Source organism: Populus alba, chromosome 4 (genome assembly GCF_005239225.2).
Source record: "Populus alba chromosome 4, ASM523922v2, whole genome shotgun sequence".
Lineage (NCBI taxonomy): Eukaryota > Viridiplantae > Streptophyta > Magnoliopsida > Malpighiales > Salicaceae > Populus > Populus alba.
The window spans coordinates 11,516,782-11,575,328 of NC_133287.1; the positions used below are offsets into that span (position 1 = coordinate 11,516,782).

At 33.0% G+C, this 58,547-nt stretch overlaps 2 protein-coding genes and 3 pseudogenes across 4 annotated transcripts; 2 read left to right on the plus strand and 3 right to left on the minus strand.

Annotated features, from left to right (window-relative positions):
- Window positions 1-459: 459 nt before the first annotated feature.
- LOC118055164 (ABC transporter B family member 15-like) lies at window positions 460-3,269 on the plus strand (annotated as a pseudogene).
- Window positions 3,270-6,811: 3,542 nt separating this feature from the next.
- On the minus strand, window positions 6,812-8,412 carry LOC118055095 (expansin-A10). Of its 2 annotated transcripts, XM_035066895.2 has the most exons (4): window positions 8,381-8,412; window positions 8,086-8,216; window positions 7,680-7,968; window positions 6,812-7,587 (listed from the first exon to the last, which is right to left on the minus strand). In XM_035066895.2, the coding sequence occupies exons 2-4, from the start codon at window positions 8,210-8,212 to the stop codon at window positions 7,278-7,280; spliced, it is 726 nt and encodes a 241-aa protein (XP_034922786.1). In that variant the 5' UTR covers window positions 8,213-8,216; window positions 8,381-8,412; the 3' UTR covers window positions 6,812-7,277. The 2 variants fall into 2 exon arrangements, with proteins under 2 accessions (XP_034922786.1, XP_073265052.1); XM_073408951.1 differs by lacking the exon at window positions 8,381-8,412 and having other exon boundaries at window positions 8,086-8,337.
- A 10,203-nt stretch (window positions 8,413-18,615) lies between these two features.
- On the minus strand, window positions 18,616-23,989 carry LOC118055096 (polypyrimidine tract-binding protein homolog 1-like; annotated as a pseudogene).
- Window positions 23,990-26,613: 2,624 nt separating this feature from the next.
- Window positions 26,614-28,556, minus strand: LOC118055097 (UDP-glycosyltransferase 83A1-like; annotated as a pseudogene).
- A 14,310-nt stretch (window positions 28,557-42,866) lies between these two features.
- On the plus strand, window positions 42,867-53,565 carry LOC118055098 (alpha-1,4 glucan phosphorylase L isozyme, chloroplastic/amyloplastic). Of its 2 annotated transcripts, none has more exons than XM_035066897.2 (16): window positions 42,867-43,123; window positions 43,204-43,449; window positions 44,336-44,574; window positions 44,711-44,812; window positions 45,302-45,478; window positions 45,636-45,911; window positions 46,217-46,488; window positions 47,099-47,216; window positions 47,304-47,873; window positions 47,999-48,151; window positions 49,157-49,285; window positions 49,550-49,786; window positions 50,146-50,222; window positions 52,274-52,460; window positions 52,739-52,939; window positions 53,251-53,565. In XM_035066897.2, exons 2-16 carry the CDS (start codon window positions 43,218-43,220, stop codon window positions 53,365-53,367), a joined length of 3,087 nt encoding a protein of 1,028 aa, XP_034922788.1. In that variant the 5' UTR covers window positions 42,867-43,123; window positions 43,204-43,217; the 3' UTR covers window positions 53,368-53,565. The 2 variants fall into 2 exon arrangements, with proteins under 2 accessions (XP_034922788.1, XP_073265063.1); XM_073408962.1 differs by having other exon boundaries at window positions 43,208-43,449.
- The last annotated feature ends 4,982 nt before the right edge of the window (window positions 53,566-58,547 follow it).

The following is a 58,547-nucleotide window of genomic DNA, read 5'->3' on the forward strand; positions in this document are numbered from 1 at the left end:
TTGTCTTCTGTCTCGTTTTCTTATTTCTGTCATGTATTCACTAAGAAGGAGAGAACATAGAAGGGTTCTTGCTCAAGAATGCAAAGACTTATCCTGTATGTGTCCTTTGATTCCTTTTTTTTTTCTAGTTCTACAAGGATTTTTAATGAGCATTAATATAGTTTTCAAGTGTGGCAATGATTCCTTCAATGTTCCAAAATCCTTTTCTTACAAGTATTCTTGGGTTGATTTGTTCTATTGCATAGTTTTATGCTAAAAAGCATAATGTTTTATGCAACCATTGGATCTGGTTGAACTTTTACTAGACATTTCTAGAGGTTTAGATCACTTCAACGTTCGGAAGGCCTTGCGATAAGATCTATAAGTTATTGTGCAAGATTTATTTTAAAATTTTATGATTTTATGATTTGAATTTACATTGTATTTTTTGTGTCGTGTTAAAAAAGCATTTTTGATAACATGGGGTACTAATGTATATATACACACTCTTATAGGATTTGTTTCAAATCCGTGACATCGAAATATAGTGCTATGAAGAAGGGAAATCAATAAATTCTACAATTTTATTTTTTAATTTGATGGATAGATGACGTTCCTTATTGCTTGTGATACAAAATGCATCACCTTTTCTTCTCCGATCGGGGTTGAATATCCGTTGATGGCTAGATAAAGATCCACAATATTATCAAATGCATTGGCATGGAGGTGCCAAATCAAATATTCCAATCAACAAAATTCACGAGTAATCGGGTGATAATTAAATTCCCATATGAAAAAAATGCTTTCAAGTACCAAAACATCAGAAATCTCTTTCTAGGTCGAAACTTTTTTTTACAAGAACAAAAAGTCTACTTCCTTTAGATACTGCCCTCACTCACTCTGTTTTAAGATAATTGTTTGGTCAAAGTATTCAGTTTGGTACTCTTCTTCTTCTTCTTCTTCTTCTTAATTAAAACTCATTTATAAAAAAAAGAGAATATTTTAGAAAAATATTAATAAACAAATAGTAATATAACATATTAATTAATAGCATTCTTAATTTGTACGAAATATGATGATATCTTCATAAATACAGCATCTGTTTTTCTAGTCTAAAAGGGATAGCAACATTAATAGGGGTGTCTGTGCCGCGTAGCCGTTTCCTTTATTTGAACTAGTAAGGCTTAACATCACCATTTTGGTTAATAAGAGTATGATATTAAGTTCGTGTTTTTTTTGTATTAGAATAAAGAAAATTTACCCTGCCTGTATTTACAATTTTAAGACCTAAATAGTGAATAAAATCATGCTACTGTACACCACAATTCATGACAAAGTGTAGTGATTCTCTCTTATGCATGCAGACAGTCTAGATTGGTTCTTGATGATTCTTGGATTATTTGGATCCATTGGCGAAGGGTTCTCTACCCCACTAGTTTTTCTTGTGGCTAGCAAATTGAAGAACAATCTTGCTGGTTCATATTCTGTTATAGATGCCTTCTCTGACAACATCAATAAGAGTTTTTTGTTTTTTTTCCTGTCTGTTTCCATTTTCATATAGATACACATGTGCATATGCAAGACTAGTTATTAGTTGGCTTTTTTTGTGCATGGCAGAACGCTTTGGCGATTTGTTTCACAGGTTGGTTTAGTTATGTTTGGATTGATTGTTTTTTTGATGATTAGATGAAATTAATTAAGTCAAGATCAGTGCCAATTTTATATTCCTTTACTTCTTCTTTTTATTAGAGTGATATTGTTGGCCAAGAATAGGTGAAAGACAAGCTACCAGAATGCAATCAAGATATTTAAGAGCAGTATTAAGGCAAGGCTTAGGTTATTTTTTATTTGCATGTAACAAGTTCATCCGAGGTCATCACAGGTGTCTCTAATGACAGTTTTGTAATTCAAGACGTTTTAAGTGAAAAGGCTATGTGAAATCTGCAGCTGTTTCTGAAAAATTATTTTTTCCCACTCAAATTCATTAATTGAGGATGTTAAATTTGATTCTACAGGTGCCAAACTTTTTGATGAATTGTGCCACATTTGTTGGGTGCTATATATTTAATGCTATGGAGACTAACAATTGTAGTATTGCCATTTATACTGTTGTTGGTGATTCCTGGTGTAATATACCGAGAGATTCTGATGAGATTGTCAAGAAAGATGAAACAAGAGTTTAGCAAGGCAGAATCAAGAGCAAAGCATGCTATATCTTCAGTGAGGACAATCTATGCCTTTGTTGGTGAAAGCAAAGCCTCGTCTGCTTATTCTGCAACTCTACAACTGCCAGTGAAGCTGGGGTTGAGGTAGGGCTTTGCTATGGGGTTGGTCGTTAGCAACAATGGTGTTGTTTTTGCTGTTTGGTCTTTCACGTCTTACTATGGTAGCAGAATGCTCATGTAGGATGGTTTTCAAGGAGGGACTGTTTTCAATGTTGGAGCCTGTGTTACCATTGGTGGCCTGTGAGTTGCTTCATCTTTTCTATTTCTTTGAGTTAGTGTCTCTTTTGTCATCATAATGAAAGGCGAGAAAATCCTTGGTCCTCTGCATTTGTTTGCTAAGGCTACTGTATTACATGTCGGTGCATTTTGAAAGGTAATAATGACTCAAATGTAAGAAAAAAAGGCAGGAAAGATCTTTTGTTTTTTATATTCGTTTAGGGATAGCCAGCAAATGAAGGTAGACGTTTAAATTGGAATAGAGGGAGTTATTTTTGCTCCTACTATTAGATTGGTTTGAAACGAGATTTTGTTTTTGTTATTGTTATTGATTGCTGGTTTTTACAATATGCAGTGCTTCGCAGATGCATGTTCTACTGGAGAACGTATCATGGAAGTGATGATACAAGTCCCCAAAATAGACTTAGATAACATGAAAGGTGAGATTTTGGATAATGTTAGAGTAAAGTTGAATTTAGACAAGTCAAATTTTCGTATCCGCCAAGGCCAGAAAGCATTATCTTTGAAGATTTTTGTCTACAAATCCCAGCAGGAAAAGGCGTGGCTTTAGTGGGTAGGAAAATTGACAGTGATAGCATTATTACAAATATTTTATGACCCACTTGGTGAAGAGATACTTCTTGATGGAATTGTTAATGATGAACTGCAACTCAAGTGGCTAAGGTCACAAATAGGTTTGGTGAGCCAGGAGCCAACACTATTTGCAACAACAATCAAGGAGAGTATACTTTTATGTAAGAAAATGCTATGATGCACAAATAGGTTGTTGAAGCTGCCAAAGCTTCTGATGCTCATAATTTCATCTGCCAGTTCCCTCCCTCAGGTTAACTTTGATTAAATACACTTAATTGATGTTGGAAACTAGAAAATAGAAATAATTTCATGTTCAGGAATATGTGAGTTTGATATAAACCACATCTTTTAACTGTTGAAATTAAAAGCCTCAATGAGTAGTGAAGAAACTGTAGTGATTGTAGTGATGGAAGGAAGAGCAAGAATTTTCAGCACCATCGTTTCCAAGATTGTTGGCATTGTGAACTTACCAGAATGGACACAGGCGAGCTTTGGATGTTTAGGTGCAATTTTATTTGGTGGGATTCAACCTGTATATGCATTTGCTTTGGGGCCACTGATATCCGTGTTCTTTTTTAAAGATCACAATGAGATTAAGGAGAAGATAAAAGAACATAATATTATGAAAATTACTATACTCCCACCAACCTTATTATAAACACTATATTTTTTATAAAATCAAATTATTTAATTATTTCACTTCTTGAAGCTTGCTTAAGTATATAAATAATTTTTTGTAGCTTTTATATTTTATAGGTAATTTTTTTAGATTCAAGACGTTTAGATAGTGTCATATTAACATCTTCATGAAGATTTCCATTTAAGAATACAGTTTTGACAATCATGATATGCAACTATAACAAGTGAAATACTTATGAAATTTAAAATAATTACCGATGAGAAAGTTTCATCATTATCAATCCCTTGTCTTTTTTTATGACCTTTGAAAACTATTTTAGTTTTATATATTTGTACATCATCTTCAATGTTAATTTTTCTCTTAAAGACTCACTTACATCTAATAGGCTTTATCCCTTCAGGTGAATCAACCAAAGTTTATACTTGGTTAGTGTATATGGAATTCATTTCACATTTCATGACTTTAAGCCATTTATCAGGATCAATATTAGATATTGCTTCCATATAGTTGGTAGGTTCATCAAGTATGAGCAACTTGTCATTATCAACTTCCGGTCTGGCCTAATTCAAAAAAAAAAAAAAAATTCAAAAAAATTCTGTTGAAAACTTACCATTTCTCTGTGTTTTTTTCTATTTTTTTTTGTTTAATATCGGTCTATATTTTATGTCATAAAAATACAAAATCCAATATTAAAATACTCAGTTTTCATCAAAACTTCCAAAAATACAAAAAAAATTGAAAAAAATATATATTTTTGTGCATACGGTTAAGTGTTTCAAAAGCTAAAAAAATCATATTGTGTTTTTCATACATCAAAAAAAAAAAAAAACAATGTTTTAGCATGCCTTTTGGCTTTCATAACCAGTTTATTAAAGTCAAGAGAACATTGGCCAAAATTTCAAAAACAAAAAAAAAATTATTTTGTTTTGTTTTAATATCAAGGATTACGAATTTATATGTAAAACATATTCCTGATATTAAAAAAATATTGTTTTACCCTATTAAGATAAGAACCTTTTTATTGAGGAAGGCTTTTCTTGAATTTTAGACAGACATGACCAATGACTAGAAAACGCAACAAAACCTTAGATTTTAATCAGACAAATAAAACAATGCAGCTTACTTTAGGTAGGTTGTAGTTGGGATGCTAATACCTTTTTTTATGTAACTAGTCTCCGTACCTGATCTCTGAGACCAATTAGGGTTTCTAGTAACCAGAATACTATGTGGCGACTATCAGTCCATGGTTTACTGATAAGAGACAAGAATTCATTGTCTCTCCATATTTTCCAGGGATACCATTATATTTTTTCTTGAGGATGGATGATCACCGCGACGCTACATACGTGCGACAATGTCGGTGAAAATTTGGCAACATAAATGAGCAAAAAATAGAATTCAATTTTTTTGTCAACTATTGAAGCCAAATAAATTGTTGTTGGAAGTTGCAAACAACTTCTTTGGATAAAAAAGATTTTACAAGATTATGGTTTTACTCAAGATACTATAATTGTTTATTATGATAATTCTAGTATTATATTGACAAAATCAAAGCTTATGGTATTATGAACATGTTTTCAACAAGATCATAGAAGGTAAAACCAAACACAACAAGACAACATCTTTGCAAGCATAATAAAACAAGAACAATTTTTTTTTTTTATCACAACATGAACAAGTTCAATTTCCCATTTTTGGCATGTCTCATACGCTAGCTTCCTCACAAAATCTTATTAATAGTGTGAACAAACATCTGAAGTAACATTTCATCCTTCACTTCAACTTTTATCTTCGTAATCTATTTAATAACATGATATAAAAATAGTACCATACGATAAATTTACCCTGATAAATTTACCGTGATATTTTTATTCTATTATTATTATTAAAACTTGTAAACAATCACATTTACTCTTGGATTTTCGAGAGTGTATTATGCATGCTCGGAAATTGTCATGGCCTATTAAATAATTGTAAAAGAAAATTAAGGTAGGGAGATGCTTAATATCAAATCGAGATATTTTATAAGAAAAATATATTAGATCTTGCAATAAATAGAAAAATAAAAATAAAAAATCTTGCACCCACATAGTAGGGGGGACAGTGTGGGGCCGGCAACGTGTGAAGGTCTCCTCCAACTTCAGCTGTGAAGTGCTTAGTTTGCATAGCATTTTTCCCGTGTCCATCTCCAAATCTGAATAACCTGCCGACAAAACCCAAAAGTATCTTAAAATGCAAAATGACATTTTATTATAGCTTCTTTTACACAGACAAGAAATCAAAATATCAAGATCACCACTTTCACTTTCAATGGCATTTTATTATAGTTTTTTTCACCATCAAGCAGTACTTAATTACTGCAAGATGGGCGAGCTTAATCGATATCTATGCCCTTTTTTGAAAGAAAAAAACAATTTGTAGAATTGGGAGAAATTACATTAGAGTACTCTGCAAATGCATATATGATGTTCAAATGATATCAAATGTTTGATAGAAAATGTTAGAGTGATCGATAACGTTGTAGATTTTTTTATAATTTATTTTTTATATTCACACATCAAAACAATCCAAATTTAAAACAAAGAAAAATTTCAGATTTTCTATATTATAGTTTGTGGCTCATGCATAGTCATATGATAACATCTGCCTCTTTAAAATTTATTTTTTACTTTGTTATGAGAGATGATTAATCGGTTGGAAATATAGTAACAACAACACCGTGATACGATAAAAAAAAAAAATATTAATATTATTTATATGGTCAGGATTGTTCAGCGGTATCATAGTCATATGTTAACATACACATGTGCATCATAAGTTTGGTCATGTATCCTCGGTTAATTCCATTACTGACCATATATATAGATAACACTTAGTTTTTTCTTTTTTGATGAATTAATAAAAAAATACATGGTGCAAATAATAGATTTAGCCTAGGTTATCTCACAAATAATTTTAAACGTGATATAACTTTCAACATTTATTTTAATTATCGGGAGTCGGCTGGCAGTAGATTTTTCCAAGGACATGTGTAGATAAAAGGATTTAATTAGTTCATGAAAGGAATTTATGATTCAAAACGCACATTCCACCACCAAATATATAATTATAATCTCTTTCATTATGAAGCTTAATCCATGTTTGGAAAATCATCAACATTAAAAGGAAGGAAAAAGAAAAAGGTTGAGATCTCACTTTCATTGGAATTAACCATATCAAAAGGTACATTTATTTTAAAGATAAAATACAAACAAGGGCACAGTGAACTAAGAGCTTCCGACGGTGACCTTTTTTTTTTTTTTTTTTTTTTTACCACAAGCATTTTAAAATTTACTTGTATATATTTGTAATTTGAAATGTCCTAGCAGTAACCAAACAGCTGCCTTTGGACGTATATATGCATGCACACACTCCTGCAGTAAAAATGAAGCCTTGGCTCGTGAGATAGGAAAGTGGGAATTAGGGCTAATTCATAAGAGACATTGACCCGAGGTACGTTGACCATATATTTCTGTCTTGCAACAAACACAGTAAGTACTACGTCTTCAATAATGCTGCCGCCGGCGTGTTGCTTGATAATACTGCATATTCTATATGTCTTTTTCCACGACAGGCAATCGTTGCTAGTACCTAAACTGCCCTCCACTATACGTCTGCCCAAAGGACCAACCAGCAGGGGCGACATTGTAAGAAACCACACTGCGGCCATCGCTAGTCGTCACTACAAAAGAGAGACTCTGTCCATTAAGGTAAGAGTTACTCTGCCAGTTTTGGCCCCAGTTTCTCGACATTGATTGCCACCCAGTTCTCGAACCTTTGATGGACACTGAATGCACATCGCCAGCACCGCCAACATTGGTGATCAGGACTAAATTGAAGTATGAGTGGCCGTTGATGGTGAACCGAATGCCTCCGCTCCTCCTGCATCTTACCCTATAACAATCCGTAACCTCATTAATCTGTTAGGTTAAGAAGTTCTGGACGGAATTAATAAATCATGAAAAAGTGTTGATTAATTAACTTACCTCCTGTAGATTACGGGGACAATTCCTGCTCTATATTGGGCAATGTGTTGGAAGACAGGTTGAGAGAGATCGAAATGGTGGTTGGGAGGATCACACCAGCCGCCGGGAGGGCAGAAGTTAGTAGCGGTGACCACAATTACGCCAGGCAGGCACCACTGTGGATCATTTACACATCTGATCTCAAAGCAAGCCCCACAGCTCAAACCATTGTCGAACAATGCAGTGCTCAGTGCTGCTGTGTTCGTGCCATAACCCTGGCTGTACAGATTTCCATAGCCACAAGCCCCACCTTAAAACACAACCATGCTGTGGTTAGCCAGGACGACAATATTGTAAGAAGATTATACATCATAGAGCTTGCATGTACATGATTTTCCTAAAAAAAAAAAATACATGTCTCGCATACCCATTGTCCCTGAAGCATCGCCACCTCCATAGAAAGTGGCATGAGCGTTAATCCAACCTCCATAATATCCATGAACAGAAGAGACAGAGGAGAGAAACCCCACTAAAAGAAACCCAAGAAGAGCCATTTTCCTGCACAAAATTAGATGAACCCCCCTTAGGAACATTGTAGCTACTTATAAATTAATACAAGTTGTAAAGCTATTAATTATTTCGAAAACATTATAGCTAGTAACTAAGGAAAACGAAAGGAATTCAATGATACACAGATAATGTTACTAGAAGATGTGATGAACCTTGGAAGAATTTTCTTGAAGGGAAATGAAGAGGGGAGGGGAGGATTGAAGAGAATAAATAGAAGTCAGACAATATCACATGATGGAAAAACCTCACCATCTTCCCGCTGTTGGGACCGTACAGTTATTTTAGTAAAAGAGACGTTTGTTTTTTGCATAAAAACTTTCATGATTTAAAAAAAAAAAAATTACTTAAAATTAATATTTTTAAATTTTTTAATTATTTTGATGGGATATCAAAAATAATTTTTTTTAAAATATTAAAAAATTATTTTCAAGTATTTCCAAACAAAAAACATTTTAAAAAATAAACAGTTATCATATTTTCAAACAATATTTTTATATAAAACATGTGTTTTGGGTAGGATAAAAAAAACATTTTCAATATAAAAAAATAAATATAAAGACATTTCATATGTGTTTTTATATAAATAAAAAATCAATTATAAAATAACAAATTTATTCATATATTTAATTAAATAAATTGAGAATTATTTATGCAACCACAAAACATTTAAAAGCCTAATTCTTAATTAACTGATATTAACTAGCTAAACTCATGACTTGGGTCATAGACTTCATTAGATTAAAAAAAATAACTTGATAAGAAAAATAGATTCTTGCAACGAATCCAATTAGGATCAACAAATTTTTTTTTAATAATTTTTTATTTAATTATATAATAAAAAATAGATATTTGTAAAATTGAAAACCAACTAAATATCAAGGCGTCTATTTAAGATTGAGATAAACCTACATATATAAAACTGAAACAAATTGTGTTATTTAATTAAAAATAAATAAAATTTAAAAAGATAAAATTTTAAAAAAATAAAATCTAATTGTGAATAATCAAATTGGAAGAAAAACCACTCAAGAAAACAATATATGTATCATTTTATCATTTAGTACATACGAGATGACATGCCCGCGCGCTGCCGCGGGCTTATAAAACAAATACACTTAATAGTATTATAACCGTGAACCAATGCTAGATAAGTAATAAAAATTAAAGGTATGATAGAGCAAATATTTCATGACGGGAAAAAAAGTTGTGTTGATGATCAAAAACTCAGAGACTGAACAAAATGATTTATAGATATCTATAGTGTTTTGTGAGGAAAGATACAGTGTTTTCACTACATGATTTAGTTTTTTAGTTAATAAAAAGAAAAAAAAATTACAAAGCTACATTCTTTATCAACTTAATATTAAAAAAAAAAACAATAAAGATAATTTTGGAAGAAAAAAACCCATGAGAAAAAATATTGCAGCAATTGACAATGTTCTATAAGGAAAACTATAGCGCTTTTCCCAATAAAATAAAATAAAAAACCATTTAGAGAAATATTGTAGCAATTCACAGTGTTTTGTGAGAAAAACTACAACGCTTTTCTCATATAATTTAGCTTTATTGTAATTATAATTTTTAACCAACTCAATATTAAAAAAAAAAATCAACAAAAATAATTTTGAAAAAATAAAAAAAAAAATCACATGGGAAAACATGGCAACAATTCATAGTGTTTTAAAGAAAAAAAATATAAAGCTAAATTCTTAATCAGTTCAATATTAAAAAAAAATCAACAGAGACAATTTTAGAAAAAAAAAAAAAACAAAACAAACACCAAAAAAAGAGAAAATTATTATGTTGGAAACACTGTAGCAATTCACAGTGTTTTGTGATGAAAGTTACAGTGCTTCCCCACATGATTTAGCCTTATTTGTAATGACTTATAATTGTAATTCACAAAACAACTCAATATTAAAAAAAAATGAAAAGGATAATTTGAAAAAAATTATATAACAAAAAAAACCATGTGGAGAGACACTGTAGCAATCCATAATGTTTTATGAGCAAGGCTACAATGCTTTCCCCACATGATTAAGCTTTATTACAAAGTTAAATTCTTACCAACTCAATATTAGAAAAAATTAAAATGGACGAAGATAATTTTGGAAAAAAAAATTACAAAGAAAATAAAAACACAAAAGAAACTGGAAAAAAAAACCATATGAGGAAAAATTGTATTAATCCATAGTGTTTTGTGAGGAAAAACTTGTAATTGCAATTCTTAACCAGCTTAATATTTAAAAAATAAAATTGACAAAGATAATTTCAGGGAAAAACATAACAAAAATAGGAAAAAACCATGTGAGGAAAAAAACTGTAGCAATCAACAGTAATTTTTGAGGAAATTTACATTGCTTTCCTCACATATTATAACTGTAATTTTTAACCAGCTCCATATTAAAAAATAAAATAAAATAAGATAATTTCAGAGAAAAAAAAAAAAACCATGCAGAGAAACATTGTAGAAATCAACAATGTTTAAAAAAAAAAATTTACAAAACTAAACTCTCAATCAGCTCAATATTAAAAAAAAATCGACAAATATAACTTTAAAAAATTAAGAAATAAAATAAAAAAAATATGTGAAAAAACATCGCAGCACTCCACAGTATTTTAAAGAAAAAAATTAGAAAGCAAACATTTTAACCAAGTTTGAAAAAAAGTTAAAAGTAAAAAATAATATTTAAAATTTAAAATCAACAAAAATAATTTTGAAAAAAATATTAATAAAAAATGAAAAAAAAGAAAAAATAGGAAAGTTGAAAAAAAAAAAAAGAAAAGAAACGGAAAAAAAAGAGGAAAAGTTAGAAAAAAAAAAAAGAGGACTGTTAAAAAATGAAAAAATAAGAAAGTTAAAAAAAAAAAAAGGAGGAAAGCACTGTGGATTACTGTTGTAATCCACAGTGCTTTGTGTGTGGGGGAACAGTGATTCCCCCACACCATTTAGATATTGTTAAAAAAAATTTACAAAACTAAACTCTCAATCAGCTTAATATTAAAAAAAAAAATCGACAAATATAATTTTAAAAAATTAAGAAATAAAATAAAAAAAATATGTGAAAAAACATCGCAGCACTCCACAGTATTTTAAAGAAAAAAATTAGAAAGCAAACATTTTTAACCAAGTTTGAAAAAAAGTTAAAAGTAAAAAATAATATTTAAAATTTAAAATCAACAAAAAAAATTTTGAAAAAAAAAATTAATAAAAAATGAAAAAAAAGAAAAAATAGGAAAGTTGAAAAAAAAATTTTGAAAAAAGAAAAGAAGAAAAGAAACGGAAAAAAAGAGGAAAAGTTAGAAAAAAAAAAAAAAGAACTGTTTAAAAAATGAAAAAATAAGAAAGTTAAAAAAAAAAAAAAAAAAAAAAAAGAGGAAAGCACTGTGGATTACTGTTGTAATCCACAGTGCTTTGTGTGTGGGGGAACAGTGATTCCCCCACACCATTTAGATATTGTTAATATATACATGCTTCAAAAATACATATTACTATTTTATTTTTTATTGAATATTAAATAATAGATATTCAATGAATACTTGAAATCTAATAAATAAAATATAAATATCTAAATTTATTCTAAAAAATAATAAATAATATATAAATATAAAGAAACCCGATCCATAATTACTCGTTACCATCCCTGAACACAAAGTGATAACTGAAGCGACAAGAAGGAATGGGTGGTTTCAATATATATATATATATAACGGAGGAGGAGGAGGAGGAGGAGGTGAACCTAGGACATATTCAAGGGATATGATCATCTAGGACGAATAATTTGTTTGCAAAAATTATTAACACAATCTTAAAAATATTATTTGTTTTTACTATAATAGAGTAGATGTCAATGGATTAATAAAAACAAAATTCTAGAATTACACAAAGACATCAACAATCTTTAATAGTAATATAAAAATACTCTTCACGGGACATATATTTCTATGAAAACGGGTATTATAGCAATGGTTAATTTATAATTTTTTTGAATTTTTTTTTTTAAAAAAAAAAACTCTTTGTATTTTTTTTCCTTTACAGTTGAACTATTTATCATTATTTTTTATTTTTTATATTCATTCTTTTATAATGTATTTTTTTAGTTTTTCCTTTACATTTTTTTTTGGAAAAAAAAAATTATTATTTTTTATTTTTTATACTTACAATATTTATCACTCTACATTTGACTTATTTATACCATTTTTTTGTTCTTATCTTTATTTTTTTTTTAATTTATCTTTTTTTTTTCCTTACACTTTTTTTAAAAAAACTATTATATAAAGACTAAAAGAAAATGGTATCTCACTGAAAGCAATTGCAATAATATCTTATTGTTTTACCAGGTTAAGAATTAACTTGAGATCCTGTATTTTTTTGAAAGCATATGATCTTTATTTTATTTTATTATATATAAGTATTAAATTTTTTAATTTATAATTATATTTTTTTCTTGATATCACAAAATAAATTAACAACACCTACTTATTTATTTTTTTGTATTAGAAAAAAATTATTCTACTTATATTAAGATGAGTCAAGTGGAATATATACATTAACACTTTATTTTTAATTTTTTAATTTAATTATATATATATATATGTATAAATATTTAATTTATAATTAGGATTTAAAAAAAAAAACTTATTTAACTCACAGTAAAACAAGAATCAAATAGCTAATAAAAATCTATTTCTACATTATCGATTGAGAGGATTCAATAACGACTATGCTGCCCATATATGCCTATTCAATTGCAGAAAAGCAATCGACTAAAAGTAGTTGCTTCCTTCGAATCTAACAACACCTTTTCATTTTTAACAAAATGGTCCCTAGACTAAAAATTATTCTATTTTGACCTCGTGTTTCCACGTGAACATCATGAATATTTGCAAATATATACGTACTTTTATTTAAAAGGAACCACCACTATATATATTTTTATACATGTGAAGTTCTTTTTTCACTCATTTTATTACCTAAGTACTAGCAGAACATAAGACTTCATTATGAGTATTAAACTTATCCACTCATGGTACTAGTAAACATTAATCTTGTTTACTCCAATGATATATCAATAACTTGTTTTTTTCATTAGAATATTTGACTAATTTAACAAGAAAATAACGTAAAGCAGCTACATTCACCAAATACTATTTATTAAAATTATTATTTTTTTCAATTTAATCCTTCTATATTGTTCTTTTTTACTAATAATCTCACTAGCTAGTAAGTCACTAACTTGCTTTTATTCTTAGAAAAATTGTTAAAATTTACATATGCGTTTTATGGATTATCCAATTTTAGATCATTGATATAATTATTAAGGTCATTTATTGACTTCATAATAACTTTAAAATAAGAATTTAAGAATCTATATGTTTTTGAGTTTTTAGCATATCTCACAAAAATATGCAGGTCTCGAGTTCAAGTTAAAGGGTTTGAGATTTGTATAGCAGGTCTCGAGTTCGAGTCAAGGCGTGCATCTCTTATAAGAGCCTGGAATAGCTAGGGTTTTACTCACTCACCTGATCCCATAAAATACGCTTTCAAAAGGGGATGGGGTTCCTTGAATCCAAAAAATAAAAAAAATATATCTCACAAAAATAAATTTTCAGTCTTCAGTCCAAATTTTTATTCTTTTTGGATGAGGAACTCAATGAGCTAAAAATAGACCCATACTCTAAAATAATTTATGTTAGGATTTCTTCATTTCTATACTTCATATGGAGATATATATTTTTAACTTTTTTAAAAGATAATTTTATTGTGAACATAAAAACTATTAGTAAGCTTCTCTTCATAGATTTATTGGCAACATGACATTGAGGATCATGGCATTAACCGTTTCATCTAATTTCTTATTCTTTATTCCTGCCAATCTATTCCTCCCAATTGAGGGTTTATGGTGCATTAATTTGTTGATGTACGTTTCTATTTATTTTTTTATAAAATGAAGAAAGTTAAATGGAGAATTATTCGCCTCCTTTTATTATTTTTCAAACATTTGATTCTCCTTTCTGTTTGCTTTTAACTTTAGCTTTGCAAATCACGAATGTTAAATCTTTTACGTCAAATAATATGCACTTGTTCGCATATGTGGTTTTCAATATATTCTATTGAACACATATATACATCAGCTTCTCGGTTAGTAATTATAGTTTTCTATTGCCCTATAAATCACATTAACAATAAAAGGTTCAATAATATGATACACAAACGTGCTTAAGGTAAGTATGTATTCAATAAAAACTTTATATTATTGAACATTGAACATGCATGCCCTAGCTTTTCTGGGGCCTCAGTGACGAGAGCTTTAAATTGATGTAGATACTGTATCTTCATTGCAATTTAAGTGTTCTTTCCTTGGCTTTCTTTTCATATAGTTTCTGTGAAGCCACATGAATCAACCACAGACAATTGCGCAGAATCCAGCTGCGATGTTTACTATAGGAGACAGTATCAATCTAATTCCCAGCATATCCTGCTGTGGGTTCAGGGTGCTTTAAAATGAGATATACAGGTGGTCACCTAGCAACCATCAGCAGCAGTGTAGCAAGTGTGATCATTCCGATTATTAATTACCATAAATTAAATCAAAGCCGGTTATTGATCTTCATTTCTGGCCATTGACATGTAGAGATCCTTCCTGGGTGTTCTGAAAACAGACGCCTGAACTTGGTCTCTATATTGATCTGATAGAGGCACTAGCTCGCTAGGGAAGCTAGCTAGCTTGTGCATTTTCTCGTCAGTTTGAAGTGTAGTAATTAAGCAATATTGACAAAGACAACTCATTGTGATTCAATTACTGACATGTATGAAACAAAAAAGGACATCGCCTATAGCTTGAGATATATTGAAACTCTCATGTGCTCCTGCGTTTAGGTTGGGAGGCATGTGAAAGGAATGGTCACTCATTTTCATCCATACACATGTACAAGGTTTGTTAGCTATTTATTAAAATCTTGCAATCCAAACAACCACAATATTGCATATCACCGATGGAATATTTCGTTGGTGTTTAAACATTGATTCCATCAATAACAAAAATTTACCAACAAGATCATGAACAGAAAATTGACGTCAGAAAACATATCATTGGATAAACTATTGGTAAGTCTATTGATGATCATATGAATATTACCGACGAAATTAAATCGTTAGAGAATTACATCTAATAGTGGCAAGTTTTGTAATGTTTTCCATCTATCTAGGACTCTCCAGGGGAATTAGGTCGGACATCTTAGACCTAAGTTGAGTCCTTTTAGCACTAAACTAGGTCGTATGAACTTCAACTTGTTCTCATACAATCGCTTAGATGGCCAGAGATTTATAGCTCGATCTCGATCACAAGGAACCAATGATCGATACACTACAACTCGTCTACATATCCTCAATCTTAGAGATATTATAAACCTAATTTATACTAGGTTCACTGGACAATCCAACCTCCAACCACAAATCTAAATCAAGTTTTGGATGAGTTGAAGGTCATCTTTGTATCTTTCCTACAATTAGATGTTACATGTTTCCTAAAAAAAATTCAGCAAATTTTAAAAAATAATAACTTAAGAAAAAAAATTATTGAAATCCAACTTATCATGAACTTCTGAGCTCGGCTATTCAAAAGCTAATGCATCCATGGATGAAATACTCATTGTAGCACTTGACCTTTCTTTCATTACCCAAACATACTATATTTAAATTACCACTAGCATTCCCTTCCATTTAATAAACTTACTATAAAATTACAATCATTAATAGTTAAAGAGAAAGGTATAATGAAATCAAGTATTAAAAGAGTTAAGAATTATTAAGTATCGCTTAGATGTGTTTTAAGCCACTCAGTAAATCATCTATCTTGTAATTGGAAAATATGAGATTTAATCAGATTTTATTTTTGAGATGCTAAAAATTAACAATATTGTCTATGAGAAATTATTCAATTTATCAGATTATGAGAGTACAAGAAAAATATTATTTGAGAATAGCATGTTAATATTATACTTACTGAATAAAAAATATTAATTAATTATAATTAAATAGCATATAAATATGTGTATGTCTGAATTCAATTTTTTATCAACTATCCTTCCCTCATTGTATTTTTTTTTTATAAAGATCATCCAAGATTTTGAAGTATCCTACACTTTGAAGTTCATGAAAAACAACTTTCGAGTTTGAATTACAATTATCATTAATAAGTAGAAATTAAATACATAGCCATCCATAACAATATATTGCTTCTGCATACAGCTAATGTTTTATTGGAAGGTAACACGTACACTGCACATCACATGAATGCATATGATAAGATGAACGTTTTCTTCTTCTTTTTTCACCATTTTTAATTTTTGTTGACAGATGAGGAAGACCGAAGCAATTAATACATATGCGCACCCCACCTAGGAACAAGTATCTATTACATCAAATATTGTTGACATGCATAGATAGCTAGCTCGTCAAGCGTATTTACTACTTAGTATTCTAATCCACCAAAAGCTAGCATGTGATTCATTAAATATGAAAGTACCCTAGTATCTTTTATTATTTTATTTCTTGAGGAGTTTATAGATTAAAACTTTAATTTTTTTTTATTAGATTCTTCAACTTTTATTATGCATATCTAAAGTTCATCATTTTTCGCTTCAATTTCATAATACATTAGAAATGAAGAAATCCTAATTAAATAGTCTATATTACTAAAAGGAGAAGGAATTGTTGCATCAATAGTTGAAGAATCTAATAGAAAGGAAAAAATGAGAAGATACTAACTAAGCTCAATTAATCTAGTAAGTTCTCGTATAGAAGTGAATAATGTAAAACAATGGCAGAGGTGATTCGACAGGCCATGGAAAGGGCACAGCTATTTTCAGAGGATGGGCCATTCATGCGTAAGGTGACAGACACTAGGGTCTAGGAGACGACGAGCATAAACTGCATGGTTACGTGCAAGACTCTTCTTCATAAGGGGACTAGCGGTAACATTAAAAAAAAAAAATAAAAAGGGAAATTCAACTGAGCATACATTTGATATCCGAGAAGTAATCAATCCAAGAGATGTACACAAACATGTATTTCTGCTTTACTTCTCGTTTTGGTTAATCTTTTGACTCGCATGTGTCAAAACTAGTACAAGAGATGGATAGGGATTGATTAGAGATGACAGGGACTGGCATATGAGAAGGGAAATTTGTCAAAATATTCCAGCTTTACACCATTTCTGATGTGCTCTTTATAAAATTGAAACCGACTAATTTTGCTTGCGACGAAAAGCCTAGGAGGAAATTACTATCCATCTAGTACTAGACATGGACAATGAACAAGTTGGGTTAATTTTGTTTGTGAAAATACATGCTACGAGAATATCATACATACACTGTCGGTGCCCCGTCCAAGTAGGGTTGGATTGTAGAGCTAGCTAGCTAGGAACTATTCTCCACTGGCTACCCTTTCGTCGCATCCGAGAGAACATGCTGTCTCTTTTGCCTTTTCTTTGGTAAAAACGCTTTTGCTGTTGAAGAAGACCGTGCCCTCTGCAGGCCGAGCCGGAGTGCTTGGGCTTAATTGAATTTTAGTGAACTTGATCGGTACAAATGTGGAAGTAAGTACATTCGAGCATCCACGCTCACATGTTAGCCACATGGTACAGAGAAAGATGATCCCCACCCAAAGGCTTGGAAGACATGGCCATGAGGTCTTTGAAGAATTGAGCTATCACTTCAACCCTTAACTGCGCTGCTGGAGAAGGGCTGTGGCAGAGACAGAGTCATGAGGTCATGAGGGACCACTAACCAAAACCACTAGAGAAACGCAACAGCTATCTGGATCGGGACCGTCCTTGTATGCAACACATGTTGTGCCTCGATCAATCATTGAAGATGACTCTGACTCTGCCTCCAGTCCAGACCAGTAACTAGTAATGTAGCTGCTTCCACTTTCATTTGTGTTTCCCACAAGGGAAAAATACTTGTGTTGTTGACAGTGTGAAAAGAAATATCAAGATTGATAAGAATATTATGATTGTTACAAAATAAATAAAGAAAGAAAGAAAAAGAAAAAGAAAATCCTCCTTGTCAAAAAGATTTCCCTTCAGAGTTTACACCATCGATGGATTAAAGATCAACCTGTCATTAGCTTAATACAAAAGAAAGAAATAAAGGCGAAGATAAAAGCATGCCCTTCAAAATAAAGGTCGATGCATCAGCATTCTTATTTTATTTTTTTCATTATGTACTTGAGTGGATGGTTTTAAACAGACATGTCTCCAGTTTTTTTTTAATTCCGAGAAAATATATCAAGCATTACCTTTGGAGAATCAGATCAACAATTTTAGAGTGCTATATAACTAGAACAGGATTTTTACGAGCTACTGTTGCTACAAGCTGAGGATATAAAAGCTCATGGGTAATTTTCTACATTGATGCTGAACCAGATAAGGCTGGACCAAGTTCACATGCTTACAGCACTGATAAGGGCTGAGGACATATAAATTCCATCCAGCATTGTATTCCCAGAAAACATAAGATGCATGTAGTAGTAAAAAAAAAAAAACATTTTTTTTCTTTTGAACCAAACATGAAAGCCTCACAAGATAGGTGAACCCACAGCATATCAAAGATTATCATCATTACCAGAATCGAATGCTGGAAAGACAAAAACAAAAAATGTTTAAGCAAGGAGAATACATCATCATCAACCATAATATGGAGGCTGACCAGGAGGTGAAGCACCACTAGGTCGCAAGTTTGACTGCATCCCTGGGTGGCTCATTGCCATAGAAGCCACACTATGAGAAATTGGGCTGCTATGTGAACGGGGAGAGGAGCCTGCAGGTATTGCAGCAGTAGCATAAGCAGACACTGGAGGTGATGGATACGTTTGACCAGGATAAGTGCCAGGAACTGATGCATAACCTTGTCCACCTGCCTGCATGGTTGGATCCCAAGCTGGCACTTGCCCAGGAGGAACTTGAACTGGAACAGCAGCAGTGGTAGTATAGTTATTCCCAGTGTACATTGAGCCAGCCTGAGGATTCTGCCACATTGTAGGAGCAGTGTGAAGGCCAGGAGCTTGTGCTGCAAGCAAACTTGCATCTGGTTAGATGGTTGTAATCTTACTTTTATCACTATAGGCCTTACCAACAAGAAGCAAACTGATCAGATTCTCCAGATAGGTTTGCAAAAAACAAGAAAAGAGGATCATATCCAACCAGAAGGGGGTCATCAAAGTGTCAAGAAAGCATGCATTTTAAGGACAAATCTTTTTCTTTTTCTTTTTTCATCAAAGAATAGATGGCACTTATTTTTCTATCAGCATCTCTTTTATTTTTCCTTTTACTATTTTTCTCATGACATTAAATCAAAAGCACATATTTTTATACCTTTACATTGAGATCAGTATGACGAGAGTATGATAGATGAAGCTTACAATAGCCACCATCATAAATGCAGTGTCCCTCCAGAGTTTCTTTGGCTACTGCTGCAGTCGCAACATCTGGAAAACAATGAAGACATGATTACTGCTTACACCTATCTAACAAATAGAGCACATGCATTGTTAAAAATAATGAATGGTCAAAATAAATAAGCAATGAGGATCATGAATGGTCAAAATAATGTTAACAGAGAACGTAATGTCATGATGGTAATATTAATCAGTTTCAAAAAAACATAAACTCACAGTAAAAAAAAGATGATTTGTGACCAGTTGTAATTTAGTAGCATGACAACATTTTAAAAAAAAAGGTGATAGATTGTTACTATTGAAAAGGATTTGGTGTAGCTTAAATAGGATGAAATAGACAAATGGCATTCGTTCAGCCAACCCCAACAACTTTGGTATAGAACCTCTTCAAGCAGGGAAAGGAAATTCCTGGGCATGACTAAAAGCTCCTTTTATACCCAAACCAAACCAATAAAAGAAAAAAAAAATGGGTAAGAGATATGGGAAAATGAAGAATCCAAATGAAGTTCAAAGTCTGATTAACTGAGCATAGAATATTTATTTCAAGCTAGACCAAGATGTATCTAATCCTAGATGGTTTCCAGAGCTGGAAAACCAGATAATCTGACAACTAAAGAACTGCAGTAATCAAAAAAGGCTTTCAACCTGATGCAGGCAGTCACTGTAAATATACACAAGTCGCAAGCTAAATTTGTAAACAATTTAATTCATGACCAGAAGGCATACCTGGGTACTGAATTAGCGCCTGTGTTCCACCATTTTTCTCGAATATAGCAATCTTCTGGACAGTACCAAATGCAGAGAATACCTATAATGAACAGGCAGAGCACAGTATGAGTAAAACTCATTAAAAATAAAATCCCATGTAAAGGAAACAAGTAATCACATAGGTCTTCCTCACAGTGTGAAGAACATCGATGGTGACAGCATACTGCATATTCTCAATTGATGCAAGAAGCACATTGCTCTCAGGTTCTTTCTTCTTTCCATCAGCGCCAACATTAGGCTGGAGAAAAAAGCTTATCAGTGAAGATTCAGTAATGCAATTCAAAAAGTAATCAGAAAAGACTTACCTGAACAGGTCCCTCAATTGCAGTAGGATTCACAGGGAGATATGGATTTGTATAGTCTCTGCAAAATTTGGAGATAAAATCTACGAGTGTCATACAAACAAATATCAAAACACTATCCATGACTACTGATGCAATTAAATTTTTCAGAAAGCTGCATCAAAGAAGGAACATAACAAAAGATATAGATAAATGATGAATAAGTAGACACAACCATGAAAAAATATGTTAAAACCTTTGCAAAATCTATTGGCTTGCTTTTTTATGCAATTCTCTTGCTAGATAGAAAGATTCAATAAAGATTAGGATAACATGGCTTCTCCAGATGAAAAAAATGAAAAGTTTGAAAATTTCCACATTTACTTAAAAGATGGACAAATTATCATCAAAGAAAAAGACACAAGGAAGACAATAAAATTGATCAGCTAATTGATTGTTAATGGTTTGTTTGGCCTTGTTGCTAGATGGTTTGAAGCAAACAATTGCTATGAATAGCTTGTTATGAAAGTTAATATTCTGCCACCTTAAGACTAAAGGAAACAAACTTAGCATTGACTTCAGAATTAAACAAACTTCAAAAGTAGACATCAAAAACAATACGGGCAAAAAGCATAATAGCAAGTGCAAATGCAATAAACTGCTACCAGAAATTGAATAATGCTTGTATGAACAATGTTTTCATTTAATGAAATTCAGCAATCATACACCAAACATTCTAACTAAAATGGCAAGTGCAAATGCAATAAACTAGTATCTAAAGATGAAGGAAATTACTAAGCGTTCATGACAATACATCTGTGTTCTGGTTATCAGGCTTCCCTAACCTCCTAAATGACAAAAGCACACACCAATTAGCAAGGCCCCGAATTCCAAAACAGATGAAGTACAATAGTGCTGAAAGATTTTGAACAACAAATGAAATAGAAGAGCTGTGAGAAAACATCTAAGCATTTGACCTCTTAATAGTTGGGACAATCTTCATTACCTGCTTCCTATGGGGGACTGGAACTTGATATTGAGAGATCGGTATGCGCGGGAATACGGAAATGCGTAAGTGGCAGGAACCAAACATGCTCTGGAAGCAAGTACCTGAATTTATTAAACATAATACCATAACATTACAAATTAACTATACTCGCCATACTAACAGAAAATCCCCCCAAAAGAGAAAAGGAGGATGGAGAGGGGGTTATTGAAGGTTAGGAAAGGAAGAAGAGCATGCCTGGGTATGCTTCTCCCATCCAAGGCATTTCTTGCTGAAGATGCAGTTTCAGAATCAGTGAATTGAATTAATGCCTGCAAATATATTGGGGGGAAAGATGATACTAATAATATATATATATAAAAAAAAAAAAAAGCAATCTCAAGAAGATCAAAAGCATTTTTTAACACCTCACCTGGAAACCAGCAGCCTTTTCGAAAGTAGCAATTTTGTGCACATAGCCAAAAGCAGAAAACACCTGCAAAAAGTTTTAATGATATGTACATCAGATTCTATAATGATGATAGAATGAGGAATTCGACTATACTCCATTTGGGATCACCCCAATCATTAGCAAAAAAGACATGAAACAAAATTTTCCAAATATATTAAGAAAATAAGTGCAGAATGACACCTGTACATGAATGCGTCAAGATAGACCTTAGAAAGGAGAATGACGAATGATAATATTTCCAAACTGTCTCCAACAAAAGAGTCTAAATAAGAGGCATCATCATCTGTGATTCAACTGACTTGAAATAAAATTAAAGCACTATTTAATACATAATCCAATCATGGCACTATTTCCATGTAAAAAGTAAAAAAAACAATGAAATGAATCTTCCACCAAAGCTATAAACCAAAATGTCCAATTAAAAACTATGGAAAGTTGATTCAAACCAAAGTATTGAGAATACCAACTCTTTAAGATAAATGAAATTTTCAAAGCAACTAAAGAAATTTTTACACGAGCAGCCATCATCTGCACATTAAGTATGGTACATCTTATAACAGGCATAATTACAGAGAATAACATTAATGTTATACTTTTACCTCCACTCTTGTATGAAATTGCACTGGAAAAGAAAAGAAGATAGACAAGATAATGATATCTTTTCCAGTACATTATATTGTCAGAAATTTGTTGTCGCTAACACAACACTAGTGAGCAAACATGCAGAATTCACATGATCTAGGAGCCAATTCCACACTCACAAACCTCTAGTAGGGCTACATGGTAATGACTGATGAAATATCTTCATGATATACGAGCCATTTCCACAATCACGAGCCTCTGGTAGGGCTATGTAGAAATCCCTCCATAAACAAAAATGCATCAACTAGTAAGCTATGCTCCTGAAGCTGCTTATTTTCTTTATCACACTTTTAACTCCAATATAACATTCATCAATTGCCTAAAAAACCCTAATTCTAGGCAGCTTTTTCATTACTTCAGCACATTTAACCAACTTAGTGCATTTAAAAAGCAAAAACATATATCAACAGAAATCTTGAGACATGAAAACAAATCAAGATTAAAAAGAAAAGGCAATTACCAAGTGAATGACATCGATGCTGACATCACCAGCTTCAACACCCTCGATGGTAACCAACAATACATTTCCAGGATTATCACCTGGACTCTTATTGTTCACAATTTCATGCCTATTCGAATATTGAATATACACCGTTTTACCCCGAACCTGCGCTGGCTCCGACGACGACGCATAATACGATACCATTTGTATTGCCTGATTTTGGTCTACCTGAAATCAGATTCACAACCAGATTATGCTAAGTCAAATTATTCTATCGCCTAACCCTACAAATTATGACTATACATTTTCTACTCCTAATCAAAATTACTTACGAATTCGACAAAGGCTTGATTCCGATTGGCGCCCACATTGCACTTAGTATTTACGATCCTTCCGAAAGGTTTACAGAGCTCGATTAGCTCCTCTTCTGTGCACTCCCATGGAAGATTTCGCAGATGCAAAACCTTTGATGGTGTTTGTGTGTATCGGAATTGTGGCTGTCCCGACGTTGACATCTATCTATCTATCTATTCGAGATTTTTTCTTTTTTGTCTGGATGTCTAGAAAGTGATGGAAAGATTTTCCCGGATAATTATTTTCTGGGTTTTGGGATGATGTGTCGTATGACAGGAGATTGTGGAGGTTAGGTTAAGGGCGTTTGTGATTTATCTCTCTGCGTGCGTGCGCGAGTGTGTGGGAGAGGGAGAGGGAGAGATTGGTATCTTGCTTGGATTCGAGAGTTTTGGGCGGAATTACTCATGTGCCCTTAACTAGTGGACAATATTTTTGCAAATAATTTATCCTCCAAGGTCTTTTTCGGCATTAAGGAGCTTTTTCAGTTTGTAGGGAGTTTTTTTTTTTTTTGGATTGGGTTTTTTTTTAAATAGGAGTAACACATTATTAATTTATTATAACAATTTTTATAATTTTACATGTAAAAAATTTTTGTTTCCACAAATTTTATCTTTACCCTAATTTATTAATCAAACATTATATTTGTTAGTCAAATATAATTGAATATTGAAAATAAAAAAACTCTTTTATTAATAATATCATATACCTAATTTTTAATATAAATATTAAAAAAAAATAGTTGAGAATTGGTTAAGACACAACACAAATTCAAAGTTTACTGTTAAAATTTTTTAAAATTTAAGAGTCAATTGGTCAGAAATTGAAGAATTAATAAGTTTGAGAGTTTATTTAAAATTTGAATTTAGTTTAATTAATGAAATCATGATTTAATTAAAGAATTAATGAGTTTGAGGACTTAATTAAGCTTTGATTTTAATTAATTAAAGGAATCAAGGGTTTTCAATTGAAAGAAACATCAAAGTTTGGAGCTCATACAAAGAAAAATTGCTAGAAAATTAAAAGTCAAGGGATCCAAATTGAATAGTTCCAGAAACCCAGGACTGTTGTGTAAATAGCATTATAACTGAGAGTTCAATTGAAATTAATCCAAGGGCACAATTAGAAATTAATTATTACTGATTAAGATCTCAGTTGTTAAGTTTAAAACTTTTAGGAACCAAATTGAAAATAGTCAAACGGTGCCGTTTGCAATCCTGTCCGTCATCCCGTCCGTTACGTGCAGATAGCAGCCGATTCAACAGGAAAATCACAATGCATCCGATCCAAATCGTGACCATGTCTTCTACCACGATCCCGTTCGTGGAGGTAATGGTTTTTTAAGCTCTCTGGCCTTATAAAAGGCAGAGCAGAGCAGAGAAACTGGGGGAGAAAGGAAAGAAAAAAAGCAGAGGAAAAACAGGAAGGGAGATTGGACGAAAGACCAGAGAAAAAACCCAGAAAACAGAGGGGGATTGGACTGAAAAGGGGAAGAAAAATTGAAGAAAAAAGCTGGGGAAACTAAGAGAAAAAGAGACCCCTGAATAGGAAAAAAAAAGAGAGAGAGAGGAAGGGGAGCAGGAACAAAGACAGTGGAGCCACAACGGGAAACAAAAGAAAGCAACCACACACAGAGAACCAAACCTCCACATCACCACCGACTTCATCTTTCTTCAATACCAGCCTCCGAAAACAGAGGCGACAGAACAAGGAAAACACAAAAACAAAGGAGGAAAACGGAGGAAAACAGGGCATAAAAGGCAACGCAAAAACAGAGCAAATAAAAAGAAGAAAAAAAAAGCAAAGAGACAGAGAAGAGAAGGAAAGAAAAACGGAGGGGCAACCATTTCGTGCCTGCAGAAAAAGAACCCAAAAGACAGTGGAGCCACACCGAGAGACAAAAGAAAATAGCCACCACGACCATTCGTCTGCTGCGCCGTCCTCCGCTGCACAGGAAGTTTCATTCTCTGCATTCAATAAAATTTCAAATGCAGTGTGAAGGTATTAATTACCTTCATACTATTCATGCACGCGTGAATTTACTTCACGCGTGCTTCTTCTTCTTTTGCCCAGTAGCCCAGTTCCAAAAATAAAAAAAATAATAAAAAATAAAATGTATATACATTAATAAAAATAATATAAATTTATCGGTTTATTCACTGACATCAAAGTTCAAGAATTAAAAATAACCGATTTTAAATTTATATTATTCATGTATTTTATTTTTTTAGCTAGAAAGATAAAAAAAATATATGCGTGAGTAAAAAATAAATTTATTTTGTTTATTCACTGACGCTAGAGTCAGAAATAAAAATATTGATCTAAATTTATTTTATAGCTACGTAATATTTACTAACGCTAAAGTTAGAAGTATCCGTAGTTGAATATTCATTGACGCCGATGTTAAGAATATTATAAGTAAATTATCATAGCCTAAGTTAATAAACGTTTAACAATTTAAGACAAAACCAGCAATGCATCAGACAGAATATTTAAGGAGTGATAATAACTTTTCTTTTAACGTAATCAGTCCTGAATCATAGAATCTTTAATTGATTCAGTTGGGGTTTCTAGTGACCATAATACTAGGTGGCAACTCCTTAAATAAGACCGTTTCTCATCAAAGAAGAAGATGCAAGAAATTCATTCTTTTTCAAGAAAATTTTTAAAGCTGATGAGACATATGTGTGACAAATAATAAATAATTTTTATAAATAAAATTGTAATCAACCGACTGAATTGAATGCATGACATGACATATTATTCATTAGCCATGGAGATGTTTTGGGTATAAATCACATCTGAATAGAAGCACTTCTGCACAAGTGAGATTCTAATTACTTTTGGTATCTATGCAGTTTCTGTTTCTTATCTTGTTTTTCTTCCTTTGTGTTTGCTTTGTTACGTGTTTATGCGATTGTGGGTATGTGTGTGAGTGCATGTGTATGATATACTTAATTTGTAGTTTTTGCGGAAGAAGGTATTTAACAATTAAGTTCTCTTTCTTCCTTTTATTTTCCAAAGTTCGTGCCGGAATCGAAAGAAAAACAGAGATTAGAGCACAGTGTACAAGTTTAAAACCTCTTCTTGTTCATGACTTAATCCATTCAATGAAGTTCTTCAAATTCTGGCTTGAATAACCAGCTTCTCCAACATTCTGCGTGGCCAATCTTTTGAGCTCTGCGGCTCTTGCCTTGATTTTTTCATCACAAATGACCGTCTCCACCTTCTTCTTTATTTCTTCCCTTGTGATGATCCCACATTTGTTTTTGTCAAACTTCAATCCCACCTTCCAAACATCACAAATGTAGGTCTCATTAAGAATTGGTTCAGCAAAATATGGGCCAGCACAAAGAAAGGGACCCCATTGCTTACACCCTCCACGGTGGAGTTCCAACCACAGTGGCTCAAGAAGCAGGAGACAGAAGGGTGACTGAGGACTTTCTGTTGAGGAGCCCAGCCAACCATCCTCCCACGAGTGGCTACTCTCTCTTGAAATCCTTCTGGATAGGCATCGTTGGTTTCAGTGGTAATGTCTGGCCTGACAACCCACAAGAATGATCTACTGGATAGTTCAAGACCCCGAGCTAACTCTTGGAATTGTGTTTTGTCGAAAACAGTAAAGCTACCAAATGCGACGTAAACAACTGACTTGGGCGGCTGCTGGTCTAGCCACTTCAAACATGTTGAGTCTTCTGGCCAGAAGTATCCCAACTGATCTCCTAGCCGGTTGCTTGCCTGAAGTGGTCCTATAGGTAGAATGTTTGGGGCGAAGGAGAAAGCTCCAGGCTCAAGGTCATAAGCCGAGTTAGAAATTATCCTGTCAGCCATTTTCGCTGCCTCATTGGTTTTAACCGTGAGATCAAATATAATTTTCTGTGTGGTAAAGTCACCAAGGCAGGCCCATGCAAAATTTGCAGTGTCCATTGCAGGCATTGTTGGTGCCAACTGAATCATCTGGTTATTTAGCGGAGTTCCTTGAAAGGAAGAACATTAAAGTTTTAGTAATCGATAGCAGGTAATCCTGCTTTGAAGCTCTAGAAGATCTGATACGTGGAACTTGTCACCTATTACAAGTACCTTTTTGATGATCTGAGATTGCGACTTGTTTTTAACCAAATTGCTTACCAGAAACAAGACAGTTTACGCTAATTCACTATAATATTGCAACAGAATAACTAAAAGGTTTGTGATAGATGATCTCACCATCGCCGTCAATGATTCCGTCACGTAGTAGCTTCGGAATACTGATCAATGAGCATAGTACGGCAGCTGCAGCAGGCCAGTAGATAGCACGTCGGATTTTCATCTTCTCCGCCACTTCAAGAGCCCATCCCATGCTCCAATCAGTAATTATGCAGGTAATTTTCTCTCCTTCTGACATACTGATCCTGTCTATGAGCTCTTCTAGCTTCTCTGGCATGACCTGAAAAATTGCTTTAGACAACTTTCCCAGTTCATTTCTGTCACCACAAGGCTCTAGCCCATCTGGAAGTGAAACAAGACCAATTCCACCCCCAAGATTAATGTCCCCCCTCAATGCTTTCAAGACCCTCTTGTGATTATACTCTGTGTTCACAAATGTGATTCTGAACCCCTGTTTTGCCAGGCACTGTGAGAGTTCCATGAAGGGAATCACATGGCCCTGTGCTGGATAAGGTATGACTACAATATGTGGGCTGCCCATTTCTGTTTTCAAGGATTTTTCACCTCTGGCAAATTCAGCTGTTATTTTCTCAATTCAGTATCCAGATAAATCGTTCGATTTTATAAAAGACTAGGAGGAGAGATCGAGAAGCTAGGCAATGCATCCGGCTTTGTCTTCTTGTATGTTGGATCTTCATTCGAATCTTGAAGCTGGGAATCTTCCATCCTCTTCGATTTATTTGCTATTGAATGTTTTGATGCGTCGCATCATTTTCTGCTCCACTCAATTTGTTTGTGTTTTATTGTTAAATTTTAGTCAATTCAAACTGTTCCAATTTCATATGCCATTAGCATTTAATATAGATTATGACATATTGAAAATGTGGCTGTCGAGTCTTCAAAAATACTTGGTTTTTGCAGGAAGAAATTATAGCGGCATAGTTTGTGTGTGCACGCTTATCGTTGCTACTGTGTGTTTTTGTTGTGCTGATTTTTTTTGAACAATGTGTCCCCACATTTCGTCGGTACGTGTTTGTTGTTTGCAGCTGTCATAATTCGATTCTTTTATCTTCTTTTCTATTTCAAAAATTATATAAAAAAAAAAACATATTCAAAAAAATCTAAGAAATAAATATTTGATGTTTTTTGCGTTACTTTTGGCATTTTAAATGTCTTTTCTTAAGAATTAAAAATCTAAAAAATTTACTTCAACGCATTTTAGTTTTTAACATGCTCATTTAAAAATTATTGATTTATTTTTTTCATCAAATCGACATTGACATTGTCTTTTTAAAAAAAAATCTAAGAAAATATATTTTTAATGTATTTGCGTTGTTTTTCGCGTTTTAAGTGTCTTTTCATAAGAATTAAAAATTGAAAATTTACTTTTCAACGCTGGTTATAGGGCAATTAAGAACTTGATTAAAAGAAATCCAAAACTAAGAACCAAACTAGAAAAGCGTTGTGGTTGTAGGGGCTGAAATTGACCAAATCAAGAGTCAAATTAAAAAAAAAAAAAGTTTTTGATGGTCAATTTAAAAATTCAAGTGGCAAAATCAGAAAACTAAGGACCAAGATGAAAATAACATTGAACTTTAGGCTGATGTTGAGTTTGGTAGGTGAAATTAAGAGTTTGAGAGAAATTACAATTGCAATTAAGGCCCCGTTTGTTTTGCTAGAAAAGTTAGTTTCCTTTTGGAAAGTGAATTCCAGGAAAAGTGAAATTCCGAGAAAGTATTTTTCGATGTTTGGTAGTGTAAATGAAAAAATAAGCTGGAAAACATTTTCCAGTGTTTGGTTATGTCATGGAAAATGAGCTGGAAAATAACTTATTAACATTTTATTTTTTCTCAAGTTTATTAAAATAATAAGAAACAAATCTTACAAATTAAAAAGTTGAATGAGAATGAAAATTAAAAAAATATATATAATTTCATAAATTATCTCAAATAAAATAAATAATAATCAAAATAATAGAGATCAAATCTAAAAAATTAAAAAAATAAAAGATGAAGAAAATTAAAATAATAATAATCAAACATTTCATAAATTATTTTAATAAAATAAGTAACCAATCAAAAGAATGAGGACCAAATCTGATAGATAAAAATTTTCAATAAAAAAATGATAAGAAAAAAACAAATAATAATTATAAAATAAGGACCAAAATTAATATAAAAATAAAATTTTAAGAGATGAAATTGAAAATAAATATTAAAAAACAAAATATATATATATAGCGATCAAAAGTTTGAGGATCAAATTTGATATAATCAGCAAATAATGACATTTCTAAATTTTTTCACAACTTCCGGAAAGTGTTTTCCCCTAAATTTTTAGGAAAAACACTTTTCTGAAAACCAAGCCCAAATTTTCCTTTTACTAGAAAGTATTTTTCATTGACCAACTTTCCTAATGGCAAACAAACACAAGAAAGTTTGGAAAGTGATTTCCCGGAAACCACTTTCCGGAAAACAAACACAGCTAAAGGGAAAACACTTTCCTGAAAACCAAACCAAATTTTTCATTGACTAAAATTGACTGGAAAGTATTTTTCGTTGACCAGAAAGTATTTTCCGTTGACCAACTTTTCTAATGATAAACAAACACAGGAAAGTTTGGAAACTAGTTTCCGGAAACCAGTTTCCAAGGAAACAAACGAGGCCTGTTGCAAGCTAAATTCTGAGAGAATCGATTGAGAGAGTATTAATTTGCGTAGCTAGGATAGTTGGGGTTTTTCTAGTTAGTATGAGGACATTTTGAATAACAAAGAATGAGAAGAATTTGAGAAGAGAAGAGAGAAAGCAGAGAAGAGGAAGAGAACACGTTGATTGTATTATTTTCTTATTGTTCTCTGTTACATACACGTTTACAGATATAGAAAACTAAATGGAATCTAGAATGCCACATGAGGCTCTTGCTGTTGTAACAACTAACAGAATAATAACAGAATGAAGAAAACAATTATTAATATCAGCCCGGCGTGCCACATCAGCCCGGCGTGCTACTGATTTATTTAAACGGTGCGTATAAGCTTGAGGGAGGATGTTCAAAACGTCATCGTAGCTTTAACCTCCTTTTGATTTGAAAGTATTTATATTTTTCGCGCCACAGTCCTTCCCGCTTCATAACAATATCACCCCCTTAAAACAGTTCCTTGTCCTCAATGAATAATTGTGGATACCTCAGACAAAGATCCTCAGCAAATTCCCATGTGGCCTCAGATGGTGAAAGGGTCTTCCAGTGAATCAAAACCTGGGTTGCTGCTTGCTTGTTGATGTCGAACCATTCTCTGTCATGTTATGGCTTGGGGTTGCAGTCCAGGCTCCTCGTGCAGGGTTGGTAAATTATCATGGACGATCTTATGTCCCACATGTTGCTTTAGTTGGGACACATGAAAAAATGGGTGTATTGCACTAGAACTAGGAAGTTTTAATCGATATGCTATGGCCCCTATGCATGATGTAACTTGATAAGGACCATAGTATTTTGCTGCCAATTTGTGTGAAGTTTGCCTACTCACTGTTTGCTGCCTGTAGGGTTGTAACTTGAGATAAACCCAATCTCCCACTGTGAAGGTGCGTTCACTACGCCTTTTGTTAGATAGTTGTACCATATGGTGTTGAGCTAGCTGCAAGTTGGCTTTAATAGTTTTGAGCATGTCTTCTCGTAGGGTTAACTGTTGATCTACAGCTTCTATATTGGAATCTTTAGGAAAGTAAGGTATATGTGGATTGAGAGGGTTTGGCCGTATAGAACTTTATAAGGAGTGGTCTTGAGGGAGGAGTGAAAGTTGGTATTGTGCCACCATTCGGCCAAAGGAAGCCATTTGGACTATTGATCTGGCACCTTATTGGTCATGCACCTTAAGTATTGTTCCAAGCAGCGATTCACCACTTCGGTTTGTCCGTCAGTCTAAGGATGATAAGCTGTAGAGTGTAACAATTGGACTCCTTGATAGGTGAATAGATCCTTCCAAAACTTGCTTAGAAACACAGGATCTCTGTCACTGACTATAGAAGCTGGTAGCCCGTGGAGTTTGTAAATGTTGTTCATGAAGGCATCTGCAACTGAGGTTGCAGTATAAGGGTGGGAAAGGCCAATGAAATGTGCGTATTTGCTGAACCTGTCTACGACGACCAGTACCACGTTTTTCCCTTTAGAATTTGGCAGACCTTCGATGAAGTCCATACTGATATCCACAAATGGTGTCAGGGGTATAGGGAGGGGTTGAAGTAAGCCAGGAGTGAGGACATTTTCATTTTTGTTTTTCTGGCAAATGTGACATGCCCTTACATATGCCCGCACATGCTTCTGTTGTTTTCTCCAATAGAACAGTGATCCTACTCGTTTAGTCGTGGCCGTGATGCCAGAGTGCCCTCCTAAAGCAGAATCATGATAGAGTGAGATGAGTTGCCCTTGTAAATCAGGATTATTGCCCACCACTAGTTTCCCCTTTCTATATAAATGTCCATTCGTCCATGCATAAAATGGATGTGAATTAAGATCATGTTGCAGCTGAGTGATGATCCTTACTAGATTGATATCTGTTTTCCAAGATGCCTGAATGGCTTCTAATAAATTGGTCGAAATGGTGGAGAGTGTAAGGGAGAATACTTCACTACTGGAACATCTAGATAATGCATCAGCAGCAATATTTTCCCTCTCTTTTCTATACTCGATATCATAGTCAAAACCTAAGAGTTTGGTTAGCCATAAGTGTTGAGAGGGATAGGATACCTTTTGAGCCAGCATGTATTTGAGACTAACATGGTCAGTTCTGATTGTGAAATGCCTGCCCCAAAGGTAATGTCTCCACTTGGTGACTGCCTGTAAGATAACTAGCATTTCTCGTTCATAGGTTGATAAGGCTTGTTGCCTGGGTCCTAGAGCCTTGCTGATGAACTCAATAGGATGCCCTCCCTGCATGAGTACAGCTCCTAGACCTAAACCTGATGCAATCTGTTCAACACCACAAAAGGTTGGTTAAGATCAGGCAGGGAAAGAACTGGAGGCTGAGTCATAGCCTGTTTTAAGGAGTTGAAAGCTGTAAGCGCCTCTTCCTACCAAATAAAGGCATCTTTCTTAAGTAATTGAGTGAGGGGCTTGCTAATGGAATCATAATTCTTGACAAACCTGCGATAGTACCTGTAAGGCTAAAAATCCCTTAGTTGCTTGACATTTTGTGGTTCTGGCCAATCTCTCACAGCCTGAATCTTCCTGGGATCCGTAGCTACTGCTTCTTTAGAAATGACATGCCCCAAATACTCAACTTGAGGTATACCAAAGGCACACTTGCTGCGTTTAGCTACCAGCTGATGTTCTTGAAGTAACTCAAATACAATCTGTAAATGTTGCAGGTGTCTGTACATGGATTGACTGTAAATGAGAATATTCATCAAAGAAAACTACACAAACTTCCTGAGATATTTTTTTGAATACATCATTCATTAGCTTTGGAAGGTGGCAGGGGCGTTAGTAAGGCAAACGGCAATGACCAAGAATTCATTTCAGTGACCATTAATGCATCCGAAAAGCTGTCTTGAATATATCCCTAGAAGTCATTCGAATCTGGTGATAACCAGAACGTAAGTCCACCTTGGAGAACACTGTTGCTCCTACCAGTTCTTCTAGCAATTCGTCCACTATAGGGATTGGAAAATTATCCTTGATAGTGAGTTGACTGAGGGCCTTGTAGTCAACACAAAATCGCCAGGATCCGTCCTTCTTTTTTACTAATACCACAGGAGAAGCAAATGGATTGTTGCTCTGTTGGATAATTCCAGATGCAAGCATTTCCTCCACCATTTTCTCGAGTATATCTTTTTGTACTCCAGAATACCTATAGGGTCTAAGGTTGATTGCTTGAGCTCCTTCCTTCATAGGAATAGAGTGGTCGTGGTACTTGATTGGAGGTAAACCTTCAGGTGCCTTGAATAACTCCTTGTAAGACTCTAGCAATTTGTCCAAGTCATTCTGTTCCTGATGGCCGTATGTGGTTGAGGGTGGCATAGAATATACTCTGTCTTCCTCCTCCTCAAAAGTTATTAAACTGCATAGATTCATACCTGCTAGCTGCATAGGATTAAGCATCAAACTGTTAAGCTGTGCAAGCTCAATAGCTTAGATTTTGGTGCAATCAGTGCCTCTGAGCAAGACATCTTGACGCATTGCCAAATGAAGGACATACAGAGGTTCCTTGTAGTTGGAAACGATATTTCCAAGGGTTGCAAGCCATTGAATACCCAGAACCATGTCGCAGTTGATTAAATCAATAATGAATGATGTTCTTGAAGTAACTCAAATACAATCTGTAAATGTTGCAGGTGGTCTGTCATGGATTGACTGTAAATGAGAATATCATCAAAGAAAACTAACACAAACTTCCTGAGATATTTTTTGAATACATCATTCATTAAGCTTTGGAAGGTGGCAGGGGCGTTAGTAAGGCCAAACGGCATGACCAAGAATTCATAGTGACCATTATGCATCCGAAAAGCTGTCTTGAATATATCCCTAGAAGTCATTCGAATCTGGTGATAACCAGAACGTAAGTCCACCTTGGAGAACACTGTTGCTCCTACCAGTTCTTCTAGCAATTCGTCCACTATAGGGATTGGAAAATTATCCTTGATAGTGAGTTGACTGAGGGCCTTGTAGTCAACACAAAATCGCCAGGATCCGTCCTTCTTTTTTACTAATACCACAGGAGAAGCAAATGGATTGTTGCTCTGTTGGATAATTCCAGATGCAAGCATTTCCTCCACCATTTTCTCGAGTATATCTTTTTGTACTCCAGAATACCTATAAGGCGTCTAAGGTTGATTGGCTTGAGCTCCTTCCTTCATAGGAATAGAGTGGTCGTGGTACTTGATTGGAGGTAAACCTTCAGGTGCCTTGAATAACTCCTTGTAAGACTCTAGCAATTTGTCCAAGTCATTCTGTTCCTGATGGCCGTATGTGGTTGAGGGTGGCATAGAATATACTCTGTCTTCCTCCTCCTCAAAAGTTATTAAACTGCATAGATTCATACCTGCTAGCTGCATAGGATTAAGCATCAAACTGTTAAGCTGTGCAAGCTCAATAGCTTAGATTTTGGTGCAATCAGTGCCTCTGAGCAAGACATCTTGACCATGCCAAATGAAGGACATACAGAGGTCCTTGTAGTTGGAAACGATATTTCCAAGGGTTGCAAGCCATTGAATACCCAGAACCATGTCGCAGTTGATTAAATCAATAATGAAGACATTTGTCTCAAAGTTAACCCCCTGCATTTTCCACCTAAAAATTCCTGCAAATAGATGAGCAGTGCATAATACCTCCATTTGCTGTTTCGACCACCAATGTCCTTATGGGTGTGGCTAAGCATTGTAGTTTGTTGGCAGTTGCACTATTAAGGAAGTTATGGGTATTGCCAGAGTCGATCAAAATATAAATAGAATGCTGGTCAACTCTCCCAGTTACTCTTAAGGTGTGGCAACTTCTTGTTCCATCCAGAGCATTGAGAGAAATGTGAGGGATGAGTGACTCCTGTTCAACAATATTGATTTCTCCCTCTCGGTCCATATTATCCTCATCATCTTCAACTATGCATAAAGAGTATAGCTGTTTGTTTTTGCATCTGTGACCTGGAGTAAAACGTTCATCACACCAGAAACATAGTCCTTTGGCCCTTCTTTCTTCCAAATCTCTAGGTCGTATGGATCTGGTAGGTTTTTGTGAAAAATGTATAGTAGGAGTAGGTAATATGCCAGTTTGTTGTGGTTTGAATGTGTTGTGGTTTGGTGTTGTCTGTGGTCTTGAATAGGGTAGTGGTGTGCTTGGTTTTAAAGAAATAACATTAGGTATGACTTGGGAAGTGTATTGGTGTGGTGTAGGTAGTGACATTCTATAGGCTAAAGTATTATCCTACAATCTGGCAAGATTATAGGCTTGTTTTAATGCCTTGGGGTCGAACATTTTTACTGGATTTTTGATCTCTATCTCCAATCCTCCAATGAAGAATACCATTGCTTGTTTTTCACTGATGTCTGCTTTGTTCCATAGAATATCAAAGTCTTGAATATAGGCTTCCAAGTTGCTTGTCTGCCTTAATTCCATCAGTTCTTCAAGTGGATTTTGTTGGCACCCAAATCGTCCACACAATGCTTCAGTGTATTCCTCTCACGTTGCTTCTTGATCTCCCAAGCTTCTTGTAAAATTTTGATGCCAGTATAGAGCCATGCCATCCAAGTAAAAAGAAGCAAGCTTAACTTTCTCTGCTCCTTTTATTTCTTCCATGTCAAAATACTGATTGCATTTATACAACCATTTGTGAACATCTTCCCCTTCAAAACATGGAAAATCTCTGCGAGGCTTATGTGCCTTATAAGATGAATGTCTTTCTGCACCAAAAATGGCTGGCTTAGAAGAAGAACCTCTTAGACGTGTGTCTTGATAGCCTTTTGCAGGACTATGCTCCATGGTAGCTGTCTGCACTTTGTGTAGAAGAGTAGTTTGTTGATAGGCTAGTCCACTGATGAGCTCCTTGAGTTCCTCAATCTTAGTATCTTGAGTTAATTTGGTTGTATGTACTTGTTGGCCATAGGTTTCCAACAGAGTTAAAACCTGCTCATGACGCATCATTTGTTCCTTGTTTGCAACTTCAAAGGATTCCTCCAACTTCTTAAGATCTTGAGACCTCGTGTCTGGTGGCATAGTGGAAGTCTGAAGATCAGAGGCTCTGATACCACTTGTTGCAAGCTGAATTCTGAGAGAATCGATTGGGAGAGTATTAATTTGCGTAGCTAGGATAGTTGGGGTTTTTCTAGTTAGTATGAGGACATTTTGAATAACAAAGAATGAGAAGAATTTGAGAAGAGAAGAGAGAAAACAGAGAGGAGGAAGAGAACACGTTGATTGTATTATTTTCTTATTGTTCTCTGTTACATACACGTTTACAGATATAGAAAACTAAATGGAATCTAGAATGCCACATGAGGCTCTTGCTGTTGTAACAACTAACAGAATAATAACAGAATGAAGAAAACAGTTATTAATATCAGCCTGGCATGCCACATCAGCCCGGCGTGCTACTGATTTATTTAAATGGTGCGTATAAGCTTGAGGGAGGATGTTCAAAATGTCATCGTAGCTTTAACCTCCTTTTGAATAGAGTCTAAAGTGAAATCTGTCAAATTTCAAATTAGAAATTCTAATTTCTACGGTTTAACCTAGATGACATGTTATTTGGCAACCGATGATTCCAACTTCGTAGATGATTAAGTTACTTCACTAGCCCTTAGCTTCTATTTTTGCGGACAACTAAGTTATATTTTTCATAATACCTTTATTCATCATCACCCATCACATACTTCATTTCAATTATATTCTCCAACAATCATTTTTATTCAATTCATGGTCCAAGTACCAACTTTTCATTTTCTTCTATTTTGCAAACATTAATTTAACAAGAAAATCAAACAACTAAAGTAAACAAGTTTAAGGTAGCAACACCTATCTACAGCTCTTAATGCTTGAGCTTTTTCCACCAATGTCCTGACTCCAGATGCTCCTCCTACCATTTATTGAAAAGCATTTGTATTGGTACCAACATATAAGTCAAACAATATCCTATATCCATTTACCTTTCTTGTATAATATTTTCACAATGTCTATATTATAATATTTTTTTTAGCATGTTCATAATTTACATGATTCTCATTATCTAATCCCTATATTACATTTCATTAAGTCTATTATTCTTTTTTTATTTTCACCATATATAACAATATGCACTATCCTTTCCAAATTTTTATCCTATCAAGTAACACAACCCTAATATAATTTTATCCTTTATGCTAAATACATATTTATTTCTTACACTTTCCTATTAATAATCTTAACCTTAATATACATTACTCATGACATACTTTTCTAAAGAAAACCACATAACCTCATTTCCTTTATCACCTATGCCATAATCATCTTCCCCTATCTTTCCATTGTCATATCCTTTCCTTCATTCTACATAATAATCACACCCCCATTCATTAAATTTTTCTTCTCTCATGGTTAGCCATTCAAGCCCAATTTTCCTCCTCCATCACATTTTTTTTTCCCAACCATCTTCTAAACTCACAACATCAACATAAACCACAAAAGCCAATTTCAAAGTATATCCTACCAATATTAATACAAACCTTAACTTTCCAAAATTTAAAAATTTCAAAGAACCATATGAAAAACACAACAAATCAAGCAATTGTTACTTTAAAACAACTTACCCAACTGTTTAATCAAGAATCAAGGCTCACTACATTATCTTGGTTTTCTATTCATCATCTTCCTCATTCAAAGTCTACTTTCTCTCTCTAGTACTTCACTTTGTCTCCTAAGTTCCCTTGTTCCTTCTTTTCTCTCTTGTTTCTTGTTGATTTCTGGCCAAAAACACTTTTCCTAACACAATTTTAGAGTTCGTTCTTGCTTTCTCTCTCTCTCTCTCCTAAGCTCTCTTTTCTCTTCATTTTTTTTTATGTCCAGTCGTGGGTTCAAGAATAAAGAGAGCTGCTAGAATTTTCCAACTCATCAGGTGTATTTATGAAACTGTCGTTAATAAATTTCATGATATTTTTCAGTCTAATTGTTGGCATTTTTTTGACAACCTTACAGAACTTTGATCGCTCTAAATATTAACTACATATAAAACTATATGTGAAGAGATTCCTCGTAAAATATAAGCCCAGTCTGATGGTTGAATTGAACATTATGCTTGATAGCACAAAACTGGTTGGTAGGTGATTTTACACAAGAAAATTTAAATTTTCTTGTTTAACCCTTACATAAAACATATCAACTAGTCCTCTACATACTAAGTGCCATTTTATCATTTTTTAAAACAAATATATAATTTTTTTTAGCTTTAAAAATTCAAGGGTTTACATTATCCCTTTCTTACAAAAATTTCATTTGAAAAGCACGTATTTTCAACTTAATGGTACCTAACTCTCCCCTTGAATCATCACGATGCCTAAAATCTTAGGAATTCTCTCTCTAACAAAAAACTCCACCATTTCTGAAGCTTACATTCCTTCTTGCTCTATTCGGCACAAACCTGTTTCCTTGGCCCACAGATGCAAACTCATAGTCATCATCACCCACTTCTGTGTTATCATTAACAAACTCATCAAAATTAGTTCTATAATTCCATATAGCCCTTTGAACATCTTCTTTTGCATTCATCCCCACTATTATGTTGCTTCATTTAGTCCATTTCATCCTTCAACTCCTTGGTCAACTTAGTTAAAAGTTCAATTTATTGGTCCATAGATCCCATTTGGATAGAGAATTTAATGTTCGGTATCGTTAATTCATTGTTTTCATATATCCTTTGAAATCTGCAAAACTTTGGTGAGTAGCAAAAAATATATCCTCATACCTCTCGTATTTCACCTAAAATCAAGGCTTTTCACTCTAATAAACTCATTATGCCTTTTACCTTATAACTTGTTTTCTTTCGGTTCTTTCAAAACTAAAAATCCAACCAATCAAAGTCAGAGGCTTTCTTAACACAATTCAAATATGAATATAGACTCAAAAATTAATAAATATACTAAAAACAAGCAAAGCAAAACTACAATTATGATTTACAAGTAGAAATGCAAATTCGTATAAATTGTGGATGAAACAAAGACTCGAAATAAAATAGAAGTGACAATTAATGAAGATGTATTTGACTCCTAAATAATCCCAATATAACATAAATAAACTGATTTGGTTAAAACAAATAGTAGAAAAACATATTTTGGAACTTGACGCAAATTTGCCTATTACATAATTTTAAAGCACCATAATTGAAACTAAGATCTAATGATATCAGAATGACCTAAAATTAAATATGTAGTATATTTGTACCAAAAAAACTATAGATCTAAGTTTATAGGTCATTCTATTATGCCTAAGTATCAAAACTCGTGTATGATTAATTTGCAATAAAATTAAACCCTGAATTGAAACCTTATGTAAATGATATCTAATTAAGCCTAGATTTAATATATAGGGCAAATTCACCTTTAATAAGAAGTATATGAAATTTAAATTAATTTTGAGATGTTTTTTGTAGGGTTCTCTAAGAGTTATGTTTCTGCAACAAAATTACAACAAGCTTTGAATAACGTCTTTCTTTATTTGTTTTTTAATCTTTTTTAGACTTTTATAATACTTATATGTTTAGAGATGGTAAAAAATGATTTTTTTTACTAGCATGCTACATATACAAAGAAGAAGATTGACGCAAACATTGAAAAAACTTAATGAACATTAGAAAAATGAAAATTTTATAAGGATATGACTTGTTCTCACAACTTTGCTTTGATACCAACTGATGTGAACTTCATAAGTACGTGGTCACTTAACCCATAATCAAGATTGAGATCTGATCCTGGAAAACGAAGAGAGGTCTGATAATAGGCACCAACACTATTAAAATGAAGTTGAATAATGCCATGAAACTAGTTAATCTTTGATAAGTCAGATTCAGTACGTTTAAGGATTGAAGAATATAATAATCTATCTTCACATGTTAAAACCAAAAAGTTCAGAAGTATTATTCATTAAAAGTGCTGAAGTTTATGCTTACATATGTTTACATAATTTTGAGAAATTAACCCTAATGGATTTATCATTGTGGTCTGAATTGACTCACTTATAAAAACTAACCCAAAACCTTTACCAGTAAACTCAAACTCTAATCCAAACAAGTTTTGGATCTAACTAAAAACAAAATATTAATTAAACCTAAACAAGCCTTGGGTTATAGCTAACAAAATAAAAATAAAGCTCTTAAGTCCTAAGTCTTTATCTACCGTGGGAAGAGAAGAAGAAAAAAAACATTGTAGGTTTAATACAAAACTTATTTGTAGCCATAATGCTGCCTAATAATCCTAGGAACTAGAGGAGAAGCTGTTGCCCCTTTGGTTTCTAAGTTAGAATATGATTATAATCTCAGCCTTGTATTTATCCTTTTTTTTTTTTAAAGGAAAAAGATGTTGTCTTTAATACTCCTCTTTATCACCTGTTGATATCCTTCAAATACTAAAAAACACAATTAAGTTGCTAAATTATTCTCCTTGCACAACAAGGTTGGGGTGATCATTTTCGATTATGTTCATTTTTTATCAAAAAATTAACCAAATTGATTTTTAAAAAATCAAAACCGACCGGTTTTAGTTTGATTTGGTTATTTTAAAACAAAAATCGGTTCAAATTAACCGGTTTCAATTTGGTTTGGTTTGGCTCGATTTTTCCGATTTGGCTTGGTTCGGTTTGATTTTTTTGATTTCATGCTTATAAAACCGAAACCGAACCAAACCGAACTTGTCAGTTTTTTAAAAATTCTAATAAGTTTAATTGTTTTTTTTTTTCACGGTTTGGTTTTTTTTATTATTTTTTTCTTGTTTTTCCGGTTTAATGTTTTTTTTTTATTGTTTTTTTTCTTGTTTTTCCGGTTTAATGTTTTTTTTGGAACTTGTGATAAGTCTTTGTAACGTGTAGATCCACGTCAACTAATGCCAATAAAGCATGTTGGCCATGAAAATTAATTAAGTGGACGTTGTTTGGAACGGAATTAGTTCATTTAGTCTGTTTTTTCTTTGATTTTGGGATGGCTCATCATTGAAATATTTTCTAGGTCATCTACGATGTCGTCTTATGTCTGGATTGAGAGGATGATTCACGATGTCTTTTGGTCCTGCTCTGAAGATCAATTCCATCCCTGCATGCATCTCTGGTTAGCTCCTTTGCAGCTCTTCGGGCGCAGGCAATGGCTACTGAGCCGCCTCATGATGGACGGAGGAAAAGACCTCCGGTTAGCGGGACTTTAAACATAATCACCAGACCACGTGGAGGAATGTCATTGGACAAAACATCTATCAAATAATTGTCCTTGCCATCCTTCAAATTGATGAGAAAAATCTCCTAAATAGTTTCATACTCAATACCGCCTAAAAATCTGCTGGATTGTTTTATCATCTTCTCCACAGCGGTTTTCCAGATTGTGATCATTGTGTTCGTGGGCTCAGGTGTTACGTGAGCCTTTTGTTGGTTCTGCCATTTCTTTCAACACCAGTCTCTCTGGGAATAATGGTGGTGAGATGGTGACAATAAACAATGAAAGGAAAGGGAGAATGTTGTAAGCCGTTAATTAATGCAAGGAGGAATGAGAATTACCCTGTTAAATATAGTATTTTACTTGATATAAACCAAATTTGATTTCATAATCAAAATTTTAAATTCCAAATAGTAAAGATATTAGCATAGTATTTAAACATGACCTGGTCCAAGACCCGATTCCGGGTTTTAATGGGGTCGCCCGGGTTAATTTTTTTTTTTTAATAAAAAAGACATCATTTTAGTAAAAAAAAAAGTCAACGGGTTGCAACCAGGTTTTTTACCGGATTTAAACGGGTCAACTGGGCCGCCAGGTCAATCCATCGAGTTAGCCAAGTCACCTCGGATTTTGCCTTTTCTTAAATCCCAAGCTTGGTTCCAGTTCCGAGTTTGCCAAGTCTCAAATCGACCATCAAGTTGAGCCGGATTTCAAAATATTAAGAATACCCTATTCTTTTATCTTAATATTCATTTTTTTTAAAAAAAATTAATTCTAGTGAATTACTGGTTTATTCTAATTTATAATATATTAATTTAAAATACTATTATAAAAATTCATTTATTTTTGTGCTGGAAAAATATTTTTAAAAATTTTGAATTTATTTTAATTTTATTTTAAATTAATTTTTTTTCAAATATAAAAAATAAATTTAGAAATTATATTTTTTTAATATATATATATATATATATTTTTTAAAATATTTCTTTTTAAAAATCTTTACCGCAAACTGAGTTACGTAAGTTTTATAATATTCAAATCATCATAAAAGTGAAACACAAGCAAAGCAGACGTAACTTGACAGCCAATTAAATTGGTACAAATGTACGATACACATGCACTTGCGTAGCAACTTGCCAGTAACTTACAATACCTCCATTTCCTTGTCGTTTTACCCATATAAAAAAGAAAATCCCCCTTCCCCCACGACCAATCTAGAATAATAAAAAAATGGCTGCAGCTCAACATTTGCACCCAATTCAACTCAGCCACGTTAGGTAAATAAAACTCACAAAATCCCACCTGGCAGTCTTAGAAATTCAAACAGAAAATAGACCGTAGAGGATTGAATTCGAAGAAGCAAGCGAGCACTTATGGGAAGAGAGACGGACGGCCCTCGTGAATCGATCCCTTTTTTTTTTCTTAATTAATTTATTAGAAGATTGATGATTTAACCAAAAAAATCCGTGAAGAGATAAGATAAGTTCCTTTTTATTCTATATTATTATTAGTACTATTATCATAAATAAATCATCTGAGATTCAGTCTCTCTTGTGATCACAGAGAGAGAGAGAGCAATGGCTACTACTAGTTCACATTTCTCACCGACGTCGCATTGGTGCAGCAATGGCAGTTCAATATCAAGATTGGTCGATTTTGGATCAAAATGGAGGAGGAAGCAGCAGCTCTTCTCCATGAATTCGCGTCGTGTGGTAAAAAGGAGGTCGGTCTCGGTCAGTATTAAGAATGTGTCAAGTAGCGAACCTAAGCAGAAACTCAAAGATGATGCTCTCATCGAAGAAGAAGAAGGTGCGCGCGTGCTTCTTTTACATTTTACTCTTTCCTCAACTTCTGTGTTTGGTGCGATATGGTATGATTTATTATTGTTGTTATTGCTGTTGTTGTTATAGTGATAGTGATGAATTTTAGTTTTTTTTTACTATCTGTTAGACTGTATTGGAACCCGTCGTCTCGTCTGTTCGGATCAAGATCTTATTATTATTATTATTATTATTATTATTATTTTGATATAAATGTATCATGGGTTACAAGGTTGGCTTCAATGTGAAAACATGGTTGTTGTTGTTGGGCAGGAATGTTGGCTTCATAATAAGTTTTAAGTTTGCTGTTAATTTTTTAACTTCATGATTTGTTGAATTTTTAGGTTTTCTAGTGATGGAATTAGGTTTCTCGGTTTTTTGCCAAAAAAAACTGAATTTAACCGAACAGAACTAGTTCGGTTTGAACCGGATTTCGGTTCGGTTAATATTTCACAAAACTAATATAACTCGGTTCGGTTGGGTTTAGACTTCGGTTCGGTTGGTTTTTTAAGTCTAAACCGAACTGAACCGAACCGTGAACACCCCTAATCTCAGAAGCTGTCACGATATTTATTTGGTGATCTTGCTTGCTGTTTAATTAATCCAGGAACAGGTCATTTGAGATAAGCAGCAAAAAGCTGAAAATCATCTCTCATTATGATGTCTTTTTATTTTTTATGAGTTGATGTTGGGTTCAGATCTTTTTTGATGCTGAAATGCCAAATTTTGAACAAAATCAAGTTTTTTTTTTTAATAAAAAAAAGCGTAAAATGGATGTTTGTTTTCCTAGCTCCTTGGTTGCAAAAGAATAGGGAATGTCAAAATAAGTTTTGCTTTGTATATTTTTATATATATTTTTTCTTTTTTTATTGCAGAAGTCCCAAGAATTTTGAATCCTTCCACTCCAAATGCTTCATCTATTGCCTCGAGTATCAAATACCATGCAGAATTCACACCGTTGTTTTCTCCGGAGCGATTTGAGCTTCCCAAGGCTTACTATGCTACTGCACAAAGTGTCCGTGATGCTCTCATTATAAATTGGAATTCAACATACGAGTCTTATGAGAGGTTGAATGCAAAACAGGCATATTATCTATCAATGGAATTTCTACAGGTTTGTTGTGTTCCCTTGCGTCATTTCCAACATTCCATAGTGTTTTTTTTTTTTTATTTATTTATTATTTTTTTAGCTAGAAAACAGACTTCAATAATGCCTGGCATTATTGTTTAATCATTCTCTCTCTTTGTAGGGTAGAGCACTGCTGAATGCCATTGGTAATTTAGAGCTGACTGGTGCTTATGCAGAGGCTTTGAGCAAGCTTGGGCTCAGCCTAGAAAATGTGGCTTGCCAGGTGATTTTCTTTAAGTAACCTCTTTAGGCACAAATTAGTAGTGTCGCTGATCATTAATGGTATATTTTGCATAACCTGGTGTTACTTGAAGCCCTTTTCTTTTAAGCAAAACTCACTTGAAATCAAAGGCCAGGTAGATGAAGCTGAATGGTATGTGTCACAACCTTTGGGGAAAGGCAAAATGGAGAGGATACAAAGAAACAAGCTAGCTGCTGAAACTTAAGACTCAGATCTCATTGACTTGATTAAATAACAGTTAACTAATATTTGGAAAATTAATTGAAAACTGAATTGGAACATTTCTTTAAATTATTGACTATTTCTCTTTGATATTTTGAAACCTCTGGCTTGAAGCCTCTACTGCTTACTGCAATGACTTTGATATTTATTTAATAAAGCTTTTCGATAAAAATAAATCTACATGCATACATGTTTTTCTCTCTGTCTGTGTGCAACCTAAAAATAAATCCATCGAGTGCTTGTTAATAGGAGCCTGATGCTGCACTTGGAAATGGGGGTCTTGGGCGACTTGCCTCCTGCTTTTTGGACTCGTTGGCAACGTTAAATTACCCAGCATGGGGCTATGGATTAAGATACAAGTATGGCTTATTTAAACAGCAGATTACAAAAGATGGTCAGGAGGAAGTTGCTGAAGATTGGCTTGAGGTATGGTTTCTTTGATGCTTTCTGCTCATTATCTTTCATTTCAGGCAATTCCACTGGTATGTAAAGTTCTTAAAACTTTGATTAGGTTTTGGTGGCACTTTATTTATCCATTATGATAACCTCTTACATTTCATTTAACTTTATTTTATCCTTGTAGATGGGCAATCCCTGGGAAATTCTTAGAAATGATATCTCATATCCTGTGAAATTTTACGGCAAGGTTGTCTCTGGATCAGATGGGAAAAAACACTGGATTGGTGGAGAAGATATTAAGGCTGTGGCATATGATGTCCCAATACCGGGATATAAAACTAAAACCACTATTAACCTTAGACTTTGGTCAACAAAAGCTCCATCAGAAGATTTGGACTTATATGCTTTTAATGCAGGAGACCACACCAAAGCATATGAGGCCCTCTCAAATGCCGAAAAGGTGTGTGTGTGTGTGTGTTTCCTTCTTCTTAATACTTATGTTCTCACAAAAAAGTTTGCTTTACATGTTGCATGTTAATTTAGACAGTATAAGCTATTGTCCCAGGCTCAAAATTCATTAATCAAACCTATTGATTCAGGGTTTTGCATACTGCCATGTTTTCTTCTCCAAGTTTATGTTGTCTTTGTCCGTTGCTGCACTCTCTTTTTTAGCTTCCATGTCTAATGCCATTGCTTTGTTTTTTAGTACAACATGAACTGTAAATGGTAAGGTTTGGTTATGAAAGTGATTTCATGTAATATCAGATTTGCTACGTTCTTTACCCTGGGGATGACTCACTGGAGGGCAAGATTCTTCGGTTGAAGCAACAATATACCTTGTGTTCAGCTTCTCTCCAAGATATCATAACATGTTTTGAGAGAAGATCAGGATCGAACATAGATTGGGAAAAATTTCCAGAGAAAGTTGCAGTGCAGATGAATGACACTCATCCCACACTATGCATCCCTGAGTTGATGAGAATTTTGATAGATTTGAAAGGTTTAAGCTGGAAGGAGGCCTGGAATATCACTCAAAGGTACTCCCAATCACAGCTGTTTAATGTAGAGGGATTTTACCAAATTCATTTGTTTCGGAAGATATCCTCCTAAACAGTCATGATCTGAGGAATTCAAAATATACCAAGCAAGTAGCTGAATGGTTCTAATGTAATGGACATATTAGCTTTTACTTGATGAGTTTCTTGTTTACCCCTCATTCTGGTTGATTGGATTTCATTAGAGAGCCTCTTCTTTAGGTTTTTGTCTTTCATTCTAAGACAATTTTCCAAGTGATCTGCAGAGAATAAAATGGAGAAAGGAAATTCTCCATTTAATTCTCTAATGTTTGCTCCTCTATTATCTGTTTGCAGTTGACAAATCATATGTTTATTTTTTCATTTTTTATTTCCTGTTCTCTCTTTAACTTCAGTTCTTTCCAACTTGTTTCATGCATTAGATTGGCCTATCTCATTTTCCTACTTGAAATAGCTGAGAAAATCAGATAGAACATAGAAATGTTTGAAGGTTTTTTTAAGCATTTCTTTTCCTTCTTGTTTTTATTATTTATTTAGTCCATAAAGTTATCTCACTTTTGTTATTCTCTAGTTTGATAACTTGTATCCTTTCGATCTTCCTTTTATTTAATAGAACTGTGGCATACACAAACCATACTGTTCTACCAGAGGCTTTGGAGAAATGGAGTCTAGAACTTATGCAGAAACTACTACCACGACATGTTGAGATCATTGAATTAATAGATGAAGAGGTAAAATTGAATATGTTCATGAAGCAAAACCCAGTTTCTCTATTGTTTTCACCTTAAATCTAATTGTTCTCATTTCATATTTGACAGCTGATTAGCACCATAGTATCAGAGTATGGTACTGAAGATTCTGATTTGTTGGAGAAGAAACTGAAGGAGATGAGAATATTAGAAAATGTTGATCTCCCTTCAGCTTTTGCAGAGTTGATTGTTAAGCCTAAGCAAAGCTCTGTGGGTATTACCAGTGAGGAATTAGAAAATTCTGATGAAGAAACCAAGCTAGTTTATAATTCTGAAGAAGAAACTAAGAGAGCTAATGATTTGGAAGAAGAAACTAATTCTGAAGAAGAAACTAAGAGAGCTAATGATTTGGAAGAAGAAACTAAGAGAGCTAATGATTTGGAAGAAGAAACTAATTTGGAAGAAGAAACTAAGAGAGCTAATGATTTTGAAGAAGAAATGGAGGTAGTTGATGAAAAAGATGAATCCAAAAGCAAAGTAACTCAGAAGAAGGAGAAGATAATGGCAGAACCACCCCCTAAACCACCAAAGATGGTCCGTATGGCTAATCTTGCTGTTGTGGGTGGTCATGCAGTAAATGGAGTTGCTGAGATACATAGTGAAATAGTCAAGGATGAAGTATTTAATGCATTTTATAAGGTATTCTTGCCTTCTTTAATGGCAATATAATTCAGCTAAATGATTCTATTGATTCTGAGGATTTTCAGTCTGTTTAATAATTAAAAAATCCCCATCTCTTTAACCATTGTTCTGAAATTTGACAGTTGTGGCCAGATAAGTTTCAAAATAAGACAAATGGGGTTACACCAAGAAGATGGATTCATTTCTGCAATCCAGGTTTGAGTAAAATTATTACTGACTGGATTGGCATGGATGATTGGGTTTTAAATACTGAAAAACTGGCAGAACTAAGAAAGGTAATCCACTGCATCTGGATTTCACATCTCCGAAATTCTCTTAATTGGTAGATCACACTTGTCCATTGCTGAAATCAAATTATACAGTCTTTCCATTTTTCTGTATGAGCATTTCTTTTGCTTTCCATTGTTGCGATATTTGATATGTTAATATTATTGGGAACTTCAAAATCTTCGGAGTACCATGTTGTACATGTCTTAATATCCACTCTGGTCCAGAATTGTCTCTGACTTCTTTATTGCTACAGAGACTATGATCATATCCCTTTTTTTGTGCTGTAACATTTTGACCTCTGGGAAGAGAGCTCATGTTCAAAGTTCATTAATAGTTCCTAGGATTTCTTCATCAAAATTTGTGGTTAGCATTTACAATGACTTTAGCATCCATGCAAAACCTTTAGACAACGCTACCAAGATAATTCATGTTAACTAAGGGCACTGAAGAATAAAAAGTGTCATGTTTTAACTAATTCATCCTCTCAATGCTCTGCAGTTTCAGTTTATACAGATTGGCTGGTAACCCATAGATTTGTGCCATATTGGTTAGTAGTTCTTAAGATTTCTTGATCACAACTTGAAATTTCTTTGCTTCAAAATGAGTTGAGTATCCGTCATGCTCTCGTTTCAAACTGTGTTTCAGAAGCACTTCTGTTTAATAGAAGGCTTTGAAGAAGAAAGTTGTCACTTTGAAATTTTCATCGCCTCCATGTCCTTTTAAAGCTCCAACATCCCTCAGATTGCAACTATGCCTTGGCCAACATATTTCTACTGACCAACCAGTTTGCAGAAATTTTGGATTCTTTGAAGACAAAAAATTAGTGCTTTCTTAATAATGTTGAAAAGTTGTATCCCATCTGAAGTCTGGGACGTATATTGATTTTTTACACCTGAAACTTGAGTTTCTAACATCCGTCTACTTGTTTGTTGATTAATCATCTCTGTAATTGTCTTTTTTGACTTTGTTGCTTCTGTACTTCCTGACCAGAATGTGTTATTTGCATATAGTTTTCCGATAATGAGGACCTCCAAGTGCAGTGGAAGGCAGCCAAAAGGAGCAACAAGATGAAGGTCATATCATTCCTCAAAGAAAAGACAGGATATTCTGTTAGCCCTGATGCAATGTTTGATATCCAGGTAACTTTATTGATGTTGAACTTTTCACATTCTATTTCATGTGATGTAGTGGAGAGCTCTCATCTTTTAACAAACAGATCAAAAATGAAATTTCAGATAAATATAGAAGGTTATTTATATTTTTGTAATGAATTTATTTATTTTTATTATGTTGAACTCACATCCTGACAATGGAAGGAGTAAAACTAACACCCACGCGCACGAAGCCTTTTGTCCACTCAAATTTTCTTTGTCTATAAAGTTGATTAAAACCATCATGTTCAGGTGAAACGTATTCACGAGTACAAGCGACAATTACTGAATATTTTGGGAATTGTTTACCGCTACAAGAAGATGAAAGAAATGACTGCTGAAGAAAGGAAAGCTAAGTATGTTCCACGAGTTTGTATATTTGGGGGAAAAGCATTTTCTACATATGTGCAGGCCAAGAGAATAGTGAAATTTATCACAGATGTTGGGGCTACAGTTAATCATGATCCAGATATAGGTGATTTACTGAAGGTATGATTTCATCACTAAATAGTGATTTACTGGAGGTGAGATTACAGTCTCTCCAGTGCCACCTTTTTTTTTAAAAGTCAATAACTTAAACCACAAATATCTTCTCCAATCCTATTGGTAGGAAGTCCTTACATGTTGGCTAGTTCATCTCCATATTCATAGACCATATGGAACCTTGGGATCATTTCAATTTGATTTGACACTGATCTGAGAAACAATTAAATTCAAGCACTATTTCTTCTTTTCTCTGCAATTACAAACCACCTAACTTGCCAGAATATCCTTTCTATCTACCAATCTCAAGTGTTACGCTATTTTCTTTGTTTTTTCATTTCTTACTCCTTTTCTTTTAAATGTAGGTTGTTTTTGTCCCTGATTACAATGTCAGTGTTGCTGAATTGCTTATTCCTGCAAGTGAGCTCTCACAGCATATCAGGTAATTAAACTTTATTCATACATTACAGAGAAAAGATATATATAATCATATTATCTGAATTAATCGAGATTATTAAATACAATTGAGTCAATGATCCTTTTTTTTTTTTTTTTTTGAGTGCTTACATCATCTTAGCATATTTTTTGTTGAAAAAAAATTAGGTTAGCCTGCTGTGTAACACGGGACTGCTATCTAGTAACCATCTAATAACCAAAAGCTTGATGATACAAAATGAAGTCTTCAAGTACTTTTAAATTTAATTAAATATAAAAGTATTTCTTAAGCATATATCTTTAAATATCTTATAATTACAACCACAACTAATAATTCCAGTCAAATTAAAAACCACTACTGTACTCAAAATCACTACACCTCGATGGCTTGTTTTGCTTATAAATAGAGTATCACAGTTTTTCTGCATCTACTTCTCTGTAACGTAGGTTTTTTTTATAGGATATGATATGTTGAGATAAAAAGTCTGGAAATGGCATATATTCTAATATTGTCGACCATATTATTATGCCTTGCAATTTGGACTTACTCAAGCTCAGCTTGTTTTACCTGAAAGTGGAGCAGCCTTTCCTTATTCAGGCTGTATGAACCTTTGTTTATGCATGAGGCCTAAATTTGATCAGAGTCAATAGATAATCGACATAACTGTCACATCAATTAGCTTTTTGAACATTTTCATGTGTTGATCTGGTATGACCAATTACCTTTCAATGAAGAGAGTTTCAGATTGCATATCCAGTCTGGAGGTCTAGTAATAGGATTCCAACCATAAACCAGGTCAGCTTTTACTCTGATCCAAGCCTGGAAACAAGGTTTTGTAACAAGCCTCATAATTCAAGTTGATAACAATATAAATTTTATTGAATAAAAAGAAATTGACTCACAAAGACCTAATTGAAAAAAGACAGATAATTTATAGGCTTATATGAGGTTTGCCTAATCCTCTCATGACGTGATAGAAAGTATCCATGACTTTGTCCATAACTAGAATTCTACTTAAATATAAGAGAAACAAATTCAAATTTAAAAGATCCTAATCCATGAAAACTATAAATTTAAATAGGAGTAAATCAAGGCTAAGACTGTTACAATTCTACCCCCATTAAAAACCTTGCCCTCAAGGTTAGGGTAGGTTTCTTTAGCTGACATGTTTTGAAGTTGTTACACCAGTTCTTTTATAATTTTTTGATGAGTTTGTTGGTGTAGTTGATGCTTCTCCTGTTGATGTTCATGCCTGTAATTGCTTTATTAAATTGTGATATCCTTGTTACTTCTACCATGGATCTACCATTGATACTAATTATAACGAATCTGATCATTCAGGTTGATAACAATAACAATTTTATTGAATAAAAAGAAATTAACTCATAAAGACCTAATTGAAAAAAGATAAAGATAATTTCTAGGTATATTCAAGGTTGCCCGAGCCTCCATAATATTCAAGGTTGCCCGAGCCTCCCATCAATTAATAAAAAGTTCCTGTAAGTTTTTCCATGATTTTTTCCATAGTCTAGAATTCTACTTTACAAGAGAAAAACATATTCAAATTCAAATTTAAAAGATTCTAATTTGATAACTATAAATTTAAATAGAAGTAAATCAAGACTAGTACTATTATAGATTTCAATAGAAATCTCTCTGTTTTCATGTTATTTTGCGAAAACCAAATCTAATCATACTGCAAAATCAAGATATATCCCCACTGAAGTAATATATGAAGACACCAATACCTGTGCATTTTTTGCAATCAGTTTTCTCTATATTAAGAGACATATGTTTCTCTTAGTCTTGTAACAAAGAATACATGATTCTAATTATTGGAGGAAACTTTTGGTTACGAGACTTTTGACTGAAAAACCCTAATTGCTAAGAGAACATGCAATTTATTTTATTTCATTACGCTTAAATTTGTTTTTCACAAGATACTCCGATGCTGAGTTTGTGAGAATGAGAGGGTCAAACATTTTAGATACGGGTTTACTGTCTTTGATTTTGTGAATAGCTTTTGCGCTGTGAATTGACCACATCCCTCTATGCAGTACTGCTGGGATGGAAGCCAGTGGAACGAGCAATATGAAGTTTGCAATGAATGGTTGTGTCCTTATCGGGACCTTAGATGGCGCCAATGTTGAAATCCGAGAAGAAGTAGGAGAAGACAACTTTTTTCTCTTTGGTGCTAGAGCTCATGAAATTGCAGGGCTAAGGAAAGAGCGAGCTGATGGGAAGGTACATCCAATAACCAAATATCCTTTTACAGTGATTAGAAACAATTACCGACAACTATTTATCAAGCAATGCTTACTGACAAGGATCACCATGGAAGTATGCTATGATACTAAGCTTTTGGTTCAATTTCAGTGAATATCAACCATAAAAATACCCTTCCATGTTTTTTTTTTAAAAAAAAAAGAAAGAAAAAAGAAAAACTGAAAAAGCAAATTGCCACTTTCTTTATCAAATTCTATTTTCATCTAGTCACATTTTGCTCACTGACCTCTCAACAGTTTGTCCCAGACCCAAGTTTTGAAGAAGTGAAAGATTTTGTCAAAAGTGGAGTTTTTGGGCCTTGCAACTATGATGAACTTATAGGATCATTAGAAGGAAATGAAGGTTTTGGCCGTGCAGATTATTTCCTAGTGGGCAAGGACTTCCCCAGTTACATAGAATGCCAAGAGGAGGTCGATAAAGCATACCATGACCAAAAGGTAAGTTTTACACGCATATGCTCAATCTCGCATCTGCTCAAAATACAAGTCAGAACACGCTTTATTGCTATATCTGTATGCATTGCTCAGTTTCTGGATTATGAATTTCCTTTGATCCTTTTTGCCCTGTGAATCATCAGACCAGTTTGGCACAGGTCCTTAATTCTATTATTGATATTTGCATTTCTTGTTAGTCTATACAAGGGGGCAGTGAACATGATATATGATGCTCCATGGCATTTATTATTCTTTGCATATTAAGCCATATACTACTTCAGTTATTGATTTCTAGCATTTGCAACTGTTGGCAGACATGGACGAAGATGTCAATCATGAATACAGCAGGCTCGTACAAGTTCAGCAGCGACAGGACCATTCATGAATATGCCCGAGAGATTTGGAATATCGAACCAGTCGAATTGCCATAAACGTGTTGCTAGCTGAAGCGGTGGTGGTACCCCACCCTTGGGATGGTTTTTGTCTTTTGGTATTACACGATGATGCAATGGAAATTGCATCAAATGTAGTTTCTAGTTATCATCACAAAATAAAAAAGAATAATGGTGTATTGTACTTGTAGTTCACCTTCATAGTACTAAAGAAATAAATGAAGACTCTGTTTCTCATTCTGCCTTGTCCCACATACCATATATAAAGAAGGGGTTTTGAATTCTGACCCATTCTTTTTTTGTCTTTGGGTTTTTTGTTATATATATATATATATATATATATATATATATAATATATATATATTCTTCAATAATAGGAATTAGACTTTATATTATTTATTAATTTATTTTGTTATGAGGTTATTCTAATCTTAACTTGGATTGGAAGGTTATTTTTTTTCTTGTTTAATTGATTTTTTTTTTTAATTTCATTATAAAAAAATTGAATTTATTGGAAATTAAGTTTCGTGATTTTTGTTTTGATTTATTTTTCATGATGTTATTCTCATCTCATGACCCGGTCATAAATTTAGTAGATTAACTCGGGTTGACTCGAGTTGATTTTTTTTTTTTAAATAATTTTATCTTTCAACATTGGATTGATTGAGAATTGAATTTTATAATTTATTTTAATTTATTTTTTATTGGGTTATCTTGCTCTCATGATCCAGGATACAAGTTTGACATATTAAATCGAATGATTTTTTCTAGTTTTATTTTTAATTTTATCTTTCAACATTAAATTTATTGGAAATTAGGCATAATAATTTGTGTTGATTTGCTTTCTACAAAGTTATCATAATCTCATGACCCGATATGCAGATTAGTGAGTTAACTCGAATTGATTCAATATGTTTCTGTCTTAATAGTTATAAAAAAATATCATCTTGAATATTTATTTTGAGTCAAAATATGCTTTAACCAATCATCTTGGTTGTTGTAGGACCTGCTAAGTTGATAGTCATATTAAGTCATTACTCATACATTTTTTTTTTCTACTAGAAGAAACATTAGCAAAGCCTAAATATTTTTTTTGTTAATTTTTTTTATCCGACCCACAACGTAATACAGAATAATGAATATCATTCAATGGAATAATGTTTTGACTAACTTGCCCTTGGCTCAAAAAAACCATTAAGCTAAGATATGGGGGCATGATGGTCTTTTTATCACGATTCAATGTCATTTTCAAATTGTTTGAGGGCTAGCTTAGTCTTTTTAATTTTTTAGAAAAATTAAATTACTTAAATACTCCAACAACAAAAAAAAATGATCGCTTAAGCTCAAGAGTTTTAATTGTTTTTTCATTTTTTATTAAAGTTAAATTACTTAATTATCCTTGGTTTTAAAATTAACAAAACTATCCTCAAGGAGTTTTTGAGTCTTTTCATGATGTTTATTTTTTATTGTCAAATTAAGTTGGTGGAATTTTTGTATTTTAATAAATATTTAATATTTTTTAAAAAAAAAAAAACTTCACTAGTGCTTACTACGCACGCGCCAATAGATGAGTGTCCCCTGCATTTTTCGGGTGGTGTGTGAAAGGCTATCCGGTCACCAAACTCTGCTTTTCCAAGTGGAACTTGAAAGGTCATGGTTCCCCCTCTATGATGGGTTAGGGTATGCACCAAATGCACCTCTAGTTTAACGTCGATGCCCATTTCTCTTTCATTTTCTTCTCTTTATCCACCTCAAACTCCAAATCAACCATTTCAAAATCTCATATTAGCCTCTTTAATTTTTTTTCTTAATATTTGATTTTTATTTTTTTTAATTATTATTTTTTTTAATTTTAAATATTCTATAAAAATAGAATTCTTTCTATTCTTTTTATCCACCTCAAACTCCACGTCCACTTAGGCCCACACGTCTAACCTGGCTTTCCTTTTCTTCTTAATTTCATAATTCAAATTGGGTTTTTATTGGATTTTTTATTGCCTTTTTTTTTTTCAATTTTATCACTCAATATTTGGTTAATTTTGATTTGGTCTTCATATTTTGTTATTATATAATTAAATAAAAAAATTATTATTGAACCTAGTAAAGTCTATGGCCTAGGTCACGAGTGTAGCGAGTTAATCCGAGTCAATTTAATATGTTCTTATCTCAATGTTTTTCTTTTTAAATATTTTTTAAAACCTAACCATGATTTTATCAACTGTCCATGTTGCCTTTGAGCCCGGGCACCTGGATTTGTTTTTTACTTTGGACTCGTGAAGTTAGCTAGTCATATTGAGGATACTCCCACACAACTTAATCTAAAACTTGTTATAACATCTCGCACTTTCTCGTGCATTTTTATTTAATTTCAACAACACAATATTTAATAATTTGGGATATATATATATATAGGCAAGCCTCGACAACCTTCCAACCCTTTAATAAATATACAAGATTTACAACTCTTATTAAAATTGAATCCACATTAACTATTTATAAGTAGTTTTTACTAGGTAGCGCAATAACCCTAAGAAATGGATGCATTTAAAGGAATTTACTTGTGACATTCACAAAATTACAAAATAAATCATAGTAAATATTTTCATTATCTTGGTTACTAACATTTAACAATTATATGATCAAAATCAACTTCATAAATTTTTCTTTAAGAATGTTGATCTTATATCAATTTTTAAAATTTTACTTTTTTCATTATTCGTCGATAAATTCTCTTCTCATCATTTTATTCGTCACATTATCATCCTTGCATCATGATTTTCATTCATAATCTAATCTAATTCACCATTATACGTTTTATTCTTTACAACTTTAAAATTGATTGATCTCATTCAAACACTTTCATACAATGTTTTCTTTTCACATCAAGATTACTTTATAACTCTTTCCACTTCATGAATATATTTGATTTATCTTAGTATTAATATTTCAAAACTCATGAAATTTCCCCACGATTTATTTCCTTAACACTTATCAATCATATGATCATTTCCTCTCTCATCCACCTTTAATACATATAGTAATTCATTACATAATGATGTTTAATTCACATCATTATTTGATTCACAACATATTTTATTCATGTCATTTTTTTACTTCCCTGACATTTATTACATCTATGTTATATCTTACTTCAGTCCATATCCCTTGTTATATTAAGAGATTTCCTCGATTCGTTATTCTTTTAACTTATTTTATGTTCATTTCTATTTTTTATAATTTTATTACATGACCTTACATTACTTTTATACTTGCAATAAGTGCTCAAATCATTTTTCTTTTCCATTAAACTTTGTTGGTATGGCTAATTTAATACTCAAACATTAACCTGTCAACATAGTCAAATTCATATACACCTTGCTCCATTACATGTCATTATTGTCAATTAGTTAGCCAAATAACTTATTAATTACTTTATATAACAACCCCAACCATTTGGATACAATTTTGTATGTATCTCAAAGCACCCAAACATTACATCATTTGAAAATACAATACATGATCTGCTACTAGGCACGATGTTGCGAGGTATCCAAAAATCTATTTAATACAAAATACAATAAGTTTTATACATTATGATTATTTACTATTATCTCTTTTTATATATTTACCACATCAATTATTAAACAATTAATTTTTTATTTTACCCTTAACCTTACAAATCAATACAATTAACACAATTTAAGAACATACTAATATCCTCTCTAGCCCAAACCAGACATTTATTTCATTACTAAATTAACTAGTTTCTTCAATTGCTCATTAATTAGGGCGCTAATCCCATTAACTAGGGTATCTAGTACTACCGTCCATTACCGGGTAATTAGTTCCACACTTATTAACATGAAAATAAGAACATAAGTATTTTCCATTACTTGACATAATAAATTTGTTGAATAAGGTATCAAGGTGTCCAACACCTTTTCCACAACAATATTCATGAACATATGGACTATCTTACATGTCAATTATTTTAGAATTCTCATCACATATATTCTTTTTTTTTTTTTACATTAATTTTTGTTGTGGTGGTCTAACATGAATTACATGTGATTCTACAATTTCAATAGGTAATAGATCATACATTGAATCTTGCCAATAAGGTCAATAATAATTTTTGCATAGATATTCCACCATTACGGTCAAAAGTAATACATACAAGGTTTTTCTGTTATTGCAGTAAATCACATCTCATAATGTACAATTAATTACAAATTACATATCAATTTCTATCTTGAAAGCATACGCCCTCCATTAATAATAACAATAATAATACACTATACAATTTAATTTCCATTGTAATTCTAATAATAATAAAAGCATGTATAAATAATCAAAAAGACAAGGGAGGGTCAATCTCTTACCTTAAACTCTTGTTATCTAAGCTCTTGAAAAGTCAAGTTTCTTTTTAAGTGCTTCTCCTAAAACTCCTAACCAAATAACTATTATTATTCACCCTATAAATTAAATTGAATCATTAACATATTCATACTTTGCATCTTATAATCATTCAAATTAGTTTCCTTACATGTCTTTCAACACAATCCAAGTATTATTATTAATGTAATATAACAACACTTTTTAAAATAACACAAATACTACAACAATCTAAAGTAACCATTTCATTCATAACTGAACATGTTTTCAACCAACACTCCATTATACCATTTGTTCCTCACAAATAAATGACAATGCATTCAAACATATTTCAATCAAATCAATTTCATAATAACTTTTAATTATCTGTTTTATTCAAATCATTATAACCGTATTAAGAAACATTAATCCTTAATTTGCATACACATATTTATTCTTAGAGAACCCTCCCTCAAATTGTTTTCTTTAGTTGAATATAACATTCATCATTCTATAGGTTTTTCCTTCTAAATTTTTTCACCCTTACATAATATCACCTTTTCTTCCACCTATTTATGTTATGATTTTCATTACTTTCTATATGAATGACTTGTATCAACATATTTACTATAATTCATATTTTCAAGAATAAAGTTGTAACTTCTGCTAATTTCTACAAATCATTTCGTTTTACTTTTTGTTCTTTAAAACCTCAATTCCATTTCCAATCTACCATTTATTATCCATTTATTCATCACAACTTTCACTTATACTTTCAATCCCAAAACACGATAATCCACTTTTCAATATACATATAATTCAATTTATTCTTTTTAAATCATAAT

Excerpts from the sequence above, each read along its gene's own strand:
- LOC118055098 (XM_035066897.2), top strand. The coding sequence starts at position 43,218 with ATGGCTACTACTAGTTCACATTTCTCACCGACGTCGCATTGGTGCAGC. Across the intron at positions 44,813-45,301 it reads TAGAAAATGTGGCTTGCCAG|GAGCCTGATGCTGCACTTGG; the intron begins GTGATTTTCTTT and ends GCTTGTTAATAG. Across the intron at positions 48,152-49,156 it reads AACTGGCAGAACTAAGAAAG|TTTTCCGATAATGAGGACCT; the intron begins GTAATCCACTGC and ends ATTTGCATATAG.
- LOC118055095 (XM_073408951.1), bottom strand. The coding sequence starts at position 8,251 with ATGTTCCTAAGGGGGGTTCATCTAATTTTGTGCAGGAAAATGGCTCTT. Across the intron at positions 7,969-8,085 it reads CGATGCTTCAGGGACAATGG|GTGGGGCTTGTGGCTATGGA; the intron begins GTATGCGAGACA and ends TTGTGTTTTAAG. Across the intron at positions 7,588-7,679 it reads GTCCCCGTAATCTACAGGAG|GGTAAGATGCAGGAGGAGCG; the intron begins GTAAGTTAATTA and ends GGATTGTTATAG.